The sequence below is a fragment of the Gordionus sp. m RMFG-2023 genome, chromosome 1, assembly GCF_954871325.1.
Source record: "Gordionus sp. m RMFG-2023 chromosome 1, tfGorSpeb1-WG-v2, whole genome shotgun sequence".
Classification (NCBI taxonomy): Eukaryota; Metazoa; Nematomorpha; class Gordioida; order Chordodea; family Parachordodidae; genus Gordionus; species Gordionus sp. m RMFG-2023.
Window position 1 is genome coordinate 47,116,591 of NC_088775.1, and position 72,089 is coordinate 47,188,679.

At 26.7% G+C, this 72,089-nt stretch overlaps 1 protein-coding gene across 2 annotated transcripts; it reads right to left on the reverse strand.

Annotated features, from left to right (window-relative positions):
• Positions 1-1,616: 1,616 nt before the first annotated feature.
• On the reverse strand, positions 1,617-60,533 carry LOC135922803 (serine/threonine-protein kinase PRP4 homolog). Of its 2 annotated transcripts, XM_065457279.1 has the most exons (15): positions 60,233-60,533; positions 30,400-30,585; positions 30,180-30,291; positions 25,375-25,516; positions 24,606-24,664; positions 20,059-20,152; positions 12,125-12,272; positions 11,885-12,022; positions 9,444-9,597; positions 9,223-9,337; positions 8,882-9,123; positions 2,530-2,625; positions 2,178-2,232; positions 1,875-2,047; positions 1,617-1,631 (listed from the first exon to the last, which is right to left on the reverse strand). In XM_065457279.1, exons 1-13 carry the CDS (start codon positions 60,427-60,429, stop codon positions 2,185-2,187), a joined length of 1,731 nt encoding a protein of 576 aa, XP_065313351.1. In that variant the 5' UTR covers positions 60,430-60,533; the 3' UTR covers positions 1,617-1,631; positions 1,875-2,047; positions 2,178-2,184. The 2 variants fall into 2 exon arrangements, with proteins under 2 accessions (XP_065313351.1, XP_065313350.1); XM_065457278.1 differs by lacking the exons at positions 1,617-1,631; positions 1,875-2,047; positions 2,178-2,232 and having other exon boundaries at positions 2,253-2,625; positions 60,233-60,532.
• Positions 60,534-72,089: the final 11,556 nt, after the last annotated feature.

Sequence of the window (72,089 nt, forward strand, 5' to 3'; positions counted from 1 at the left end):
TAAATGAGGTTTTTAAAGATAAATTAGGACGTTAAAAATTTTGAGACAGATATTCGATTATAGAAAAATCAGCTGCCAAAATTTTATGGTAAAGACTAAAAGTTCAAAATGTATGGCCATTAGTCCCTGTAAGAAAACAGGATGACAGTTTAAGCGAATATTTTAAAATGTAAGTGTCCTTTTTTAATGCTAACTTAATTTCATAGAAAAATGAGACTATATGAAAAAATTGTTATGTATTTGAATTTATGAATGATTTTTTAAAGTTTACCTAAGAAATTAAATCCGCATTTCTTCCATATAAAGTTTAAATTAAATAAAATTTTGATTTTAAAAAGATTCACAATAGGAAAATGTATCTAAATCCGAATATATTAAATTTATATCAAAAATCAATGTTTTATATTCCTTTACAAATCAGATTTCACATTTATATTTTGTACTAACGAAAAATAGATTATTTATTGTTAATTTTTTTTTATGCCAATACCACAAATTTATAAGTCAGAATAATCTAAATTAATAAATTTTTCTCTTCTCATGGAGTAAAAACAGCTTACTGTTAAAGTTCTTAAAACTAGTGACAAATATTTTTGACCCCTACTGATCTATTGGAAGAAAAGCATTTTCTCATCACAGCCATCCTAAAAAAGAAATATCGACCAGACATAAACATAAAATTATTATTACACAAACGAAAATATCCCTAGTATGTTATAATAAAATATCTAGAATGTATGAATTTGTGAAATTCAAAAATCTTTCCAAAATCAATTTAAAATAAATTTCCCGAGGTGACATAGAGCGAAAAAAATAATCACAATTAAGCGATCTCTTTAGAACTCCTTTCTGACAAGATAAATATTTTACTAGGTTATTATGAATAAAATCAATGTGGGTTCATAGGATATCAAAAATAAAAAATTATGTTTCTTGTTTATCAAAATAAAATAATTAGAATTCATTATTATTTTTTACTTCGGTAAGATGAGTTAAAATATGAAAAATTAGGGTCAGGCCTAAAATAAAAATTCGGACGCAGCTCAGTCCTAAAAAAAATTAAATTTGCAGGGTTCTAAAAGTTCTAACTACTTTTAATACCAAAACGCCTACTTATCAATTTAATTTAACAAAATATTAAAAAAATATCTATCAAATGAATTTGAAACATGCTTTAATTTTTAGATATTTTAATTATTAAATAATATAAATAAAAAACGCTAATCTTTCTTAATACCGGAAAAAGAAAACAAAACAAGATAATATTTTATTCATATTCATAATAATAATAATAAATAACATGATTGATATATAATAATTTATTCATTTCAGTTTGGAAAACTTGTGCTATGAATAACTCATGTTATTCGTTATATTCAAATTTGTTCCATGATGCGTGAATATGATCCAAAAATTAGGATATTTCTTTAAGAGAGCCATCTACAAATGTTAAATGAGACGATAATATACATATTTTTTTCAACAATAAATAACATTATAATCAGATTTGATTATATAATTTAAATAATACTAAGAAGACAAAGAAGATAACTTATTTAAAAAATAAAATGTAAATTAAAATCAAAATAAATTATTTTGTACGTGACCCGATGTGTAAATTGACCCCATGGCTATTTTTAATTCCCGGAAAATGGCATAGATGTGAGTTTAAGGAAATAAATCCAATCCATCACAAGATTTTGTAGGTTGCGATAATATGTTTAAATCATAAAAATAAACTTTAAAATAACATGTTTATAAAATATTCTTTATAATACTAAGCAAAAAATGATTCTATATCTTTGTTGATACAAAAAGCATTAATGAGTTTTAATTTAAAAAAGAATTATGATTATCATTAATTAAAAGAAAACCTTAATACTGCTCATAATATGTTATCTGGCATTTTAGACATTAGGAAAAAAATATCATATATATAATTATGTAGCATTCCCATATATCAAAGGATCTCGTAAATTGAGAGACACCTCGTTCCTTATCGCATGTTTCGTAATACGGTAGAGTTTAGATAAAGCAACAAGTTTATCTAGTTCGTATAACGTTGAAATAAGTATTTTAATAGATATATTGTAGATTATGGTATTGGTAATATAGTTAACATTATTGAGGAAAACATCAATTAGTAATTCAAAAAATAAAATAAATACCGAAATTACTTATTTATTAACCATAAACATAAGGCCGAGATACATGATGTATGTGAGTCAGTTCCTTCAGATTTAAAATAAAAATAAAATTTACATTAAATATACTTAATTAACAACAAATATAAAATCAACAATTATGTAGTTATAATATTCTTTTTAATATATTTGTTACTTAGCTTAAATTTTTTTTCTTCAAAAACCATGTATGCATAAAATATTTTTTTATAAATAATATAGAAGATATAATCAATCATTCAATCTTGTCCGTTATAAAGGGGTGAGCAAGAGCAGTGTTGATTGAAATTCTTTTAGCAGGGTCGAGTGTCAAAATTTTTTGAAGTAAATCGTTGAGCTGGTGTACTTTTTTAAATTCTGATTCGGCAAGCTTGTGGTCACCAATAAGACTGGCCAAAAAGTCTTTATTGGGTTTGATATGAGAAATCACGGTTATCTTTTCCTAAGATATATTAATTAATATATAAAATGATCTGGTAATCTCTAAAAATTATTATATTTGTGTGAATTTTGGATATCTATTTATCTAGATTAGGGCTGTGTCGATCCACAAATTTTTCACTGATCCTATATTTTCCGGTATTATTAAAAAGCCATTATAATCCTAATATTTAAAATGATTTTTATTTACCATCTATCCTTGAATCAATGTCATAAAAAATTCAATATTTTCTATCAAATGATTAAGTGTAATTTGTTTTTTTTATTCTCCAAAAGTTAAGAGCTTCAATTAAAATATTTGCAATGTTTACGAGTAAATGTTTGTTAAACAGCTCAATTTAGCCGATTTTATAAAATGGTTTAATCAAGATTTTAGCCAACAAATAGAAATTCCTTTCTGTCATCTGTGGGCCAAATCAATAAGCTTGAGTATTTCCTTTTGGCAAAAAATTTGAGTTAAACGTTTTAAAAAATTGGCTAAATCGAGTAGTTTAACAACACAAACTAATGTGACAATATTTTAAAATATTTTTCTTGTTGCAGATAATATAACAAATAATCAAAATTTTAACTATTTTTTTTATACTATATAAATTGTATTATAGTTCCTTTGATTATTTATAAAATAAAAAATTTTATGTAATTATGTATATAAATCACATAATAACGATAAACAATAAAAAAATATTGGATCAGTTTTTTTAAAAATAAGGGCGATACAATATTTATTTTGATATTATATTCTTAACCCTTTACAGTCCTGTGAGCTAATTTGACATCATCATATTGCATGCTATTTTTTACTGTCTAAAACTCGATGATTATATTTAACATTTTATAATAAATATATAATGTATTCAATCGTATTTTATTAATAATAAAAAAAATATGCTTTTGTTTTTAGTTTATTATCACAACTTTTGACTATATTTCCGTTTTGATTTTTCCTAAATTACTTGATTTTACATATTATTTATATATATTTTAATTGAAAAATTCTGAAAACTGTTTATTTTATAAAGAAGACTAAATATTCAAGTATGTCATCATGAATTTATAATTTTTAAATTTTAATTATTTTTGTAAATATAATTTTAAAATTATGATCCCAAATTAATTCATTGGGATATAATAAGTTATTTTATTAACATTGAATTTATATATTTTAAATAAAATGATTATAATTGACGGAAACAGATATTCATGATAATTTAAATCATCCTATTGACAATATGGATATAGATTCATCCAAAAATGCACTGATCCAATTAGAAAAGTGATCGCGATCTCAAGAAAAAGGGGAGAGGTAGTTTGGACTACAAAACTGACATTAATCTATAATATATATAAAAGCCTTGTCACAAAAATAGCGTTACGCTCTCACGTCCCACTTTATAATATATATTCAAAAAACCGTTAATTTTGAAAAGTGCCTATGGCCCAATCGGACAAGAACTTCGCTTACAAATCTAGATGGATTACTGGACTTGGGTTTGAATCCCGGCAAATGTTTTTTTTTCTTAATCTGACAAAATTAATTAAATAGAACGATTCAAAGTGTAGTGTAGCTACTTTAAAATTCAAACTATTAAATAGGTATTCTGATATTTTTAAATTTTTTATATTCTTTTTAAAAATCACCACATAATCATATTAAACATTCATTCATTAACCAAACCAAACTGAAAAATAAATAACATTCATACACAATTATACACTGATTTATAATTTTTATAAATAATATATAGTTTTTAACCGCTCCTTAAATTTTCATTTTTTTAGAAGGTACACGAAACAAATGTTTCATTTTTTAGAAAGTACACGAAAAGGTTATAGACGATGGTAAATTTTTCGATTTAATTACTATTTATTATATTTTTAGATTCCTGCACAAGATACCTTTCAACAAAAAGATGCCGAAAATCAACAATCAAATTGTAGTACTGAAAATCAAGAGCAATGTATTATTGTTTCAACATTAACAGTAAATTTTTATATATAACAGTTCCTTAGATTTTTCATGAAGGCTAAAATAATATACAAAAATAAGTTATTAAATAGTTTGAATATTAACTTATAAACACTGGCAATAAAACAGACCTTCATGGCAGCTAAAATTAAAAAATAATACCTATTTTGAATTTTAAATTATAAACACTAATAGCTATGCATAACTTTTGTAAATTATCATTTTTAGCCCCTATAGAAGAAAAATCCAAGGAAATGTTGTGTTATAATAATGATTGTCTAAATTTATTTTAAAAATCTAGATATTGTAAAGAAGGCAATACAGACCTTCATGGCAGCTAAAATTAAAAAATAATACCTATTTTGAATTTTAAATTATAAACACTAAAAGATATGCATAACTTAGGAGAAAGCCAGACAGAGACAGGAACTTTGTCGAAGCAAGAAAAGACAAGAGCAAAGTCTTATTGCATCAATATCAAAGTATAGTAGTAATGAAAATCAAGATCAATGAAATATTACTCAAACATCCTTACATGTCTTAAATTTAATTATATATTTAGAATAAAATTTAGATTTATGATAGAAATCATATTGGGTAAAATATAAAAATAGAAATGATTGAAAATTTTTAAATTTTAAATATGGGCTAGACATTAGCCTGAAAATTTTTTTCTGCAGAAATCACCAGACCTGATTAAAAAACCAAGCCAATGCAACTTTCATTGATTTTATTTTTAATTGAATTATGACTTTTATATATTTTATTTCAGTTCTCAACTAACAAAATTATCAGAGACCTGCAGAGGTACCATTTGCACGGCCCAGCCCAGCCCGGTTTTAAATTTTTTAGGATTTAAAAATTTCAGGTCCGGCTCGGAATTTTTATAAATTATATTCGACCTGGTATATACAAAAATTCACCTATGTATTTTACCATATTTTTCAGCAAGTATTATCGCTTATTATTTAAAAAATACATGTAAAAAGCTAATATTTTGAGAATATTATATTGAATTTATAAAAATTATAAAACTGTTATTTATAAAAATAGATATTTTGAGCATATAATATTATTGCATTTATAAAAATAAAACTAATATTCATAAAATTGGTAATAATATTTTGAGCATATACTATATTTTATATTGCATTTAAAAAAAATAAAACTAATATTTAATTTATAAAAATGGAAAATATTTTGAGAATATAATATATTGTATTTAATTTACTGTTTAATTTATAAAATAAAAATAAATAGCTATTTATAAAAATGCATGTATAATAAATAGTATTTTGAAAATATAATCTACGTGCACAATATTAATATAATTTATTTTATAATATAAATTTTTACCAAAAGAAGATAATTGTATTATATAATATTGTAAAAAAAAAATAATGAAAAATGTTGGATTAAAAACTTTCATGACTCAAGGTAAATATAATAAATGCAATAAATATTTGACAGTTTGCAAAGTAAAAAACCAGCATGATTGACGAAACCCTATACTCAAGAAAGATATTAAAAATTCACAAATTATCATGAAGAAAGAGAAGCATATCTACCTTTTCAGGTTGAAGATTACTTCTTCTTTCTTCAAGAATTATCCCAGTAGTGGAAAAATTTCGCTCACAGCTTGCACTTGAAGCAGGAATTGATAATTTTGCTAAAATTGGAAATTCGCTTTGATGAGCCGCCCACCACTCTAACAAATTATCCACCTTAAATGTTTCATCTATTTTTTTATTTATGTAATTATAATATTCATCATCGGGTATTGACATATTACCAGAATTACCATCGCCCCATTTGTCATAAAACGATTCAGTTTGTTTTACAACAGTCGCAATTTGACTGGTCTATGGTATTTCATTTACTTCCTGAGCCTCTTGTAATTTAATATAATCTTTTATATAGTTTTCCGTCATCTTGCGATCTGTCCCTGACTACATACGTAATTGCTTGAATTTGGGACAGAGAAAAAGAGAAATAAAATGATACTTGTGTAAAACAAATTTTTCAATTAAAAAATGCTTTATATTAAGTAAAATCAATTTTATTTCTCCTTTTTCGCTTTGAAAGGTATTACAAATTTCAAGAAGTGATATTCCTTTATTTGATTGTTTTGGTAAAATATATTCTAAAAATTTAGATATGAATTATAAAAAAATATATTAATAATACATGAATATTGGGGCTTATTTAAGATATTCCTTTATTTGATTGTTTTGGTAAAATATGTTGTAAAAATTTAGATATGAATTATAAAATAGGTAGTGTTAACCATTACATAATTATAATATAATATAATCATAATCTTATAACCATTAACTCATAATGTAAAAATTTTTATAAAAAATATTAAGGCCCAGCCCGAATATATTTAAAAAAAAATTTTTTAGACCCGGCCCGGATATGTTTTAAAAAAAATTTTTTAGGCCCGGCCCGGGTATATTTATAAAATTTAAAATAAGGCCAGGCTTAGGGCCGGGCCTGCAGGTCTCTGAAAATTATTATGGTCTTTGGCGGGCTTGAGAAAATTTTCCCAACAATATGGTTTTCAGAGATTTACCTATCTCCAGGCTTGGGAAAAACAAAATTATTATGGGTTGGCCAGGTTTGAGAAAAAAAAATCTCAGGCCAATGTCTGGTCCATATTTAAAATTAAAAAATTTTCAAGCATATCTATTTAAAATTTTATCCAATATGATTTCTATGGAATATAAAATTAAATTTGTTATTAAATTACAACAGAAATAAATGGCAAAATTTTATGAAAGTTGCATGGGACTTGGTTTTTTGATCAGGCCTGGCTATGTCTGCAAAAAAAATTTCAGGTCAATGTCTACAATAGAAATAAATGGCAAAATATTGGGAAAGTTGTATAGGACATGGTTTTTTGATCAGGCCTGCTGTGTCTGCAAAACAAAATTTTGAGACCAATGTCTAGCCCATATTTAAAATTCAAAAATTTAGAAGCATCTCTATTTTTAATTTTACCCAATATGATTCCTATCACAAATTTAAATTTTGATATTTCTAATACCCTTAATGCTCACGGGTTACATTGCAACATTTTATCTCTTTTTATCTTAAATTTTACTATAAAGCATATTTAGTACCATATATACAAACTAACTAATTACCCCTCAACCCCGTCATTCTTGAAGGGTTATTAGCTAGTAATATAATAATTGTCAAATGGTTTGACAACAAATTTGTTCATGTTATATCATCCTTCTATGGTATCGACCCAAAGATGTGAGGCGATGATTCTTGAAGGGAAAAAAATTTATTCAGATCCCTAGGCCTTGTATTTAAAAAAAATATAATAAAGGAATGGGAGGAGTAGATTTACATGATACACTAGTGGAATGCTACAGAGTAGATATCAAAGGTAGAAGGTTCTATCTTTGAATAATATTTTATTAGATAGATACCTGCATTGAGAATGCATGGTTATTTCTAAGACATTTACTTCAAAAAAATGAAATTTTTTTTATAAAACTTATAACATTTAAATCTCAAATAGTTCCTGCTTTATTAATGGCAGGTAAAATTAGTAAAAGAAAAATAGGGAGACATTTAAATGAAACTCCTAAATTACAAAAAGGATCTAGGTTATCTCAGGTAATATCAGAAGTTATATGATAATATATGGCATTGGCCAGAAGCTTCCAAAACTCGAAAAAGGTGTAAACTATGTGTTAGCACATATTTAAGGACTATGTGTGAAAAATGTGAAATATATTTTCTAACCAGGATAGAAATTCTTTAAACACTTCATAATAAATACATATATATTTTTTTATACATGAGTTTATCACACACAAACTCTCCCAGATGCCATTTAATCGTTATTAAAAATAAACGGTCATGATTAACGAATAAATAATGGCAATATTATATTTTTATTTTTTTTTATTTAATCAAAATATTATTTTTGTGTGGCAATAAATAAAATGCTGAAAACATGCCTAGAAGACCACTTTGAAAATATTTTTTGAAGGGAAATGGCCAAAGTCTAATTATATCTAGTGATAGCCAAAAAATTATAGATAATATTTCCATAAATGAGATCTATCTTTTTTATATAAATCTAGAAAAGACCTCAGGATGGAACAAATGCGATATTTATAATTCAATTTAGTATTAGCTTAAAAGCAGAATATTTTAGAAATTCCTAATTATTAATTTAAAAATGTTATTAATAAGGGAGATTTAATCAATGATTTATTTTATAAATAAATTGTAAGTTAAATGAAATGTGAAACTAAACGCTGACCTTTTGCGTAATTTTATCGATTTCGTGGTAGAGAAAATTGCCACTTGAGTCAAAATGCTGATCTCTTAAAAGGGCCTTCCTGAGGACTCGGTTAGGAAACTTTTCACCCCTCATGTCCATGAAAAATTTGAGCATTTGGTTGTTGGATTTGCCTGGGAAGAGTATACGACCTGTGTATAATTCGTAGACAGTGCAGGCTATACTCCATAAATCTATGCTGCAATCGTATTCCTTGCCCAAAACTTTAAAGATAATGCAGTTATTATTTAATAATTGAAAATTTAGCCGATAAATAGCAAATTTTACAAAAGCAATATTATTCAATGAAATGTCTGGTTTACTTATTTCTGGAGCCCTATAAAAACGGCTGACGAGGTATGGTGTAATTTCGACTTCGTTGTTGTATGAGGCGGAACCAAAATCGCAAAGTTTGAGTAATAATTTATTGCTGTTTACCTGAAAGAACGTTTTTTTAAATTTTTATAATATATTGATGTTTCCTGTTAGATTTTGGAATAAAAAAGAGAAGCTCGCTGTAATGTAATATAAAATTAATAAGTACCAATATATTATCGGGTTTGATATCTGCATGTATGATATTGCATTTTTTAAGTAACTTTAGAGATAATAAGAGTTGATGTGTGTAGGATCTAACAGCTTTAATGTGAAGACCAACGTCTTTGCCATATTTTTTCAGGACTTCTCGTAAGTTCATGCTATAAAATAGATCGTTTAATAAATGAATGCACTCATGGTTAATATTTAGCTAAATTTATAAAACAACTATCTGCTGAATCTTATCAGTAATATAAGATTTGCAATCTAATTTTTAAATAGTTTAAAATTTTTCAAAAGGGGTTATATCATTAGATTATTTTTTTGGCATCCCCTCTTTTCATATTCTAGCATCTTTTCTATTTAAAAATTATAAATAATGAAAGTTTCTATCTGCTGAATCTTATCAGAAATATAAGATTTGCGATATAATTTTTAAATAGCTTAAATTTTTTAAAAAGGAGATATATCATTAAATCATTTTCCAAACTCATAGGATTTTCCATCTACGACAAATACTGCAGATAGAAATCCTGGAATCAAAGGGGCATAAAGAACAAAATAGTTGGATATGGGGTTTCATATGAATATCTCCCAAGAGGAAGAAAGGATGATAAAATTAAATATAATATCTCTTCTACCCCTAAAATCAATAAAGGGAGAGAGCTCATTTATAATGGAAATCTATAAATTTTGATAAGGGTCCACTCTCCTCAAAATTTTAGACTTTAAAAATACGAAAGGGGTATCAAACTGTTAAAAATACAGATAGGAAAATTAGACCTCATATGAGAAAACAATAGAAACCACTAGTTTCTATTAATGAATGTTCTTTAGAAAGAAACCCATAGAACAAGTAAAAACTATAAGAGATAAAAGATTGAGAGGTTAATTTACTTGAGATAATAGGGTTACTGCGAGTGACTTGGGAGCTGTTATAGGAGTGAAAAACTCTTCCTGCTCTTATGAATAAATTACTTTTAAAGATATCATGGGATATTAGAAGAGTTAAACATAAAAAAGTTTATTGACAGCTATGATTAGTAAAATTATTATTTGATTTATAGTTCTAGCTGAGAGTGAACTAATGGGCGGATTTGATGAAAGCTGCCAGTAGCGTTATATAAGACTAAAATAAGGGTAAAGTTGTCGGTTAAGGGAAATGTTGATGTTAGTAACTATATCAATATTATTGGGGGAAAAATATAGATAGGATGATCATAATATCATCAACTCGATTGATTCATAGTTATAGTTGCTTTGAATGATTTTGGTAGAGTATAATTAGAAGAAATGAGCCCTAAGACAATCCACCCCAAGATGAGTATAACTATTCTTGGGATGATTACCATAAATTATGGAGACAATAAATAAATTAAATATTATAGCCATACAAACCAAAAATTCATTTTAATATCACATCCCCTTTTTATTTTTTTATGAATTGTGAGTATATGATTTTATAAAAATCATTATTAAAGGTTTAAAATTAGCTCACAAATAATATAATCAACCCCTTGTCATATGATTAATGATAGGATTAAAAAAATAAAAAGGATCTTAATATAAGAGTGGAATATAATTCAAGTAAAAATAAATCTGGAAATTAAAATCAAAATATTTGTATTAAAAATAATATAAGGCAGAGAAGTTTATTAAATTGTAGATAATAATAATCTTAGAGAACAGGTTAAAAGAAGGAGGGGGAGCAAGGAATGTTAAACACTAGAATTATAAAATGGATTAGTGAGATGCATAAAGATTTTATGTTGATCTGGGACTTGACTAAGATTATATTCCGAGTAGACATTTTATTATATATTAAATAAAAAACTAGAAAACTAATTAAACTATGAGATATACTCCTTTAAAGAAAAAGGGAAATTAATAAAATTTTAATAGCCAAAAAAGTTATATGGGGAATTCTAGAGTAGCATTTATAATTTTTCCGTTGTTTAAGCACATTCCAATTCTAGATATAATTATGCCCCATATAAGCGTCGATGTCAGGATTCCTACTATTAGCGGAGTCTCTGCTAAGTATTCGCTTCTCTAGTTCAGATCATTTTTTTAAAGTGTTTAAAATGAAATAACCCAGGTTCGGGTTCGTACAATATTTTCCTTAGTTTTATTTATATAATTTATCCTTTTTTTATTTCGAATATTATTTTTTCGATTATAAGAAACTAAACGACGGAACAATAAATTGACGTTAACGCTTTCACATGAGAGGAAGCCAGAGATGAAAAATGTAAACAGGGAGTTTTACTAGGAATGCTAAAATAATAAGGGCTATTATCCCTAAACCTCTTAAATTGTCAGATATCTTTAATTCCGATCATGATAGTTTAAGGTTCAGGGATAATAAAAGTAAATGCAACGGCGTTTTTGCTATTCTAGTATGTTCACTCACTCATATATGATTATTATTTAGATTCATGTAAATACCTTAATAATTCAAATACAAGACACAGGTGTTGTTTATGGTAAAAATGACGCTCTAATCGTATGCAGTGATATCTGTCTTGAACATCTATTTCATTTAACTTCTTAATTAGTTCCAACTCCTTTATCCCAGTTTTGTGCCTAAATAAAATATAATAAACGCTATTTTTAATTATTATTTTTATTTATAATAGTGCAATCATTTAAGGGTTTTAATCTATAAGGTTATCATAATTTGTTTACATGATCTCGTTGCTTCTTATCATTTTAACGGCAATTTCTTGGTTGTTCTTGGTTGTATCTCTAGCACATAGCACATTACTAAAGACTCCTTGGCCTGTCACTCCATAAACAGAATATCGATTGTCCAATAATTCTCCTATTCTGATCTCTAATATTTCACATATATTTTTAATCTAGGTAAAATATATGTAATGCAAACCAAAAACTGAGATTATTTATGGAACGAGAGGAAAGAGAACGCTAAAACATTTCAAAAATAGTCGGTTAACTTTAATTTATAATGTCTCATAATAATTGTTTAACTTTTTTTAATTACAATGCTTCACATAATACTCTTATTTAATATATAATGTGATTTAATTAAGATTGTATGAATTTTTTTAGAACAAATCTAGAGTTATTTTAACTGCTTAAATAAAATTAATAAAATAATAAAAGTATTAACAATAGACAAACAATGTTACCAATAAAGTTGAAGCGTATTTTTCGTCACACAAATTTATAAAACCATTAAACAATTATATACTATAGAGAATATATTATTGATTAGCTACATATTTGACTATTATTGAACAATTTATTATATTTTTAACTGCTTTAATATATTTTGTATTTCAGTTTATATATCTTTTACAAATCAACCTAAATACATCAATTAATAATACACAATTAACAATATATTTGAATTAAATTAATCATATATCATCAATTGCCTTTAAGGTTAATTGATTCTATTACATCTATTCTCTCCTTTTTGGGCAATATATTTGGAATGGTATAAATTGTTATCTTATCCATTTTGGATAACGGCTATTTGTACTTTCGTTCTTTATCACTCCTTGATCTATACTGTCGATTTCAATCTCTTCATTTATGATGGTATCTTTGGTTATTGAGTCTTGTATAAGATCAATTTCTTTGGTCTCGTGCATAGGATCAATGTCTTTGGTCATCGAGTTTTGTATAGTATCAATTTCATTCATTCGTGGTGTATTTAGCATAGTTTCTCCTTCGCTTCCTTCCTTTTTTAAATAGGAATCGTCGAAACTATGTTTTAACTGTTTAATATTAATATGTCTTCTCCACAAACCTAATTTAGTCTCAGCTAAAAACGTCATTGGTCCTATTTTTTTAAATCTTTTGCATATATTTTCTCTTTATATTAAAAAACCCAGGATACGTATGGATGAGGATAAATTGGTTTTATTAATTGTAAGGGTCCTATGGGTTGAAATTTAAGCAAAATTGAACTTGGTGATTGTTTTGTGGCGTATTTCGATAATTAACAGAAAATCTTGTATTTTATTAGAATCATTATGTTTTTTAAAAGTTTGTACTAACCGCTCTGCTTCTCAATTGGTAATGGAGTGATAAGGGGCACTATATACATATCTAATTGATATTTGTTTGCAAAATAAACTGAATTCTGTACTTATAAATGGGGGCCCATTATCCCAATAATCGTATTGGGGTAACCAAAAATAACAAAAAGTCTTAACATTTTTCTTACTTCAGTAAAATTATTTGTGGACAGCTATTATATTTCAGGCAATCTACTAAAACTATCTATTCTAGACATATATCTCAGTTAATTGGCCTGGCAAAATCTAAATAATTTCCCATTTCCTTATGATCGTTTTACAGACAGGTTTATTTGTTTGACATAATTCACAATTCATATCATGTAATTCGATGTCTTCGTTAATATTCGGCCATCAAACGTTCTCTTAGGGCCAATAATTCTGATTTAGTATAACCCTGATGCCCCATATGTAAAAAAGACAAAATATTTACTTGTAATTTTTTTAAAAATTATCGTTCTTGATCTCCATAATATACACCCTGCCTCCATCGTGAGTACATTTCAGTGCTGGAAAAACGGGTTTTCCTCTATTATCTTCAGCCATCTAGTTGTAATGTAATGTGAAACCTTTGATAATACCGGGTCATTTCTTGTGTGATTTTATATCTAATGCTGAAATAAATTGTGGAGCATCCGATATTATTAAATTAATATCTAACTCTTCCCAGGCACCGTCATGGAAAACGGGAAAGCATACATAAATTACTATTTTTTTACGTCCTTCGAAGTTGCAATTTATAATAATAATTTTATAGTAGTAATGACCATCTTATTAATTTTGATGACATCTGTTATTCTTTTATGTCGATTAAGTAGTGATATGAGTGTTCTTTAACGTTTTTAGGTAATGGAGTGTCTAAAATTACATTGACATTCTTGTTGTTGTGATTCCCTCTTCGCTAATGGTATGACCTAAGAATTCAATCTTTTCTTTAAAAAATGATATTTTTTTAGATTTAATTGAGTTTTATCGATAAACTTGCTTTAAACTCTTTCAGTGATGGAAATTTTTTCTAATATTATTCCCCCAAACCTCATTTGTATTACATTGATTTTATTAAATTTGTATCTATCAAATTAATACCATTGTTATAATTTCATGGTATATAATTTTATTCTTATAATTAATGGGTAATATACATTTATCTAGAATATCAATCATTACATTATTATAAGATTTAAAATAATATCCGTTTTTGTTACTGATATTTTTAAACGGTAGTCTTCTATATTCAAAATGAAGATTGCCGATCCGGTGTCAAAAAAATTAATATATATTTTATCTATCAATAATTTCACCTCTAATTTTTTAAGCGACTCCTCTAGAGAATCCCAATCCTCAAAACTTTCTAGCTCCTTTTCTGAGATATCTATCAATCAATATATTTTTTCTCACCACGATTCCTTCAGCATACTTTCTGTAAATTGCATTTAAATTTAAGCACTCGGGTTTTAAGTGGTTTCTAATCCACATCAATAACAAATAATTTTTGATACTGGTTTATACTTGTCATAATGCTCCTTTGTCACTGTTTTGCAATTTTATTTATCTACTTTCCTGCCGATAATTTTTCATATGAAGTCATTTCCGTTGTCACTATTGAGGTAGCGATTTGATCAGCCCTTTTCATGTCAAGTCTGGAGTGTTGTTTAATTTCATTAATATTTTTTCATTCGTAATTTCCGACACTAATTTAGCCAGCAATACTGTATTATACATCTCCTTAAAATCACACGATTTGCTTTTATCTTTTAATTTATTTATATATACTGTAATCGTTTCTCCTTTTTCTTGTTCCGATTGGAAAAAATAATATCTCTCTAGCATAAAATTAGTTTTCTTGTAATAATTTTTCAAAAGTATAATTATATCATCACATAATATTTCATCTAATGTCTTCTGTAAACACAAAGTAAATAATTTTGAATAAACTTCTGATCCAATATTTGGTAATAAAAACGATTTTTGTCGTCTATTTTGGCGATTTTAAAAATGAATTCCATCTTTGATAAATAAACTTCCATCTCGCACTCCTTTATATTAAATTTATCCATTTGAAACTGCGCCAATGACATATTTGTCTATTATAGAACAATTTATTATATTTTTAACTGCTTTATATTTTTGTACTTCGTTTATATATCTTTTACAAATCAATCTAAATACATCATTTAATCATCATACACAATTAACAATATATTTGAATATAATTAACAATATATTTGAATACAATTAATCATATTATTAATTGCCTTTAAAATTAATTGATTCTATTATAGTTAGAATGGAGTGATTTCTAGGTAATCGGTCAGAAGTGTCCTGAACATAAAGATCTGGAGAAAAAACCCTAAATTTCTATAATTTTTTAAATGAATATAAAAACGGGGAAAGTTTTTAAAAAATAATTCATTTCTTTACAAATAGATTTCAAGTCACTATAAATTAATTTCTTCCCAAATGAAGTGTCAATCTGTACTATAAAATATTCAGTTAATAAGCAACTGTAAAGTTTTTACAGAAATTTTTAAAACCGTGTAAATATGTAAAGAATGGTCCACATAATAGAATTTTATTGTCAGAATATCTATAATAATTTGTGATCGATATCCTGTTAATTATTGCATTAATTATATCATATATAATTATTTTTAAAATTTTATAAATTACTATTCTGAAAAAAAAATTTAAAAAATTATCTAATTTTAAAGTAATGAGTGTAACAAGGAATAATTAATTATATATATAATAGGCTTACTTATTAACGAATTTAATATTCGATCCATTTAGAATAATTGGAATTAAATCGAATAGTTATGAATACGAATTAGATTTAAATAAAAAAAAGGAATGATTTGTTTCATTCGAATCGCATAGTATTATTCAAATAATTGAAATATTCGATGTGTTTAATAATCATTTCATTCTTATTGATAATATGTCAATCTGAGAGGTAATGTGACTAGACACATAAACTGTTTATGAAATTTTTTTCTCATTTTGAACTACTAACGTCCTAAAGAAGAAAGTCTGCCTTAAAAATTCACTTGGCATTATAAATATAAATTAATATGCTTTTAATTGTTAATGACTAAGTATCTGAACCAAAACGAATAAATGTTTTCAGGTTCCAGACGATTAAGGTTCAGGCTTAATTCGAAATAATAATCTAATAAACTAGTTCGAATTTTTAGCATGCAAACTTTTTAGAATTATATAGAGAAACTTCTTATAATTTTATCCATAAAGATTATAGATAAGGCAACATTTATTTTAATATTAATGCTTAAACAAATACTATTGCTTTCATCAAATGCAAACAATAAATTATTTGATTTGTATTTTAATAAGCTAATATATAATAAAGAGGGAAGGATAAATAAAGCCCAAGTATTTATTCTGATGCAGGGATGCGAACCCGGCTAAATTTTTGCCCCGGTTCGGTTTAAAGTAAAATAAAAATAAGCGGGTTCGGCGTTCAGTTCAGGGAAATATTTTTGAACCTGGGTTCAGCTCGGGTTTAAGAATTTTTGAATTTATAAAAAAAAATTCTATATTTAAATCATATTTAAAAAACTCGATATAAATTTGGCATAAAAAATAAATTTTTTATTTAATTTATAAGCAAAATATAATTAAATACAAACAGAGTTGGGCAGGTCCTCTTTGTGAAAAAATGAATCTTAGATACAGATACTAGTATCTTCTTCAAAATATCAAAAAGATACAAGATAAAAGATACTTGTATCTTTTGCCTAATTAGAGTATCTGAAATACAAGATACTTTTAAATTATCATTATCAATTAAATAAAAGTTTATAAAATACAGTTTTTATTATTTATTTGTGAAGAACATAACATACGCATATAACAAGAATAAGTATTTGCAATAATTAATAAAATATTTAATGATGAGTTAATTATAATAATCAGGCATTTTAATTATTAATAGACAATTCTTAGAATAGATAGGGAAGGGAGAACTAGTATTTTAATGGGAGTTCAAATATTAATAGATTCATTATTTTATAAGATAATCAATTTCAAATAATTTATCATTAGACCTTTGCCGTTTTGGCCTACTGTGCCAAAACTAAATTATCTTTCAATTAGTGCTGATAAAGGTATTGCAATATTATATTTATAAAAATTTTCCTTAATGAAAGGATAATAATTAAGCATTTATAATGTATTTCGACTTTCTTTAATATAATTTAAAGCCTCCCGTTCAATGTTCTTTGTAATTGAACTTAGCAACATTTGTTTCACCAAAAGAAAAATAATCGTTAAATGTATCGGTGTTATAGTTTGAGCTTGATTATATACTCTGGTCTACAATTAGAACTTTTTTATTATTATATTTTGAAAGTATTTGTTTTTAACTTCTGACTCAATTCATAAGTTCTTAAAATATGGATGTGATATTGATGTCAAAAAACCTTATTATATTCAAATCATAGAAAAATATTTTCTTAAAATCAATTTCTCATACGACCTTAGGCAGCTTTTAATAAAGGTAGCAATATTATAAACTTCAATATTCAAGATAACTTATGCTCTTTTTAACCACACATAAATAATATACTTTAATATGTTTAACAAAATTTTTATTTAACCATTTATCCTTTTTTTTGTTTATACATGTTTTACATCTAGCCTGTACATTGTCTTTTTTAACTTTTATTTTTAAAAAATTTCTATATAAAATTTTTAGATTTCGATTTGATTTACGGGAACTTATTTCCATAATTTAAATTTTACTACCATGAGTGTTAATCATCCTACAAATTAAAAAAATATTACATAAAATTGGTAATGATACTCTATTGAATAAAATTTATATATAAAATATAATCTTTACTTATTTCGTTTTGGTGCTGTTATTTTTTATCTATCTACCTAGTGTTACTAAACGGTTTGTTTTGAGCCGATTTTTAAAAACTGCTAACTCATTATTTCACACAAAAAACTTCTAATTCATTATTTCACACAGAAAGATCTTACGCAAGCCTGAAGATTTTGCTCATAGAAGGAACAAAGGTCTAGGCATACATTTACGAAATCTCGAGGCTTAGGCAATATTTTTCTGGCTAAAATATTGAGTTGGCCGTTTAACAACACTATATCTACCTTAATATGAATTGTAAATTTTTCAACTAATTTTGACATTATATTTAAAAAAAAAACTAAGGAAATTAATATAAGATTCTCGAAGAAAATAAGATATATACTGTGATATATAAAATTTTAAACATGAATATTAAAAAATCTGTATCTGTACCTTTTGTCAATAAAATGAAAAAGATACAAGATTCTTTTCAGAATAAAGGATCTTAGATACAGATACTAGTATCTTATTAATAATGTCAAAAAGATACTGAGTACAAGATACAAAAGGATCTTGTATCTTAGATACAAGTATTCGCGGTACTGCCCAACTCTGAATACAAAGCATAGTCATGTATCAATTTAAAAAATTTAATGAATTTTTACTTTGACTTGTCATTTTCATCTAATTAATAATCATTGAGAATAAGTTAAAAATAAATGGCGTAAATGCATTTAATTGTTTAAAATTTATTAACACTCTAATAGGAATTTTTAAGAATAAATTAAATAAGTTTTAAAAATTTATCAACACTTCACTTAATTGGAAATTTGAAAATATTATAAATTCTCAATTAAATTACTAATATTTGTATTTAAACACATATCTTAATATATGATTCTAAACAATAAAACCCAGTTGAACCAGGGTTCAAATAAAATTCACGGATTCGGGGGTTTTGCAAATATTATAAACGGGGTTCAGATTCGATTCGGGTTTGAATACCTGTTCTGATGGAGTCTAATACCCATAACATGCCATTTACAGAAAGCTTAAATAGTACAAAAAAATGTTGCATAAACTACCTATTTTTACAATATTTATAGATGAGAGCCCTATATAAATTAATTACATTTTTTGAGTGGTTTTAAGTGGCAAAAGGGATCTTCCATCACAACGCTATGGAGATAATCTGATAACTCTCTGTATGAATAATTATTATTTGCTTAACCATTAAATAACTATAATCTATTGTGTTTTAATATATTTTTATAAAAATAAGACAAACTCAACTTAGGTCAGTACCTACATGAGAGGTGGCAGATACTTTTACACTTCCTAGACCATTTACGATATTACCCCTTAATCGAATTTTATTAACCCCTATACTCCCTTCTACCAAATCAAAGTTAGTAAAAATCCAAATTATAATTACCCCCTCCATTTTTTAAAATACCCCTAGCGTTTTCATCTCCAATTTCAATGACAATCTTTCTCCATAACCCCCCCCCCCCCAGAGGACAGATTTCTGTAGGAGGATAAGAAGCATTTGCCTCGAATTGACTGAATTTTCAACCCTGTGGCAGTTTCCGACTAAAAAAATTCGTTAACAATACTACATAATATAAATTTTCTAAATACAAAGGATGAACCGAGAATAGATTTCTAATATGTTTTATATTAAAATACAGGATAATATATCACAATTGTTAGAAAAATATTATATGATTTGTATTTATACTTACTATAATATCCTTCAGAATCGTCGTAGTTATCGTTGAGTATGTTAGAATCTTTATCCTGAATCAAAGGGGGATTTATGTCGTTTGGAATGATAAGCTAAATAATTATAAACAAACATTTAAATATAAAGTATTAGATAAGCAAATTTATAATATAATACGTCCAGATTCAGAGTATTCTTGACGAAAAAGGTTAAGGCCAAAAGAGTGCTCTATTTTCAGTATGGGAGGCGACACAAGGACTCTATCCTTAGAAAGGCAAGGACTGTGCATTGCTCACGTCAGCCTCAATATTTTGTAATAAAATATAATTTTATAAAAAATTACAATATCATTGCCATGCTGATAAAATTAATTTAATAACCTTGATTTAAAATGAAATCTGATAAATAAGGTTTTAATTACCAAGGAAAGACTTAAAAACTTAATTTCTAAAAAAATGAAAAATGCAATACTTTCATCGACCTTATTTTAATATAAAATAACATTTATAGATGTGGCTTAGTGTTGTAGCTACAAAAATAATAAAAATCTTGTGTTACTTATATTAGAAAACTTTTTAAATATAATAGGATAGCTAATATTAGTTTTGTTAGCCGTTATTTATCAAAATATAAAGACGTTTGAACATATAAATTATTATTTCCTCATTATTTTATACTAAATGATCAGTATTTAAAAAATAATTTATCAGTTAATAACAAAATTTCCAATAATATTATAAATTAAATTTTATTTTAATTAATTTACTGGTAAAATAAATTTTGTAATTTACCAATAAGCCTATATTTACACCTAGTATAAATAAAATTATCAAACCAGATAACTGATATATGCTACTCCTAGCCCATATATAGTTTTGCTATTAAATATCTAGAACAGTGGCAATATTAAATATCGAATCGGTACCGATATTTAGCGTTTTCCAAAAATATCGGATCGGGCCGATATCTGTAAAAACCCGATCCGATCCATTTACTAAAAATGCAATTCTTAAAACTTTTGAGTAATGAAACTTTGAATTATTATTACATCATATTTATTATTTTTTTAATAAAAATAATAAATTTTTCGGAGTTTCGGTGAGTTTCTATTTTACATTAATTAATAATATTTTCTAGATAATTTTATTTATTTTTTTAAATAGATTTTAAAAGTTTTTTCATAAAAATAGAAAGGAACACCCAAAGTTTTATTTATTTTAAATTTTTTTAAAAAATAATACCAATTTTATTATTTATACTTTAAATAAAAGAATTATTTTGATAAAGATAAATATAATTTTGCAAAATGCGTTATCTGCGGAATTCTAATTTCATGGGAAGGATTAATGAAAAATTCATTTAATACAACAAATATTCGGAAACATAAAAAGCGATTCCATCAAACGGAATTCGAAAAGCTAATACAAAAATATATGAGAAATATTAGAAAAAACAAATAAAATTTAAAAAAAAAAGAGCTCTGAAAGTCAGATAACAATATCAACTATTCTTAATAAAACTAATATTAGTGGAAATATTCTGATCCTTTGCCTGAAAATCTAGAGGTTCTTATATTAATTTTAAAAAATCTAATATATTATAATTTTATATGATAAATATTACAATTTTATAAACCAACATAAAATGATAAATTATTATATTTATTTTATCTATTATAATATAATTTATTATTGTTGAAATAAAAAAATTAAATTAAACGCATAATTCTTTTGCATAAAAAATATTGATTTCTTAATTACATTTGGTTCAAAGAGGGGTGGTGAAAAATCAATATAAATATCGGATTGGTTTTGAAGCAATATAGGATCGGTAAAAATATGTGGATCGACACAGCCCTAAATATATCTAATGTCCTCACAAATGTAAAACCCTAGTTCATATTTATAAATCTAATTTTAACTATGCAAGGTATAATGTTGATAAAAGAACATCGGTTCATTTATTAATGCCATTTTGTTATAAAACCTTTAATTTATTTGAAATCTTGGCTAAAATTGAAATATAATTTAGCAAATAATAAAAAATGGCAAATTGATATTTCCAAACATCAATGTCTCCAATTTTGGTAAGGTTCCAGATAAGGTTTGACCCATTCGCAAAAATCAGATTACATTCTAAATAAATTGAAAACACTTGAATGGTGATTGTCATGTGAGATTAAAATTCACAAATATAATATAAAGGTATAGTAAAACATTGTCCACATCATATTCATTATCAGCTTCTGTCGAAAATTTTTTTTCTTTATTTAAAGTGGTACATAAAAAAATTATTTGAGAATTGAAATAGCAGAAAAAACAATTTTACGATTTAACTTAATCCAAACTTCAAACTGTAATAAATATTGATTACAGGGATGTGAAGCCGGACACTCATATTTTGTCTGTACCCGAACTCGGACCTTTTTTAAAAGTGAAGGGTCCAAGGGTAGGTGTCATAAAAAAATTTAAAAACAAATATTTTTTTAAAAAATAATATAAATTTTTTTAACTTTTTTTCGTGGAATCATTTATTTTATCTTCGCATTTTTCTTTCAATTTTCTTCCTGGACTTCCATTTAATTTAGAGATTGATATCATAAATTATTTACTAGTGTAGGTAATAATATTTTATTATGTGATTTATTAATAGATTTCCCCACAAATATATATTGCATCAGATGTGCAGCCCATACTCTACAATAGGCTATTAATGAATGCCTAAAATATCACTTTAAAACTTATTTAAGAACTCTCACAATTGTAAGAATATTAAAATCAATGAAAAGGTCAATGGCAATATTAAATTGCATTGCACATTGATCCTCAATTTGTATGATGGTAAAAAGATTATTAAGTGTGAAAGATTTCTATAATGATTTCATCATAGAAGCATGTGAAGTTATTTTGTAAGAATATGATTGGTACCAATAAGGACCTTACTAGTGTATTAGTTCCTTTAAAAATAACAACATTAAGATTACGATCAATTATGTTCATCTAATTTATAGAAAGATTTACTAGTCCTTTTTCATATGAAATATAAGAAAACATGAAAATTTAAGAGCAACAATATTTGCAAAATAGTGTTGTATTTGCTTCTATATATTTAGACCCTCGATATCAAGTTTTCTTGAGTATTGAGCAAAACAAAAAGCCCATCTTAAGGATTTATGGCATACACAAAACTTCATCATTTACAATATATTGGAGGCTATGACTGGTTGTAGTGATAATAATTATAATGATAGCAACATTGATGATCTTGAAATTTTACTTTTAGATAGAGAAAGAAAATCAAATTAACATCAGATAGAAAGGGGGATCAAAAAAATGCCTATTGCATCATTAATAGAAAAGTTCTCAGAAGTTAAGAGATAAAGATACAAATATTTTAAAATTCTTCAATATATCCAGAATTATATATCTTGTCTAGATTCGTCCATGGCTGTACCGCTGACATGAATACAATAAGATATAACTATTTTAGATCTGCGTAGAACGTGGATTTTCATCTTTGAAATATATATTGTATAATACGTGGAAATATAAGTGTTGTGTTTGGACCGATGGGTCCCCCAGTCTGAATGGGAATAATACAGTCCGTGATCGGGGGTCCGGAATGGTCAATGACTGGATCCAGGGGGCCGGGTTTTATCGATTTAGTCATGAAATCACTTGGACAACGTAATTTTCAAAGTTTATTCGAATAAGTGAAATTACAACAAAAAAAGAAATTCAATTTAAAACGCACGAAAAATCATTCATCATTAATGGTGTTTTGTTTTCCACCTTTATAATTTTTAAAACAAAAAGGAAAAAAAAAGTTGTTATTTAATCGCGATATAATCATTCATGAAACTGGTAAGAACCAGTTTCAAATGCAATATAAAAATAAGGTATAATATATTAATTTCATAACAAAATAAAGGAAGATGGGAAAACAAAAGAAACAAGTAGAAACAAAAATAAAAGAAATAAGGGGGGGGGGGATAGAACATAACAATAAGGATGATATTTTATAAGATATTATGATTGTGCGACTGAATAAAATATAAAAAATATAAATTATTTCATTTTTAATTTTTTTATTTGTAAATTATGAATGTGTATAACAATAATAATAAATGAATGAAAGAGTCATTTTTTTATGTTCTCTGAACATGGACCCTTTTTTTGTCAAACGGTTCAAATCTCTGATTGATTATGCAATTATTATTTTTATTCTTAAGTCAAAATTTGAAATATAAAATAAAATCAGTTCATTAAGAATTTTTTATGACCTAATATTGATTATCAATATATTTAATTATTATACTTTAGTAAATATGTTGAAAATATTGTTTAAATTATCAATAATATCGGTTTAAACTAATTTGTTTCAAATCTGTCAATCTGGTTAATAATTATAAATTCAGAATGATCAGAAAACGAACTTAAACACTTATAAATAAATTTTAGGATAAAGGTGAAATTATATGAAATATATCAAGTCATTCTCGTACTGAGAGATAAAATAATTTAATTATATTAATATAACATATGGTCATATCAAAATATCTTTTACCTCAAAGTTATCACTAAACATGTCGAATTCTTTCTCTAATAAAGTATTTTGAACGTTGTCTATTTATCATAAAAAAACAAGTAACATATATAATAAGTATATGATACAATCGAAATTAAAAATCAAAAATAAAATACAGGTCCCATATTAGGTATGATCAAAAGGTAACTTAAAATAAAGCCAAAATAACAATCTTGTTTGGGGTCCTTTTTTAGGGGCATATTAATTTTCTTGTTGATCCTTTATTTTAGTTTTGGAGGTGCTGATCATATTATAAAAACGATGTTCTTGGATAGTTATTTGAAAAATATGATAAAACATAACTACATTTAAGCTAAACATATTATCATTATCAAAATTTATAAATTAATTCCCATTTCCAGAAGAATAAATTTTTTACAAATTGTTTTATTATTTAAATAAAAACAAAGTGGAGTGGGGAAATAAAACAAATATGGGAACCAAAACCATTTGAAATTTTCATAAACTTATATAGTCTTACTAAGGAAATTGTAAAGGCAACGAAAAACTAAATTTAAAGAAAAGCAAATAATTATCATATTTTATTTATCCAACTATGTATTTTATTTTATAATCCATAATAAAATAATTTATCGACAAGTTAAAAAAAACTCGGATTTTTATACAAGATGCTAATGAAAAAGTTTTTGCTAATCAATTAGTTCTAAAATTTAAAAAGTGAGAATCAGTGGGTGGATATTCAGTTAAACTATATTCGAATGAGTATAGTTTTAGTTTAAAAAAGTACTTTTGAGATCATTGTTTTTATGAATTTGGTAAGTGGTTTCTTCAACGTTTAGAGTCGATTTTTCGGTAGATGTGGAAACGTTGGTACATATAAAATTGCTTGGGGGAATGTTGGCTGAGTGTTTACCCGTCATTTGAAGTTTCTAAATCAAGAGCATGTATTTTAAAAAAATCAACAGTTGTGAAAAATAATAGAAAATAAGTTGAGATATTATTAAAAAAATAAGAGAACCAAACATTTAAAAATGCCTCAGAACCAAATTTCCGATTTTATGCTGATAAAGTAATTTAAATGTTACGTTATTAAAAAACTGTGCAAATTCTGAAAGTACTTGACCATATATTTGATAAGAAAGAAACTTTGTATGATGATGAAATAGAGTCTAGCCTAATTAATTCTTAAGGTTAATGATCTAGATCCAGTGGATGCAGAGTAATGTTGTTCTAGCTATCCTCTAGGTTTAATTCTTAATAGTATTTCTACTGGACTTTGTTCATTTTTGGAGTCCAATACAAGAGCCATCTGAAGTTTTAATAATCTCAAATTACTCGATAAATGTATAAATTATATATCATCCTGTAACCCTTAAGATTCTCTTAATGAGATATTTAATTTTTTTTGGTGTTGATGTATATATGATAAAAAAAATTAGCCTTTAAAACTAGGACTATTTTGGAAATGTATATTCCAAATACATTTAAATATTAAGAAAATAAAAATTATTTCGTTTGAATAAATTTGGGATGAAAACCTCAAAGGATGGCGCTCTTTTTAGGCATTATTTTTTTTTATGTATAATCGTTTTATAATGTTAAATACAGTATTATAGCACACCTGAAGAGATAGATATTTTAAGGTTGATCAGGACCACATTTAAGTACATTATTTATTCAAACTCAGTTGGACAGGATTTTAAAAAAATTTGGCAATAGGGTAATTCCATACCAAATCGATAACTTTTGGCTCAACCTTTTTAATTTCGATAAAATTTTGTATACTGAGAGAATATCATTAGAAAGCATCGAAAAAAAATTTTAGCCTCCTAGTACTCATAGTTCCTGAGATATGAATGGTCAAAAGTGCCAAAAATGACGTTTTTTCGAAAAATGCGATTTTTTAAAATTGAGATAAGTTAAAAAATAATGATTTTTAAAATATAAGTTATATGTCAATTTATAACTCTATTAAGGGCCTTTTATTGAATATTAAAAATTTTTTCAAAATAATATTGTTGCGGTTTTTATTTAAGTTATAAATTTTTAACATGAAAACTCCAAGTGTTTCGCTTTCCAAATTTTTTTGAATTTAATATTTTCTTATTCTCTAACCTTATATCTATTCATAAAAAAAATTTAAACTTGGGACAGCCATGGGTTTTTTAGTTATTGCGATTTAAAAAATCAAAAAATAAATATTATTTTCAAAAATAGATGGCGCTCCTTTATAAAATAACGCGTTTTGTTAAAATTATTATTTTTTTTAAACTTTTTTCCATTTTAAACATAAATAATAAGGTTTTCCAGCATTAATAATTTTAAATTTCGTAAAATTATTTTATTAATTTGTAAATATAATAGATAAATAAAAATTCATGAAAGATATTACTTAATTAATAAATTCGTCTGAAGATTGAGAAATAGTCTCCAGAGTTGTTCTATCTACCGAAACCCATTGTTTAAACGTAATAAGAGCTATATCATTTTTTATAAATAATTTTTCAATGCGTTCTTTTAAGAGTGTCGAGCCAGGACACTCGCTACAGTCACCAAAATAACAGGTTGGTAATGGGGGGTTGCAAATCATTCTGCCTATAACATTGTTAATATATCCTCACCATTTTTAGTCAATGTTGCTAATTCACAGCCTAAAATCATTAATTAATATTCTGGTGTATGCTACAAACGCATACACTATGTGTTCCGCTAGCCCCTGCCAATATGCAATTTTTTTGGTCTTAAGCTTGCGAATTTCGAAAATCCAATTGTTATGCTTGAATTACCCTCCTTAAAATGACTATATAATTCTTTTAAATTATTAAGAACTAGCCTTTTTTGAGCGTTCACTCGTTCCCCCTTTTCAATGATAGATAAGCAATCTTTTTTTCCTGGTAATACCCTACTAACTTTATCACTGCAAAAAAAACTTTTAACAATATCAACTGTTTTGATTGAGATATTTTGCAGGCTTTCGATTTGGAGTTGAAAGAATCCCCTTTTCTTTTAAAATGATTTTGGAATTATATGCCATATGATATGTAGCGTTGAATTCCGTTTTTATTTTATTTGCACTCCAATTAGGAAGCAGAATGGTCAGCAATTGATATTTTTTATTTTTAGATAAATTAGAATAATGTAATTTCATATTGTTGAGTATATCATTATTGTCTTTTGTGTGCGATTCTGGATTGTTAATTATTATATCTGAAAGAGCTTTTGATATTTTTGCTATCTTTTTTTGGATAATTTTTTTCAGTTAGTTTTTTTTTCTTAATAGGAGATATTCCAATTTCGTTTAAGGTTAAATTGATTGTATCTATTGATGCGGATGCTGTGGGGATATTATTTACATATTCGCTATCAGAATTTATATTTTCAATATTTTTTTGTGATATACGCTTACGACATTTATCACAAATATAGTGTTCTGCCTCAATGTTTGGAAATTGTGTCATCCACGTCGTGACTTTACGCAGGTTCTTTTTACAATTAAAGTGTTTAGATTCTTTAAAAGGATTTGCACATTTATATTTATACATAAATAATTTTAAGAAAAAATTAATATTGAAATATTTGTAAAATAAAAATTAATTAATATCAAGGCAGGTGCATGAAAACTTGTTATTATCTTTCAGAAATTAATTATATTTTCTTATATAGGAATTGTAACTATCTTTTTAGGGAATTAATCATTTATTATAAAAACTAATAATTTTTACAAGTTATCAATAAAGTAATAATTAATAATAAGTAAGTCATTGATCTAAATAATATATTTTCATAATATTAATGCTGGAAAATCTTATTATTTATGTTTAAAATGGAAAAAAGTTTAAAAAAAATAATAATTTTAACAAAACGCGTTATTTTATAAATCATCTATTTTTGAAAATATTATTTATTTTTTGATTTTTTAAATCGCAATAACTAAAAAACCCATGGCTGTCCCAAGTTTAAATTTTTTTTATGAATAGATATAAGGTTAGAGAATAAGAAAATATTAAATTCAAAAAAATTTGGAAAGCGAAACACTTGGAGTTTTCATGTTTAAAATTTATAACTTAAATAAAAACCGCAACAATATTATTTTGAAAAAAATTTTAATATTCAATAAAAGACCCTTAATAGAGTTATAAATTGACATATAACTTATATTTTTAAAATCATTATTTTTTAACTTATCTCAATTTTAAAAAATCGCATTTTTCGAAAAAACGTCATTTTTGGCACTTTTGACCATTGATATCTCAGGAACTATGAGTACTAGGAGGCTAAAATTTTGGATTCGATGCTTTCTAATGATATTGTCTTAGTATACAAAATTTTATCGAAATTAAAAAGGTCGAGCCGAAAAGTTATCGATTTGGTATGGAATTACCCAATATCCTAACAAGGAATTAAGAAGCTCGGGTTATTTTAATGCTTATTTTTACAATAAAATAATAATTTTTGATAGCACCCATGTGAGAGATAATCGTAGTTGCAACATATATCAGATGTACTTATATAAGTCTACGAGTTTATGCATGATAGATAGACTCGGGAAATTGTTATAGATGTTTAGGAATGTGCAGATTCATATATTTATGACCAATCCAATAATCAATATTTATATTAATTTTTATTTACAATCTATCTTTGACCAATATTTTCTAATAAAAACCCCCCAATTTCCACAAATGATTAAATGTACTATTATTTTTTATAATCAAAAATTTAATCATATTTAAAATATGAGAATGGTTATCGATCAGTTTTTAGGAATGTGCAGATTCATATATTTATGACCAATCCGATAATCAATATTTATATTAATTTTTATTTACAATCTATCTTTGACCAATATTTTCTAATAAAAACCCCCCAATTTCCACAAATGATTAAATGGACTATTATTTTTTATAATCAAAAATTTAATCATATTTAAAATATGAGAATGGTTATTGATCAGTTTAGTGTTGTTAAACGCCTCATTTACGTCGAAAAAAATGGCTACTAAAATTTTTGAGTTAGTCATTTTTAAAAATTGGTTGAAACAAGCCTTTAACAACACTAGCTGAATCGTTATATATTTTAAAATATTTTTCTTGTTGCAGATATAAGCTAAATATCGGCATGGATCCTATATCTAATAACGGCAAAGACTTCATGTTTACTTAAAATTTTGAATTGCAAAAAAGGTTATTTTACATAACAATAATATATTTGATGCTTTAATAAAGATTAATTATAATATAAAATGCCTATTTTAATTTCTAAATTTTTATTATTTATTAACGAATTGGTAATAGATACCAATATTTTTTATTAGATCCGATTGGCCCGGAATTTCATCTATTTTAAAATATTGTTATCTCAATATATTTAATTATTGTGAATATGGCTTTGAGCACTCTAATAAGCTAGACATTATATATGTGGTATATATGGAGGGTTTCTAAAAGCTAATAACATTAATTTATTATAAAAAACAAATGTTATTTCTAATTTAAAACCTCCTACCAAATAATTTTAATAAAATTAGGAGAAGCAAGTTTTAAGGAGTAATAGATTAATTAAAAATGTGAGTTTTGACTATGAGATTTAAACTTGCAAAAGAATTTCTCTTTGTTTTCGACGTTTCGCAATAATATCATCTTCATCCTCTTCTGATTCAATGCAGTGTGTTTTAACTACTTCCATCATGACATTTTTATGAGACCTATTATGCAAAAACATTTTAAAAAATTTAATTATAAAAATGTTCATAAGCGGTATCATTTTTAAAAAAATTGATGAGAAAAGTTAATATAATATATAAATTATTTACTTTTCTATCACTTCCGATGACTTAGTATGCAAGGCTTCTCTATAATTATAATCCTCAATATATTTTGATTTATATCTATCATCATATCTTCTGGAATCTATTTTATCTTTATTAATTTCTCTAGCTCTATTGTGTGAATGCCTGTCTTCTCTGTCATAGGGATAAGGATGGTATGTACTATCTTTGCTAAAAATAAACCATAAAAAAATAAGCACTATTTTTTGGCAATAAAAGTAAGAGTTTGAAAATGCTTTGAAGCTAATAATTATGCAAATTATGATGTTCATCTCGATATAAAAAATTTTACAAGCCAGGCTGGACAACTTGCACAAAATATTACGGGCTAAGGCAGGAAAACTAACTATGGAATGGACCAAAAAACCTGGTAATGAGCTCAGCCCATACTGTTCTCTAATAAGTAATAAACTTCAACTTTATAATTTTTTAAAATATTTAAAAAACTTTTCATAGAAATAGCTTAATGACAAATATTTAATTAAATAATCGTTTTGCTATTATATTTTTTGTTGATTAAAAATTATGCAATTGTTAATTATAGTAAATTTTATCAAAATAATAGTAGTTTGCTTTTTAGAAAATAAATTTCAAATTTTTAAACTATCATGAAAAAATAAAAAATACCCTGTTATCTCCATATATGTTTTAAAAAAAAGTTAAATATAAAAAACAGATAAATTGGCTGAAATAAATCTAAAAAAATAGCTAATCTTGTATTTCATTAAACTGTGTTATCTATGTGCAGTTTTAGTTATGAATATATAATAAATGCTTGTTTTTCAAATATAAAGGAAATTAATTAAGCCACATAGAATTTGAATAAAGATGGCTTGAGTATAAGGATTATAAATTTGTAATTATAACTAAAATTTCACAAAAAACGTTATGGTCATATTACATGTCAAATCAATCATGATTCCGCCTAGCTTTTACGAAATTTTGTATATTAATTATGGTTCATATAACAAATATATGGGCAAAATTTCAGCCTTCAAGCTGGAATAGTTTTGGGGGTAGAAGCATGAAAAATAGCTTTTTTACATAATTGTCAGCTTTAATTTTTAGAAACTATATATAAATAATAAATTAAGTATTAAAATAAAGGATATACTAAATCATTTAAAAAAATTAATTATTTTGTATCTTTATTATGAAATATATTATTATAAATTTAGTTTATAAATAATGACAATAATTTATTGTTTAAAATTTTAAATTCAATTTATAGAAAAGCTTAGTATAAAATTACAAAATAAGTAATAATTTTCACAATTATTGGGGAAAAAATATAGTCATTAAATTTTGCTCTTTTATCGATTGAGATCCAAGTTACCTTTTAGCGTCAAACGTTATAATTGGTCATTGAGAGTATAAAGCTGAGATAATTGCTCTTTATTATGTTTAGGGCAAACCTTTGACGTAGGTAGAATCCCTCGTTATGATCCTAGGTCCTAGCAGACATCCGCCTTCCCAGCTCTTTAAAGAAGGCCAGGGCATGAGAACCGAACGATGTTAAAGTTGTGGCGTAGTGGTAGGAATATATAGTTGGCAGGTAGCAATGGCGAATATTTAGAGTATATTCGTCTTGACGTTCAGTATAGCGTCCCTATTTATAATGGAAGGGGCAAGAGGATCGATGCATGAGAAATCCCAGATTAGGAATTCCCCCTCTTCCAAGGGATCATGTAGAACCATCAGATCATATACCATCGGAATTATAAAGGCCAGTAGGCTCGAAGGTTGATGGAATGCCAGCAGATTTCAAGGCCCTGGCAATAGTATCATTGCATTTTGAATGCCTAATAAACAGGGTTGCCAGGTCAAAATTTTCAAATTGTGGGGGAAATTTGGTATTATGCGGGAGAAATATGAAAATTGCGGTAGAAATATAAAAATTGCTAAAAAAATTTTTTAAGGTGACTTGTGACTTGGTCTGGGGATGGATGGAGGGGGTAAAATAACATCTTGATTTAATAAAATATATTAATTTATACCAACGATCTTTTTTAAGTATAAAAGAATGTAAACAAGATAAAATTTTATTTAAAAAAACGATTTTAATTTTACAATTAAAAATATATTTTATGCGAATGTCCCGCAAAACGACCGGAATTGGAAATCTACCGTGTGTATAAAATTATAGGGATTTAATTATCACGTATCACGTTTGAATACATAAGGTAATCATAAGAAATAATACAGATGCAACTACAGTTGCGGCAATTGCAAACACTTATTTTGTAGTACAACATTGCAAGGCTATCATCAATGTTTTAGGACCTAAATCCAGGAGGTCAATTCTTGACGATTTGAAAAATGGGAATACATATGCAATTCTAACAGATGCATCATATAAGGGAAATATGATCCTCAGCTATTTCAACAAAATTAAGGCCGTTTCAATAAAACTATTAAATTTTTTCCCCTCAAATAGTGAAAAATCATAAGACATAGCTAACCATATAATGGTAAATATAGTAGATTCGAGATTATCAATAAATTGCATGAGCTTTCTGATCTGATAATGCCTCAGTGAATTTGGTAAAAACAGAGTGTATTTACAGAATTGAGTCAGCACAATTTTGGTCTCGATATGTTCCTAATACCCGCCATCGATAGGATTTTAAAATTTTATAAACTTTTAAAAAAATATTTCGTAAATAAAGATTATAAAAGCTGTCCTAACATTTTGAAAATTATTTTCAATAATGAATGGCAGAGGTATATTTAGGAATGATTTCTAATGTAGGAAATCTACTACATGCTGTTTAGTGTTGTTAAATAGTCGAGTTTTTTCGACTCTTAACTCGAGATGGAGACGTAATATACGGCTCAGGCTCGAGCGGCTCAATGAGCCTCCTGAGCCGGGTTCGGGCCTAATATTTTTTGAGAAAATTCGGGTAGCGTCGTTGAATTTTTAATATAAAATAAAAATAGGTGATTTTATTTATAGAAAGTAAACGCTAAATAACATATATCGTTTATTTTGAGTACTTAAAAAAATTAAATTCCATATTTAAATAAAAATCAATTATAAATTCAATCATTTAAAGAAATGCATCGAATTCCATCTTTAATGAACTTTGTGGTGTAAGAATAAAAATTTGAAAAATTTTATGTAAAATAACTGCTCAAATACTCTTAACAATTGCATCTCGGAATCGGTATTGATTTTTAATAACACCGAAAAATTTCGATCGAATTTAATTCAGCGAATAGGGTGGTAAATTTCAAGTTTTTTAAAAAATTCTCAACAAGTTTTTACAATAATTATGAATGTTTTTTTTTGGGAATGTGTTACAACAAAACCAATCATTAATTTAATCGTCAATATGTTTCATTAAATCATCACCACACAACACTGTAACTTATTAATTATTTTTTAGATAACTTATTATTTACTTTTTATATTATTTTTTGTTTTTGTACATTTTATTACATTACATTTTATATAATTATTTATTATTTTTCACTTGATTTATTTTAACATCTGTTGTTATTTGATTTGAATCAATTGAACATATTGTTTGATATCTCATGTTTTTTTCCTTTCAACATTTCATTAACATACATAGATATAGATAATAAATATAAATAATTATTAATTAATCTAATTCATGTAAAAATATTCAAAAGAAAAATTTTATAATATTTTGAATGATTAATGTTAGCTTAGGAAACCATAAGCACAATTATGTGTCATAAAGAATGGATATTGCTAAGAACATTTTTTTAGATAGCAGTTCAAAATTGTAAGGATATTTTTATCATGTAAAGGAATATATAAATCCTTGCTTAGCTATGAGGCCCATTATTTATTAAAATCAATACTAGTGTTGCGTAATCGGCTAATTTTAGCCGACTAAAAACGGCTTAGCCGAGATTTTAGGTGGAAAAATCGGCTAAGCCTAATTAGGTATAGCCTAAAAATCGGCTAAGCCTAATTAGGCTAAGCCTAAAAATCGGCTAAGCCTAAAAATTGGCTAAAATAAATTAGTCGAAATTCTGCATCGATGCTTAGCATTAATTATTATTTATTTATTTTAGTAAAATAATATTTTTTATTTATATTTAATGTAAATATTTTATTATTATCAACAAATAAACATGATATGATTTAATATTTTTTATTTATATTATATTTTGAAATGAAAATAAATTTATTTATTTGATGTTTTTTTAATAAAAAAAATATGCTGCTATATTGTAAAAATGTAATATTCTTTATAATATAATTTATTAGTGATTTTCACAATCTTCTTTGTAAATACATCTTTTATTGAGGAATTATATTGTAAATTTTATTAGATAAATAAACAATCTTTTAGGTGAAATCTTTTATCATTTTTTTAAAATTATCTATTTATTATTAAATGAGGTGGATTTTATGAAACTTTTTTGATGTTATTTTATATGATCTTTTTAAGGATAATATTTTAATGTGACAATTGTCATAATCGTTCTTTTATAAGTTTTTTGAATTTTTTTGAAGAAAGTATGTTAAAATAAGTATTAATAACATGTGTAAATTCAAATTTAGTGAAGATGTACCAATGAAAAGTGACAATTGTCATAATCGTTATTTTTAAAGTTTTTCGAATTTTTTTGACGAAAATATGTTTAAATAAGAATTAATAACATGTGTAAATATAAATTTAGTGAAGATGTACCAATGAAAAGTGACAATTGTCATAATGGTTAATTTTAAAGTTTTTTGAATTTTTTTGACGAAAATTTGTTAAAATAAGTATTAATAACATGTGTAAATATAAATTTAGTGAAGATGTACCATAGAAAAGTGACAATTGTCATAATCGTTCTTTTTAAAGTTTTTTGAATTTTTTTGACGAAAATATGTTAAAATAAGTATTAATAACATGTGTAAATATAAATTTAGTGAAGATGTACCAATGAAAAGTTACAATTGTCATAATCGCTATTTTTAAAGTTTTTTCAATTTTTTTGAGGAAAATATGTTAAAATAAGTATTAATAACGGTTACATGTCAATACCGCGAAAATTTTAGCGCGAAATGTATTATCGCGAATGCATTATAGCGAATGTTGATTACCGCGAAAAGATATTATAGCGAATGCATTACAGCGAATGCATTATCGCGAATATAATATAGCGAATGCATTACCGCAAATGCATTATAGCGAATATAATACAGCGAAAATATTATAGCGAATGTATTAGCGCGAATGTAATACCGCGAAAATGTTATCGCGAATGTATTATAGCGAATACATTACAGCGAATGAATTATCGCGAATATATTACCGCGAATGCATTATAGCGAATGTATTATAGCGAATGAATTATCGCGAATACATTATAGCGAATGCATTATAGCGAATGCATTATCGCGAATGCATTATAACGAATGCATTATCATATCGCGAATGGAGTTTCATGAAAGTTACAAATTTTATATTTATCGACTTTTCGACTGACTTAGTTGAATCTGAAAATTAAGTTTAAATGGGGATTGGCTCTAAAAACATTTTTTTATTGAAATTAAGGCTAAAGCTTTTCTTTTTTTTGACTCAAAATATATAAAAAAGATTCTAAGTAATAAAATAGATTTCTCTTTTACATCTAATCATTTTAAATATTAAACATCAAGTTTTTTCTTTTTAATTTATTGAAAACTTGTAGGGGAAAACGGGGTTATGGCGAACCCTAAAGGCAAACCTTAAGAAAATTATAAGTACTTTATCATTTTTAATAAAAAATATCTCATTTTGTTCAGCTCTATTAGTTTTATGATATGTTTAAATTTCAAAAATACATCTCTAATAATTTTTTCAAAATATCATTTTTCCTGGAATTTTTTTTGGTAACCGAGTGAACCCTACCCGGGGACGAACAAGCCCTTGATCGAGGCTATTATAAACTCTGCTTAATTTTCCATAAATAAAAGTTATATATTTTTTTATTAGGATATATTTAATGATTTAAAACATAAAAATGTTATATAAAATCATTTAAAACATTCACAATCTTTGCAAAGCCATGTAACTAATAACTGACATTGAAAGCAGTCTTGATTGTTATGCTTGATATAATTTATTTGTATACCAAACAATTATTTATCATATAATAATATTTTTCGATTTTTTTTCTTTTAGTTGGTCTCTCCTTGGCTTTTTTTGCATGTCAAATTTTTAAAAAATAGCAAAAAAAAGGTTCGACCTAACCCCATAAAAATAGCCCCAGTAGCACCACTTTGATTAAGATCATATTTTGAAGTATTTATATTATCAATTTTGTTCGGGTAAATTGTTATTCTATAAAATAGGATTTTTTCTTTTATATAAGATGATTTTTGTGTGGTAAAATTGTATATTAATCTTTATTTTTGAAAAATAGTAAAAGTGTAAAAAGTTACTTTTGAAGGTACGAATGATATAAAGCATTATAAAAATTCTTCAAGCGGTTCGATAGAAATAAAAATTATAGCCGCATATGCAATATATAAGTATATAGTTTTGGTAAAAAATTATCTCTTAGAGTTTAATACTCTAGAAAACAAAGCCACTCTCACTATAACCCTGGGTTCATTATAACACCGGTCTCCCCTAATTATGGGCATCAGAAATTTTTTAGCTTTAGCTGATAACATAAAATAATATCACAAAGTACTTTCCAAAATGTCTTACTTTGTGGAATAAACAAAAAATGTCTACCAATATGGCAGGTAACATCAAGAAATTGGGTAGGTATCTGATAAATTCTAGTGGAATTCGTATTACGAATCTATGGTTTTGCTTGATAAAATCTTAGTTGAAAAACAAAAGGAGATAGATGAGTTATATGATAACCATGGGGTTAGCTTGGTGAACTGGATTAATATTCCACTTTTTCCTAGAGAATTCAGGAATTAAACTTGATTCCAATTTTTATTCTCATGTCAAAATTTTATCATTATCAGATCTTTGATAAAATACATAATTTAGAAAATTATCGTATGTTTATATTGTTAGTGGTATTTAATAATGAGATTTGTTTAATAATGCCAAAATATTTTTGTTATAGTTTATGAATTTGAAGAAATCTTTAAAAATATATATGTCCGACTACATTTTTTTATCTTAATTTTCTAAAAGCCACTTTATAAAATTTAAAATATTTTGTTTTTATGTTATAGTTTATGAATTAAAGGAAATCTTTAAAAATATATATGTACGACTACATTTTTTTTATCTTAATTTTCTAAAAACCAATTTAAATTATATATTTTGAGAATATTAAGACAGGAGATTTCATAAAAAACGAGTGACACGTTTAATCAGAGGTAAAAAATGCAGACCGAAGAACACAGGTATATTAATTTACGACATTTATATTATTTATTTGAAATATGTTAAATTCAATTTTGTCAGTACTGTAAAAAATAGCTAAATATTAATAAAAGTATAATTTTTTTGGCGTTGATAAAGGGGTAACTACCTGAATCATGGGGAAATTTTTGATATTTTATTTATTTATTAATTTTTTAATATGTGGTCACTTGAATATTTATTTTTTTATATTTTTATGTGGTCATTTGAATAATTATTATTTTAACTTATATATTTTTACGTGGTCATTTTAATAATTATTATATGGTCATTTTATTATTAAGAAAACCTCTCATTTGTATATATGTGAATATAGTTATTTTAGTAATTTGTTTTTCCTTAAAAATATATATATATCTATATTATCATTAATCATAATTAAAATTAGACATAAATTTGATATAAAAAATAAATTTTTTATTTTTATAGGCAAAATATATTTAAAAATAATTTTAAAATAGCGTAAAATTATTTATGACCCAGACAAAATGTTTTTAAGATTATTTTATCACTTTTTTTTATTCAAGCGTGTTCTGAGAATTTATATTACAGCAACTGGCTTGTTTTTTAAGAATAGTAAAGATTCGAAAATTTTTGTCATTTTATTTTACATATTATTAAAATATTTTTATTTTTTATATAAACAAATTACTCAATATATCATTTAAATAATTATGATTAAAAGTTATAAAGGTTTAGATCTAGAGATATATAATAACTTTGTTTACAGGCTTGATAAAAAGGTGCCTCCTACCTACTACTATAGGTGCGTAGAGAGAGATACTCATAAGTGTATGGCCAGGCTCACATGCCGAAATAATGAAAAAATTCCAAATAAATTCGAGCACAATCATATTCCGGATATTGCTCAAACTGAGTCACGAAAAATTGTTAACGAAATTAAGCATAAAGCGAAAACAACTATCGATACTCCCAGTATGATTATCTCGGAGATATCGGCAAATCTAGATGAATCCATCGCAATGAAGATTCCTAACTCCAGCCTTATTAAAAGGATAATACACCGTACAAGAAGCTCTCACAATCATCCACCACTGTGCCCAACTTCTTTAGCCGAATTAATTTTACCCTACGAATATACTATTACAGAGAAAGGCTAGAATTTTATCATTCATGATGATGAGGTAAAATTGAACAATTTGTTTAAATTTTATATATTTCAACTGAAAATCAAAATTTGGTAAATTGCAAGTAATTATTTTAAAAATTATTAGATTAAACTTTTAATACTGCAATTTTATATTATAAATTAAGATAAACGAGCGACTTTTAATATTCTCCACTGATGGAAATCTTGAATTTCTCTCCTCATGTGCGATGTAGTTCGCCGATGGTACTTTTAAATGTACACCTCCTCTTTTTCATCAACTATATACGCTTCACGAAGTAAAAAATAAAACGGTTTTCCCCCTAGTTTACATATTGATGACCGGTAAAAGGAGTGAGGATTACAAGCGAGTTTTTGAAATTATTCGATCATATGTAACAATCTCTCCTGATTTTATAATGACCGATTTTGAGTTATCGGCAATCAATGCATTCAAATCGGTCTTCCAGTTAACGAAACAAAGAGGATGTTTATTTCATTTTGGTCAAAGTTTTTGGAGAAAAATACAAAGGTTTCCAGAAATATCAATGCAATATAAAACCTATACACAATTTTGTTTATTTTTAAAAATGATGGTATGTTTGGCCTATGTGCCAGAAACAGATGTTACAATGGCTTTTGAGACATTAATAATGTCTCCGTTTTATCAAGAAAATGTTATTTTACAGCCGATTATTGATTATTTTGAAAACACATATATAGGGAAATCTTATGGGAGGGAAAGATTAATCCCAATTTTTCCCATTCCTTTATGGAATTGCTATAATTCCATACTTAATGGCGACGCGAATACAAATAATTCTATGGAGGGATGGCACAGGAGTTTTAATTCATTGCTGACTTCCTATCATCCTACAATATGGAGATTTATAACAGGTATAATATTAAATTTCCAGGTAAAAAATTTAAGAAAAAAATTATAGAATAATTTAGTTTTTTTAAAAAGGAAAATTGATTATACATTCAATATTTATATCATTTTAAGGACTTAAAAAGCAACAAAGTTTAACTGAGTTAAAAATTGTCCAACTACAAGAAGGTGATGATGAAGCTTCTCCAAGAAAAAAATACCGGAATCTCTCAGAAAGACTAAAAAGAATAGTATCGGATTACAGAAATCGCGATATTTTATCGTACTTGAAGGGCCTAGCATCCAATATTAATTTAAATATATAATTTTACAATAATGTATTCATTTATAATAAAAAAATAAAATAGCAAATATATATTTTTATATTTTTTAGTAAAAATATAAAACTCTATAAGCAGCTAGCAGATTGTAATGGTATTCTCATATTATTATTATTAGATTTTTGGTTAGAAAAATTCATTTTTGTGGCAATATAGTGAATTGATCTTTAATATATGAAGAGTTTTATAAATAAAATTAAATTCTATATATAAATTGAAACGCGAAAGTGAGATTTAAAAAAATTACTAATCAAAATATTAAGGGTTGTAAACATTAATAAATTTTAATATAACGAGTTAGATTTCAGGCACTAGTCTTGATCCCAAGTTCAGTTAGGGTTCCAGAATTTAAAAAAAATTAAATTATTATTTTAGAGTAATAAAATATAACAAAATATGAGTTAATAAACAAGTCATGTAATCTATTTATAAATCTTATTTCGTAGTATCATCAATTAACTTATATAAATCTTTAAAAAAATTGAAAAAGAATTATTGCACCTTTCATCTTTTTAAAGTAAGGTGCCAGAAGTAAATTATAGTTTGGTAATAACTTTATTTTTATCCAATTCCAAAAATGTCTAAAGATTTTAATAGAAAAATATAATTTCAGCCGCTGGGTTATTTTTGAAAGGATAGCTTTATCAACGCCAAAAAAAATTATACTTTTATTAATATTTAGCTATTTTTTACAGTACAAACAAAATTGAATTTAACATATTTCAATGTCATAATTAGTAATAAAATAAATAATGTAAATGTCGTAAATTAATATACCTGTGTTCTTCGGTCTGCATTTTTTAGCTCTGATTATTTAAAGCCCTGCCCTAAATTTTCAAATTTCGTTATTTTGAATATTTTCTCTGTATTTTATAAATTGTTTTATACGGAATTTAAGATAAGTAACTAATATTAAAGCATAATTAAAATGTTTTTCACTATAATATTAAACGGCATAAAAATATGGATTTGTGGCCTTCTGTCTCTCTTAAAGTTGAAATTGTTTTAAACCGTATCATGAATAATAAACCAATTTGCACAGTGAGATTTAGAAATAATTAAATAGACAGAATATGAAATTAAAAAATCTTCTTTTCCCATTTCAGAAAGTCTCATAATCATTATGTTTAAAAATATTTATTGTAGGCATTCCCTTTAAGGCAGAATAATATGATTTGAAAATAACTTACAAAATATTAAATTTGAACTAAATTCACATATCATCTCTATTGAAACCACCAAAATATATAATTAAATATATTTTTTATCATTTTTAAATTTATATTTGAAACAGGAGTTGGCATTTATTATTTTTAAATTTAACAATGTTTAAATTTAAAAAAGATAAGATTTTATGTTTTAAAGCTATAAAATTAATAATTTTGACGATTACAAAAGATTTAATAAGATAGAGGTCTCAATCCAATGTTCCCCTTCATCTAATCTTATTTAAAAATATCAACATATTTTTTTAGCGCTGGAAAGCGTTAATCATAGCAGTAACTAGGGGCTATTAGAATTAGGTCGAATTAATTATATTATGCTTAAAAATATGATATAATAAGTATTCATTGGCTATTATAGCTTTAAATTCTATTTTTTTCCCTTTAACTTTCACCTTTTCTGGTGGTTGATAATCAAAAGAATTAGAAAAAAAATTAAAAAATTAAAACTTTATCACATTTTGAAATTTTTTATGAATTATTTATATACAAATGGTGTATTATTGATAATAACAATTATCCTATATGAGACTTAATAAACCAATATAATCTACAAGCCTGGGATTTGGGGCTTGTTGGGGCAAAAATTAACTTTTACTAGAATCAATCTTAAAATATAAAATATTAATATTTTTTAATAAAATACGAATTTCATAAATAACAAGTGACGTTTTTAGAGGTAAATAATTTTAAAACGCTACTTTAAATAAATATAGACAATTAAGCTGGTTCTCTGGTTTTTTGGAACTTAATAAATGGGTTAAATATAATTTTGTCAAATATAAATCACTATTGCATTGTGATAATGTTAGTTGTAATACATTCGCTGTAATGCATTCGCTATAATGTTTTCGCGGAAATGCATTCGCTATAATGCATTCGCGCTAATATATTCGCTATAATACATTCGCTATGATGCATTCGCGATAATGCATTGGCGGTATTACATTCGCTGTAATACATTCGCTATAATGTTTTCGCGGTAATGCATTCGCTATAATCGCTATAATGCATTCGCGCTAATATATTCGCTATAATACATTCGCTATGATGCATTCGCGATAATGCATTCGCGGTATTACATTCGCTGTGATGCATTCGCTATAATATTTTCGCGGTAATGCATTCGCTATAATGCATTCGCGCTAATATATTCGCTATGATACATTCGCTCTAATGCATTCGCGGTAATGCATTCGCTATAATATCTTTTCGCGGTAATCGACATTCGCGATAATACATTTCGCGGTAAAAGTTTCGCGGTATTGACGTGATACGATTATAACAGTGTAAATATAAATTTAGTGAAGATGTACCATAGAAAAGTGACAATTGTCATAATCGTTATAAGTTTTTTGACGAAAATATGTTAAAATAAGTATTAATAACATGTGTAAATATAAATTTAGTGAAGATGTACCATAGAAAACTGACAATTGTCATAATCGCTATTTTTAAAGTTTTTTGAATTTTTTTGACGAAAATATGTTAAAATAAGTATTAATAACATGTGTAAATATAAATTTAGTGAAGATGTATGAAAAGTGACATTTGTCATAATTGTTATTTTTAAAGTTTTTTGAAGAAAATATGTTAAAATAAATATTAAAAACATGTTTAAAAGTGAAGATGTGCCATAGAAAAGTGACAATTGTCATAATTGTTACCATCCTGTTATATGGGAAAATGTGATAATTGTCCAGGTTCAAAACTATTACATTAACAAATAGAAATTTCTTTCTAAGGACATCGAATTTATAACATACAAACAAGGCCTATCCATAGATAAAACCACTTTTAAAACAATAACCAAGCCAGTAGATAAATTTATCAATGCCTTTTTTGAAAAAATGGAATTACCCCATTTTTTTATTTCAACGCAACAATCGGTGTATCATTCGAAGGCCAATATTTAATTTTATATGATTTTTAAAAAAACTATAGCTTTATACTTCAGGATGAAGTACAAAGTTATCATTGGAATAGGGCTCAATCCACTGTTCACCCTTTTGTTATATATTATATATAATTTTGTCAATATTTGTTGCCTAAATTATGTAATGATATGATATCCGCTTTGCAACACAATACAAGCAGTACATTATTTCCAAAAAACATTGGAAATTTTTTTAATTAATAAAATTTGTAAGACAAATAAAATTTTTTATTTTTACGATGAATCCGCTGCACAGTATAAAAGTCGTAAAAATTTTATTAATATTTGCCATCATGAGATGGATTTCGGAGTACAGGCTGAATGACATTTTTCTGCTACAGCACACGGGAAAAGTGTTTGTGATGGGATTGGTGGCACTGTTAAAAGATTAGCCGATAGAGCTAGTTTACAAAAGCCCTACTCAAAGAACACATCATATGAATTGTACGAGTTCGCTAAAGAAAATATGGGATATATTTTGAATATATGACCAAAAAAAATTACAAGAAGAACTATTACTCAGGGAAAGATATTCAAAAACTATACCTATACCTGGAGCACAGAAAATTCACACCTTGATTCCAACAGGTCTATATCAATTTAAAAGTAAAATTTATTCCAATTCAATAGAATGCACTATAGAATATTTATCATATAATGATGAAAGTATAATTTTTGGAGAAATATCAGGATACATAACGTGTTTTATGATTCTAATTGGTGGTTAGCCTTTGTTTTAGTGAAAAATCAAAAGCAGGAAGAAATATATATATTAAATTTTTACACCCATCGGGGCCTATTACCAAGTATAGACCACACTCTTTACTTGCCAAATGTCATATCTTAACATTCGTTTCACCGTTAACTTCTATTGGCCGTAGTTATACATTGACGTCACAAGAAAGTAAATGCACTACCGAAAAATTAGAATCTTTTAAAAGTGAGTTATATATTAAATTTTTAAATATATCAATTATTTTTAATATTTAGGGCGTCATATATGAAATGCACAACATTCTAATTCATATATTCAAGAACTATGGTTGAATATATTTTATTAATATTCATTAAATATATGTTATATAGGCAAATATACAATAAATTATAAATAATTGAATAAATTGAATTTCTTTTATCAATAGACAATTTCTATAATTGAATGAAAGCCCCATTTATTGTTATTTTCACTTACAAGATGAATAATCCTTTTATCAAATAGTTCAAGAAAAACCATTAAAAACTGATTAATTTATAATTACAAAGACGCCCACTTTTGGGAAAATATTTATACACTTTTCTTAACATTTTTGTCGATTTTGAGAATGAAGATGGCCGCGTCCCAGAGAAATTTTTTTTTAAAAATATAGAGGAAGAGTTTAGTAATGTCTACTAAAAATTTTTTAAAAATTGAAGGTCGTATTATTTCCAAAAAATCGTTTTTAGTCCTTATATATTAAATAAAATGGCCGAAAATTGCAAAAAAATAAAATAATTTTTTTTATTTATAAGTAGAATCTTTGTAGTAATTTTGATATAAAATTTGTTATTTATAATTATGTAGTTTTTAACTAATATCTTCAAAAATATAAGGCTAAAGTAATTTTGGCTATTTCTTAACTACACTAACCTTTCTTTGCTTACCAAATTTTAAAAAAATCGAAGGGGGTCGACCGAATTGTCGTTGATTTGTTATGGAATGACCCTATTATCCTATGAACACGTTTTAGAAACTTTTGACTAAAAGAGTATTTATAAACCTCGCAATAGGTCACTTGAATTTTTATAAAATTTCAAACAATCAGTAGCATTCCAATTATCTATGAATACAATGCACCTATACAAAATCAGAAGTTAAATCAATAAGAACTAACAAAATATATTTTTACTATTATAGATGGCGTATTTTATATTTTTTTTTTATTTATATATCTTTTTTTATTTAACTAAAATTTAATTGTATAATAATACATAGCGTTAAAATACTAAATTAAAATAATATAAAATAAAATAAAACAATATTATATAAAAACGGAGGTGGGACTACAAGTTCCCAAAAAACATGAGTAATTATATTTTAAAATAGTGATTTGTAGGTTTTGTTTTAAAAAAGAGAATTCTTTTGGTTCTGATGTAAGGGCTCTTGTCTTATAACCTATATTTTAAGAACTTTAAAGTTCCGCTTGGCATATGTCCAAGGGAAGAGATAACGATCGGTGTAAAAATATAATTTGTGAATTTGGAATATTTCATTGTTTTTTTTCTCGGCTATATCAACCGGATTAGAATTTAAATTTTTTGGGAAAGAAGATACGCATGTGAAGTCCCAAATTAAGGATTTCCCTAAAGACCAAGGCACGGAAGTTAAACCATCTGGTCTTAAGCCATCATCTAACGATAAATTTGTAGGCTCCAGGATGTTTGGTATTCGGGCCCTGGTAAGAGAACGGCTAATAGCTAAATTAATTGCTGCATGCCTAATAATGTTTCTAAAAATGTATAATCACCCAAAAAGTTCATATCAAAACAATTTAAATGACTGGTCTGTTGACGAGACTTTGGGGTGGGGTTAAGCTTTATGGCACTCTGCAGATCATTAAATAATTGGGATGATTTTCTTATAGATTGATTTCTTTCTAATATCAATCAAAACAAAGTATTTGAAATATATTAAGTAATAAACACCTAAGCGCAGCCACCAGTTAGTCCCTCATGGAAATTTTTTCATGTGTGCAACAAAGGCAGCGTTCATAGCGGCCTGCGTTTATGATATATAAACGTTGCTTAAAATATAAAATGTTATTTGATATGATGCATTGATAGTGAAGCTATGCATATTTGGATCTTTTTTGTCGTTATGTAAACGTTAATAAAAATCAAATACAAATCATTTTGTATTTTTTATTTGGGTATACAAATGACCACCAAAAATACGAATATTATTTTTTTGATGTTATAATATATTTTTTTAGAATTTGGTAATTAAATTAATTATAAATTGTGTAAGGTCTCATAAATACCTTTATAATAAAAGTCCCATGTATAAAAATTATTAGATAAGCCAAATGCATCTTATTCTATGATTCCAAATATGGAAAAAATATAATAATATAATCTATATTTGATGAAATGATAAGGTATCCTCTTGTTGAAGGGTAAAATAGGTAATAACATCCAATATTATGCTTATAAATTTAAAATATTAAGACCCTTTGATGATGAAATTTCACTTATTAAATAACACTGAAATTTATGACACTTCATTAAAGAATGATGAAATTAATATTTTTACATATGTCGTAATTTTTAAAGGGATCAGAACAATCCTGGATCTTTATGGGGTTTAAAAGGATCCCTTTAAGAATTCAATTTTTTAAAGGATAAAGAACTATACGATATTATCACGTTTGAACCATGATATAGAAGAATTTTAATATAAAATGCGTTTTGCTTTATTTTTTTAAATTAATTGTTATTTATTTATTTTCAATGTTGTTTTTTTGGCTTTATGAAATAAAATATGTCTAATATAAGGTAACAATCGATAGCTAATCAAAAGATCTATTTAACTGGAGGTCAATCTCTCCCCCTTAATGAACGGGTCTAGGTTTTGGGGGGTCAGGAATAATTTTATCAACACAAAATATCGATTATGTGTATCAAATAATAGCTAATTTTAATATCTTTTGACTGAAAGTCTTCATTCTTGGTGTTGATGGGTAAGACTTGGTGTGGGGAAGGGGAAGGAGAGTGGGGGGGGGGGGAGGAAGGGGGTGTAAAAAATAATTTTTTAAAAGATAATTTAAAAAAATTTATTTATTGTAATAATAATAATCGGTCATAAAAAGTGAATCTAGGTCTTGGGAGGGGGGGGGGGCAGGAATATTTCTATCAAAACAAAACATTGATAAGGATATCAAATAAAAGCTAGTTTAATATCTCTTGCTTGTAATAATTATACTCTATATAGGCGGAAGATCTTAGGTGGTCATGAATATTTATATAAACACAAAATATTGATATAGGAATCAAATAAAAGGTATATTAAATATCTTTTGACTAAAAGTATTTATTATCTTAAACTTTGGAGTTGATCTGGGAAAGGGGGGGGGGGGGTTAAAAATAAAAATTTATATGGGTATCAAATAAAAAGTATTTAAAAAATCTTGTTTATATTAATTTTTTAAGACTAAGCGAGCATCTTAAGATGTAATGAATATTATTATTAACGTAAAACATAAACATGGGTAATAAATAAAAGTTAAATACAAAATATTTAGACTTCGATATTAAATATCATTTAAGCAGGGGTTAAATATAGTCATTGTTTTTAAAAACTCATTGTAGCCTAATGATAAAATTATTTGCTAGCAACTTAATCTAATTTGTAATATTTTTAAATCTCAAAATTTCGGCTATATTTGAAAGCATCGATTCACAAATTTTAAAATGACATTATAAATTTTTCTTATTGCAGTTATAAATTTACACTTCTTTATAAGCAAATCATCACTATTAATATATTTTTCCCATTTTGTTTGTTCCGGTAGTCATACACCTGTGGATCATTTCAAGCCCTAAAATTATTAAAAACAATGTGCAAAGGTTAGTTTAATCACAGCTGATCCAAAAAAGGCTTCCACCTACGATAAAGAATATCAATCAAAATTTGTCGATCCAAATGTATATCTATACATGGGTCATTAAGCCCTGCCGACCAAACCTAAATACATTATTTTATTTCTCTTCTTTTGATTATATATTTTTAATAGAATATAAGATATAGTATTATAATTTTAAAATTTTTATTTTCAAACATCTTTTATTTTAAAAAATATATATATAAATAAAATTAATATTAAAATTAACATATCAAATATAAAATAAAATAAAACAATATTATATAAAAACGGAGGTGGGACTACAAGTTCCCAAAAAACATGAGTAATTATATTTTAAAATAGTGATTTGTATGTTTTGTTTTAAAAAAGAGAATTCTTTTGGTTCTGATGTAAGGGCTCTTGTCTTATAACCTATATTTTAAGAACTTTAAAGTTCCGCTTGGCATATGTCCAAGGGAAGAGATAACGATCGGTGTAAAAATATAATTTGTGAATTTGGAATATTTCATTGTTTTTTTTCTCGGCTATATCAACCGGATTAGAATTTAAATTTTTTGGGAAAGAAGATACACATGTGAAGTCCCAAATTAAGAATTTCCCTAGAGACCAAGGCATGGAAGTTAAGCCATCTGGTCTTAAGCCATCATCTAATGATAAATTTGTAGGCTCCAGGATGTTTGATATTCGGGCCCTGGTAAGAGAACGGCTAATAGCGAAATTAATTGCTGCATGCCTTGCATGCCTGCCTTGACTAGTGTCGTTAAAAAGTCGAGTTCTTACGACTTGCGACTCGAGTCGTAAAAAACGGCTCCTACTCAAACCGATCAAGGAGCCGACTCACTTAGTCGGCTCGTGTATTCGACTCGTTGGGTCTGCTCAATTTTGTTTTTTTTTATAAAATCTGGTAAATTGCTAAATTTTGGGAAAATGATTAATGTGAACAAAATTATAATAAGAATATGTTGTTTTAGTTTTTCTTATTTTTTTGGCATAAATGGGTTAAAATAAGTATTGCTAACATGTTTAAATAAAATTTTAGTGAAGATATACCATAGATAAGTGACAATTGTCATAATCGTTGTTTTTAAAGTTTTTCGAATTTTTTTGACGTAAATGGGCTAAAATAAGCATTGCTAACATGTTTAAATAAAATTTTAGTGAAGATGTACCCTAAATAAGTGACAATTGTCATAATCGTTGTTTTTAAAGTTTTTCTAATTTTTTTGACGTAAATGGGCTAAAATAAGCATTGCTAACATGTTTAAATAAAATTTAAGTGAAGATGTACCCTAAATAAGTGACAATTGTCATAATCGTTGTTTTTAAAGTTTTTCGAATTTTTTTGACTTAAATGGGCTAAAATAAGCATTGCTAACATGTTTAAGTAAAATTTTAGTGAAGATGTACCATAGATAAGTGACATTCGTCATAATCGTTGTTTTTAGTTTTTCGAATTTTTTTGACGTAAATGGGCTAAAATAAGCATTGCTAACATGTTTAAATAAAATTTTAGTGAAGATGTACCCTAGATAAGTGACAATTGTCATAATCGTTGTTTTTAAAGTTTTTTGACGTAAATGGGCTAAAATAAGCATTGCTAACATGTTTAAATAAAATTTTAGAGAAGATGTACTAAGAAAATCATAATATTTTTTTAATTTTTGTCAATTTTTCTTTAACTTTTATTTATTTCTAAATTTTTGCTATTTCTTTACGTTTTTTTTCTTACTGTATCTTTTCTCAATTTATTTCTAACCTTTTGCGATTTTCTTTATTTTTATTTTTTAAACTATATCTTCTCTCAATTTATTTTTTATAAATTTAGGTTCATTTTTTTTAACAATTTACTTTTTTTTTCATCACATTTTAATCTTTTGCATATATTTTTAACCTTTTCAATCTGGTCATTTTTAATCTTTATTTTTTTTTAGCATTTATCTATTTTTTCTTCTCATTTTTGATAATTATTTTTTAATTTTATTTAAATTTTAAAACTTTAGAAAATCAGTTATTCCTTTATTGTTTATAGAATCAGACATTAAATCTTTAAGGCAAAAACATTATCGCCCAGGGATGCGAACCCGGCAAAATTTTGGCCCAGGTTTGGTTAGCGGGGTTTCTCCTCGAGGTTCGGGTTCCAATTCTTGTTTTCGCCCCATTAGATTTCAAATTTATTTTATAAATTAAATAGATATTTAAAAAACATATAATTAGAGCTTAAATAAAATCGACGGCTGTTCCGGCGTAAATAAAATTAACGGCGGGGTACAGGTCTAATTAAATCAGAATAGATTTATCTACCATCTTTATCTTTAATATTTGGAAAATTTCATTTTTTTCTACCCATTCAGATTTTATATTTATCTTTAATTACTTATAAAATATTTTTAGCAAATTTACGAAGGCATATGAAGTCTATGCATCCTGAAGCTTTATCCACCAATTTTATTGCAATTCCTGATTCATTGTTCGGAGCCAGAAAACTATCTGATACCTAAAATCTTTATATGAATAAATTAGTATTAAGATGCCTTATAAGGAATAATATATCTTTCAATATTTTGGAGAGCGAAACCTTTAAAGATATTTTCAAATATGCAAATAAATATAAAGACAGTTTGTCGCCAAACTGCAAAAAGGTATTTATCGAATATATTCTTAAGTGCTAAAGATGGCATAATTAAAATTTTAAGTAATGTCACGGAATTAGTTTCTCTAACCACGGATATATGGTCACAAAATTCCATATCATATTGTGCGATTACCGTACATTTTATTGACGAATTCTGAATATTAAAAAATTTTTTGCTAGATATTCTAGAGTTGGATTCCATGTCAAATCAATCACTTTTCGGCCGACCCCTTTCAATTTCGATGAAATATCATAGGCTGGTTATATATGTTCCCATTAGATTATAAACAAAATTTTAGCGGATTAGCAACTTTATTAGCGGAGATATTAGGGGTTAAAAATCTAAAAAACGTCTTTTTTTGCTTTTTACTGATGTTAAATAACTAGTTATTAATTTTAAACTAAATATGATCAAATATTAAATATAATATCAATAGCTAAGTTAATAATTGATGATTATGGCGAAAACATCAAAATTAATTTTTGATAAAATATGGGTCATTTTATGGTCAGTTGAAAACTTGAAATTAATATTTCGAAATGTATATGATCTCCGATTTTTAATTTTTTTTAAGAAATATTATCCGTTTACTATTTTTTTAATAATTTCTTCAACAATTAGCATGGCTGGATATTTATTTTAAAAAATATTGCGATTTTTATACTTTTAAAAAAATAGATGGCGCTATATATAATAGTTTTAATATGTTAAAATTCATTTTTTTTATTGATTAAAAATATTTTAATGTATATATCATACTAAATCGATTACAATGTCCATTATATATATTTATTTGTAATTCAGATCATAAATTTTTAAAATCTTCACAAATTTAGCCTAATTAAGATAGTTTATAAATTAATTAAATCTTACTTCATCTAAAGGAATACAAAGCCTGGCTAGCTTGTGAGATTTCTTCAGGAGATAATATATATGTTTGACTGGTGGGAGTAGAAGGATTGACCAGCGAGAGAATATGAGATTTAAGCAACACTAAAATATCATCTTACAGAGGAAATTTAAATGAGGCTGAAGGTCCACAAGGGTGTAAAAATCGGATTTTTACTTCTTCATTAATATCATTTTTATCGATTATATATCCTAACCACCATTTATCATCATATACACATGTTATATATCTATTAATATTTTAAAAATTAATTTTCTCATTTAAAAACGAAACTTGTTTTATATTATATTTTTTGGAATTAGAATATATTTTGGTTTTTAGTCTATTTTGATCAATGGGAAATAACCCCGTGAATTTTTTGGGTCACATGTATAAGCAGTGCATTAAATCTTTTACGAAGGGCTAATTCCTCTTCGATATATTCTTGATTGGATACAAATTCAAATTGAATTCCATTAATATTTTCTTAAGTATAATTATATAATTCTAATGGGGTTAGGATTTGATTTTTATTTGCCTTTGAAGACTAGCTCTGGCAACTAATCTTTTGACAGTTCCTCCGATACCGTCACATGCATTTTTGCCGTGAGCAGTGGCAAAGAAATGACATTCGGCAGGAATATTAAAATCGTATTTATGAAGGCATATGTTCAGAAAAATTTTGCGATTCTTGTATTGAGACGCGGCTTCATCTGAAAAATATATTATTTTTTCTGGTTTAGAATTAAATTTGGATAAAATAACAAAATTTATATTTTTTACTTCTCCAGATTTATAATATGCTACAAATGGATGTATAGTGGCCTGCACGTTGTTCCAATGAAATCCCTGAACTTCATCTTGTAAAATGAAGGAATAATTCTCAGAATAATCTAGAATTGTTAAAAATTCCCCATCTTTTAAATTTTTCTACATTTGTCATTAATTTCACATTCTGATGAATGGCGCAGACACAAACAGTGTGTGTGCCACTAGCTCAAACTAAAATACAGTTTTTTGGTCTAAGTTCGGCAAATTTAGAGAATCCAATTGATATATTTGGGTATTCTTCCTTAAACATCTTGGATATTTATTTAAGCTTAAGTTTTTGGACTGATTCTTTCTCGCCTTTAACAGATACACAATCTTTTATTCCAGGCATGAGTCGGCTTATTTCATCAGAACTATAATTTTGTTTATTTGCTTAAAAAATTTTTCAAAATCTTCAAAAATTTTTTTTTCTCTGGTTATTTTAATAATTTAAGATAATGATATTTCATAACATTCTTGATCTTGATAATGACTTAGTCTGGGGGGGGGGGGGGGGTAGGCCTGGTAATTAATGTGATTTTCGATTTTTCCCTTAATAATTTTCCTGCACTCCTTTAATCCTGCTTTTTTGTTCGTGTGCTAGTCGGATTTTTTAATTATTTTTAATTTTCATTGAAATATTAAAAAAATTATTAAAATTTTTTATCCTGCGAATATCTTAGTCAGTGGTAAGGTTTACAAAGTTATATAATCGAATTTTATGATATACTATACATTAAAATATTTTTAATCAATAAAAAAATGAATTTTAACATATTAAAACTATTATATATGGCGCAATCTATTTTTTTAAAGTATAAAAATAACAATATTTTTTTAAATAAATATCCAGCCATGCTAATTGTTGAAGAAATTATTAAAAAAATAGTAAACGGATAATATTTCTTAAAAAAATTAAAAATCAGAGATAGTATACATTTCGAAATATTAATTTCAAGTTTTCAACTGACCATAAGATGACCCATATTTTATCAAAAATTAATTTTGATGTTTTAGCCATAATTATCAATTATTAACTTAGCTATTGATATTAGATTCAATATTTGATCATATTTAGTTTTAAATTAAAAACTAATTATTTGACATCAGTAAAAAGCAGGCCCTTAACCCCGATTATCTCCGCTAATATAGTTGCGAATGCGCTAAAATTTTGTTTATAATCTAATGGGAACATATATAACCAGTCTACAACTTTTTATCGAAATTGAAAGGGGTCGGCCGAAAATCTTGATTTTTTTGCTCATTTGACATGGAATATAAGAGTTTCCCTACCCTCACAAAGGTAAAGATATTTGTGAGCTAATTATAGAATCAATTGAAAACTTTAAAATAGAAAAAATTTTTTTAGCCATCACACATGACAATGGCTCCAATATAATAGTCGCTCTAGATTTAATAAGGCTGCATTCATAGTGGAGACGGATCCGTTTTTACATCCGTTCCTTCAAAAGTCAAACTCATTAAAAATGATATAAATGTTCATAGACTATAAAAAAATTGTAAATAACGTTATAACGCTCTATAAGATTTGCCGGATCAAAAAGTCAAAATGTTTTGACTTCAAAATTTGCCGGATCCGTTTTTAAGACGGAAGGTATCGGAACGGACGCACTATGAACATGGAACGGATGTAAAAATCGGATCCGTCTCCACTATGAATGCAGCCTAAATAAAATATAAACATTATTGTGAAGGAAGGGATAGATTTCTTTTCGAAAGAGGTAGGTATGGTAGAAAAATTTGTAAAAAAATTACATAAAAGTCCGAAATGGATGCAAGAATTTATAAAAATTAGTGGTACACGAATTCCAATGGATGTGGTAACTAGATGGAATAGCAAATTCATAATGTTATCTAGTATTAATAAAGTATTATAATAATATTTAATGTTCGATAATATTTTATTTTATATAGCACATCCAGGTTATCAAGGATTTGGGGAAGAAAATTTTAATTTAACTATTGATGATTGTGAATTTTTGAAGCATCTCGAAATATTTTTATATCCATTTTATAAAATTACATGCGAAATATGTACAGAAATGTCCCCTACAATTGGAATGGCCATTCTATATATAGATAAAATTTATAGAACGTTAGATAGGCATGCTGCTTATCATCAAATTGAGGCTATTAAAATGGCCTCGATGAAGATGCTAGATAAATGCACTATATATATATCGCATATGATGAAATTTGAAAACTACGTAGGTAGTTTTCTTGATCCTTGGATCAAGGAGATTTTTCTACCGAGTTTTATTAATACAATTGGATACTATATGAAAGATTGAAGAATTTGTTTAGTACGTATCAAGCACCTTCTTTTCACCAATACCATTTCGAGGAGACCGAATCTAATTTGATGTCGGTAAATATTTTGAATGAGTTGAGAAGGTAAATATAGAAATTAATCCTAATTATTTATATATAATCATTCATTTTTTAATTTAGATGCCTATATTGTGCCTGATCCTGCTTTAGAAGAGATTAAGGATTATTTGTGGATCCAGTGGCAAAGACAACAATGGATGTTCTTAGCTGGTGGTCTGGAAATGCCAAAAGATTTCCAAAATTATCGAATATGGCTAGATTATTTAGGGCAACAAACAACATCTGTTGCCAGCGAAAGAGTATTTTCTAGAGCTGCCGATACCTTGACGAACAAACGAAATAGAATGTCCTCTTCAACTCTTAAACAATGCCTCTCGCTAAATTCATGGGACATAAATATATTAAACTTAAAGGAAGACCTTTGGAAATAATTTTTTAGAATTTTTTATTTATACATTATTATAATTTAAAGTGTAGATAATTTTATAAATAAAGATTATATATAGTAAAAAAAATGCTTCCTTATTTATTTTTTTAATAATAAATAAATTAGTTTTATGTCAGATATATGTTCTAACTAAATGGTCTTTAATAAACAAAATTATATATACGGGGATTTTGTATTGAACTAAACTAGCAAAAATAATTATCAAAAATGAGAAGAAAAAATAGATAAATGCTCAAAAAAATAAAGATTAAAAATGACCAGAATTTTATTTAAACATGTTAGCAACGCTTATTTTAGCCCATTTACGTCAAAAAAATTCGAAAAACTTTAAAAACAACGATTATGACAATTGTCACTTATCTATGGTACATCTTCACTAAACTTTTATTTAAACATGTTAGCAATACTTATTTTAACCCATTTATGCCAAAAAAAATACGAAAAACTAAAACAACATATTCTTATTATAATTTTGTTCACATTAATTATTTTCCCAAAATTTAGCAATTTACCAGATTTTATAAAAAAACAAAAAAATTGAGCAGACCCAACGAGTCGAATACACAAGCCGACTAAGTGAGCCGACCAATGCGGCTCATTTAGTTGACTCGAGTCAAAGTCGTTTTATCGAGTAGAAACTAGGCTCGAGTCGCAGCTAAGTCGACTCGGCTTTAACAACACTAGCCTTGACTATATATACAATTTAGACCATGTCTCCCTTTGGAGTCAACTAATATTTTACATTTGATGCATGTATGTGGTTGAACAATGTTACATCCAAGTCGATGGGCTATGGCAACTCTTAATTGTTCATCTGGTAAGAGGTTACCTAGGTTACGACTTGGTAATGCTTCCAACCATTCATAACCACTAATACAGTCAGCATTCTGTAATGGTTGAATATACTCCAAAGGGGGGTTTGATGAGATTATTTTAAAATTTTTAATTAAAGGTTCAAAAATAGATTGTGGGTAAGACAGCTTCAGGTGGAGCTAAAGATACCCAGGCTGTCAAGGTTGAGTTTAAAAGTTTATCTTTAGGAGAGATAAAAGAAGATATGGCGTTATTCATCAAACACGATGCCAAAAATGAGGAAAGAGATATAAGATTTAAAGGATATAAATCTAAACCACCCATTTTCGGGGGTAATTGTGAGAAACCCCAAATAAAATCTTCCAATTTAATATTTTAAATATTTTCTAATAAACTTCTAAAAAATTCATGAACACGATTAATAATTTCATTATTTAAAAAAAAGGAAGAAGATCTAAAAATTTGTAAAATCTTTGGTAAAAATAAATATTTTTTTAAAAGAAAAAAGCTATGGTGTGAAGGAATTTCTTTTAAAATAGTTTCAAGTCCTAATAAGCCTTTGAAAAATTTTTCCATGAACACCTCACAGTTGGAAAAACTGCTTAAAGGTGAACTTAATTTCACTTTTTTTAATGATTTTAAACCCTTGGACTTCGAGAGTATTTGAATTTAAAAAACATATTTCTGATTTAGCTTTATTTAGAGTAAGGTCTATGTTTAGAGAATTCTTCTATATATATTCTATCGCTGCAAGAATATTTTTAGAAGGTCCGCAAATGGTACCATCATCTAGATACCATATGTTTAAATCTAAATTAAAAAAGGATTTTAGACAATGAACTAGGTTATGTATACCTAAACTAAAGATCAGAGGGCCCAAAGGGTCTCCTTGTTGAATACCTTCGTCAGATGGAATTGTATATTCCACGAATTTGAGAGGGGTTCTACAGCCATAAGACTGTTCAATAAATCTTGCATAAACTGGGAATTTTTCATAAAAAATGTTTTTCTGGATAAAGAATTAAAAGCATTTTTAAAATCAAGCTTACAGACTACGGCGTATGGAGGAGGATCTTTGCTATATATGCGAAGAGAGCGAGCGGTTATTTCGCATTCCCCTTTAGTACCAAAGCCTAGTTGATATGGTTGGAACATTTTTGAAGCATCAGGTTTGATGCGCTCAACGATTATCTTAGCTAAGTCTCCTAAAAAAAAATCCTATTGCAATTGGCCAAACTCCACCATCAGGCTTAGAAAGAGCAATTAATCTTGCGCCAAAAAGAATTTGGTGTACTATTGTTCAATATATTTTCACTAAGTATTACCAATGAATCTTGATAAGGATTTTTAGGGTTAATTAAAAATTGGAAATAAGAGGGGCGAAAACCGTCAATTCCCCCTGCAGAGTTTTTATTAAAAGATAAAACTGTTTTAATTAGTTCTTCCTTATCTATTTCAATTAAATTAGATTTTATAGGGATGGAAAGATCTACAGGAAAAGCCTGAGGGTGCAATTCTTTTAATAAAGTAAAAGTATGTCCATCAAATGGAGCCAATTTATCATTAGATGAAGCTATTTTAAGAGCTCCAAATACGTCCCCTTGGTCTATTTTTTTGATATAATTTTGCATTTATGGGCAAAATCAGATGTAGCCCTTAAATTAGGAACGTAATTTTCCAATTCTAAGTCATAAAAATGGTCTATTTTATATTTTATACATTCATGCAAAATAGTTTTTTATTTTTATCTGTAGGTTTAATTAAAACTTTAAAAGGAAAGGTTAAAAGATTCTTCCAAGCTTTAAGGGAATTTAAATTTGAATTAATTTCCATGATAAGTGTTGTTAAAAAATTAGAAATTAAAGACCTTGATTTAAGGGGTAGGTGGATTAAGGTTGGTGGCTTTTCCCACTTTAAAAAATTATCATAAAAATCAGGATAAAAATTTTGAGTTACAATTGGGGTTGTTTCAATTTTGTTGTACAATTTCATTTGAAGGGGGTTTACCAGAGTTTATACATGGTTTTGACCTGGGCCCATGTTTATAAAAACAAATTTTATATTTCTATGGCAGGCATTACAAATGCTTGACATACCCATTTTAGAGAAAAAAGGGGAGGGGGGTATATATGAATGAATGACTTATTTCTAAAATTCCAAAAATGTTATTTAAAAAAAATAAAAATTATAAAATTAAATTAAAAATTTTGTTGTATCAAGATTCATGAATATTAGGGTTTAAATAATTGAGTAATGTTTAAATAAAAATTTATATTTTAAAAAATATAATACAAATTAGCTTAAAATCTATATTTTTTGAAAAATATGTATTAAAATTTGAGGTTTAGATGGTTGTGGAATTTTGGGATGTTTAAAAATATTTTTTATATTAAGTAGTTTTTAAGATATGCTTAATTGAATGAAGGCAGATAATGGTAAAAATACGTCATTTTTGCCATTTTAAGCCCTAATATCTCCAAAAATATAAATGTTACAAGACTAAAATTTTGCCTATTTCTTAACTACACTAACTTTCTTTACTTACCAAATTTTAAAAATTCTAAGGGGGACAGCCAAATTGTGGTTGATTTGTCATGGAATGACCCAATATATGTATATATAAGTTAAGAACATTCTATTCTTACACATAATTGACAATTTTATGAGGCCATTTCCAAACAAAAAGTTTTTCAAAGTGGTTTTAGAAGCATATTTCAGAAATATTTTTTATTTTCAAGCATATTATGATAATAATTTCTTGTATTATATTTTTAAATAATATTTTTAAAAAATGATCCAGATTTAAGACACCATTTAATTATTAATAAATAATACTAAAAAAGCATCAAAAACCACTTTGAAAAACCTTCTGTATGGAACTAATGAAGTTTAAACTAAATAATTAAATAAACAATTTCTGATTTTGTACTCTACAAAATAGAAAAACTTTGTAGTAAAAAAATTACAATCCCATATTTTTTATTGACTACAAATTCAATTTTTTCTGGCACAGGTCTAAATCCAGAAAGCTTCAGTGAGTGAAGAAAAGAAAAAATAAGGTGCTATTTTTTATAATAAGAAGGCCATGTTTTGGCAAAATTTTTATATATCTTTACAGGGCATGACTAAAATAGGCACCCCCAAAAACTACACACTTCTATTATCAAAGAAGCTTAATTTAAATTATATTATTACAGAATCGTATTTAGCTTCATAAGATGAGTTAGAAAATGTTTTTTTATTTAATAGTAAAATTTTTAAAAAATTATTTTTTTTACATGACTAAACTAAGAGCCTCCTATCAAAGAAGCTTAATATATAAAAAATGAACACAGAATCATATATAACTTATTAAAAGGAATCAAAAAATGTTAATACTAAGTTTATAAATTTTTTATAACTTATTGAGATTTTGAAAAAAACACTTAATTTATTTTTTTGACTAGATTTTTTTTAAATTTTACTTTGTTGCTTTTTTAAATAAAAAAAAACATTTTCTAACTCATCTTATGAAGCTAAATACAATTCTGTATTAATATAATTTAAAAACTTATTTGATAGGGGGCACATATTTTAGTCATGCCCATCTTTACAACAAATTTATATAATATTTTGTCAAATAATAAAAACTCCTCTAAACTTTTTGAATTGTTTATTAATATCATCATCATAAAATATTTTTTAGTATAAATAATAGACACAAAATAAGTCTAAAATAAATCTTCGGTCATTTATGAAAATTGATTATTTTGTATTGACAATAGGATACAATTTTTTATGTTATTAATTATACCTAATGAGCCTGCTTAAGTACCTCTTTTTAGTGGCCATATTATTATAGTGACCATCTTTTATATGGCTAAAGCATTGTTTTTCTAAGAAGCACTTTTTGTTAAATTAAAAGCAAAAAAACTTTTATTATATGAATTTCTTATATTCCTTTAATACCTTATTTAAGTATATAATTTAATCAACTATTATAAAAATTTATTAATTGTAAATTAAGATGGAAATGAGCATAATTCTTAGATTTAAAAATATTCAATATAAATTTTTGCCAGAAAAAAAGTAATATCTATTTAATTTAATTATAGTGTATGCCATAAATTAATAATTAAATCATATCACTAGTTCAATAGTATAGTCAGATTTTTTTTTAATATATCGACATAAGAAAAGTTGGCCATAAGTTAATTTAAATATATGATGTATAAAATGTATTTGATATGTGCAATTCTATGTAAAAACATTTACTTAAATTATTTTCCCTATTACTAATTTTTTAGCTATACATTGTATGCAAGTTTATAAAATATTTTAAATATCCCAAACCAACTATTATAAATGGAAACAAAATAATTTTTTAGCTAAAATAGCTAACTATAATATAGATTATTTATAAATAATTGTTTCATTTAAAATTTACTTAAATATTTGATTTAGCGGAAACCGATCATAAATAATGCTGTCATCTTTGCAAGGAGATCTCCTATTCTTCCTACTTTTCTTTTTGTGCTTTTTATTTTTGTGGGATTTATGCTTTTTGTGGGATTTATCCTTTACATCTTCATTTCTTCCATTTAGAAAGAAACTAGCTGGTTCATCTAAACTTGCTATATTCATATTGATCAAATTTATTATCAATATAATAATATGAAATATATTTATTAAAACTCTACTAATATAAAAATAAAGAATTTATCAAAACGTTTAGAAAGCAGCCATATCTGGACAAATTATAATAAGTAAGAAAATCAAGATAAAAAATATTATTTTAAAAAAATAAAATTTAATTAAATATTTATATGCTCTAATAAAAAATTTTTAAAAATTTTATATAACATATTTATAGAAATAGTATTTATAAGTCTTAAAGTAAAGAGGTCCTATTTGACCTTAAAATATATGAAGGATATATTTAGCGTTTATTACGGTTGATTGCTAGTGTAGAGTGCTTTACATAATATAAAGGTTTACACCACGAAACCATGCAGGTTTAAACTAAATTATACATAAGCATTTATTGATAGGCCTACTCCACTCTTGTATTCTTTGAAAAAAGTGTTTATCTAATTATTGGAAGCCTAAGGCTATTTTATATGGAAAAAATTAGAAAACGTTAAATAAAAATTTCTTTATTTTAAATTTACTTTTATAAAATACACTAACTAAAAATAACTAAAAAATTGAATATAAAATAAGGTATATATATGTATTATAAAAAAACAATTTAAGCGAAAAACAAGGTTACAGGCTAACATATTTAATAGTTTATGTTCAAATAATAGCAATTTAAGTTAAACGAATTTAAATACATATAAAAAATCAATCTCAATTAACATTCCCCTTCTTCTGAAAAGCCTTCCCATAATCCATCTTAGCTGTCATAGAAAATTTGTCATTCAAATGGTTGTTCATTTTGATTGTTCAAGTCATTCATAAGTCATTGTAATCGTTGGCTTTGATAATATCGTTTCGAGTATGTAGGCTTGTCGTCAATCTCCGTCTTTATCATTGTCAATTTTACAAAATTGTTATTATCACCAGTTGTAAAATTAACATTATTAAATAGGATGTTGGAATGTGTGAATAATTAGAGAATTAATATGTTAGAATAAAAGGATGATAAATCAACAAGATTATTATATAATATATTTACCGTTTCCATCTTTTTTTTATTTTAGTGTTTTAGTATTTATTTTTATATTTGCGTTTAATTTATTTTTATGTTATGATCTTTTTTATTTGGTCTAGGTGCTGTCTTATGACGCGGTTACCTGTGTCCACTTCATATAAAAGGTCGCTATACTTTCGTTTGATAGTACCTTTATCCCATTTACGCCAAATACTTTGAACCACACTTTATCCCCTGAGTTAATGATCCTATTCGGTGAAATAATGGTCTTAGTTTTAATATCGTCATTAATAATAGACGTAGGCTTCAATAGATCCCACTTGGTTCTAGTCTCGTAATTGAACATTAATTTGGTGGGTGGAATGCCCGTAGTCGTATTAGGTTGTTTCTGTAATTGAACAAAAACTTTTCTAGCGCTATATCAGCATCTGTGTTCTGTCCTCCATATTGCGTTTCATATTCAATTTGAATATCCTAACCATCCTTTCCACCTGTCCGTTTGATTGTTGGTGGTAGATGTTAGTACATGCTTTATACCGTGATCATAACAAAATTTTTTAAATAATTTGCTGGTAAAATTAGTGCCGTTGTCCGTAACGATGGTTTCTGGTATCCCAAACAAGCTTATTGTTTTTATGAGCTCTTTTAGTGTTCTCTCGGTGGTTATAGATTTCATCGGGGTGATGATGGGATATTTACTGTACGCATCCACTATTACTAGCTAATATCTTTGAAAAAATCGACTAGCGTAATATATATGTAATCTTTCGAGTGGTTTAAGTGTTGGAGCCCATAAATGTTTTCGGGTTATCTGACCACATGTTGCATAATTCACAGTTTTTTACTTTTAAATCTATTTCAGCATTTATGCCAGGCTACCATAAATAATTATTTTCCTGTTCCCAAGTGTCCGGCATGTAGATCCTGCACAAAAATTTTTCTCGGAATCACTATTATTTCCGCCTTGTAGAGACAGTTTTTTTTACAATACTTAGTTCATTTTCTATTTTTTTATAAGTCGTGTTCTTTATTGAATAGCCCTTCCTCACATCATTTATAACCTGCGATAGTTCTTTGTCATGCATGGTTCCCGTGGCTATTTTTTCAAAGTTTAACGGTGCATCTAATAAATTGTTTTTATCCAATTCTTCTAGCTCGTGTATTGTTTCCTCAATGTCTTTTAAGGGTAGTCGTGATAGGCAGTCAGGCACTATGTTGTGTTTACCCGCCCTATTTTTTATATCAAAATTCGCTATATTCCATTTCTGCAGCCTCATAGACATAGAAGTAATTTCAATTCAATGTGTTTATTTTTTATTTAATTATACATATGATTTTAGCAAAATGTTACAAAAAATTGATTTGGATTTAAGGGAGGTTATGAATAGGGCAAAGGATATTGTTGAAATATTAACAAATATCAGAGATAATGTGGATGAAAAATTTCACGAAATATATGAGAAAGTAAAGGAGATCGCTAATATGTTTGGGATTGAAATTTTTAAACCTAGAGTAGTTTCTAGACAATCCAATCGCTCAAATATTGATGCATCTACGATTGAGGATTTTTATAAAATTAACATTTTTATTCCACTTATTGATACATTTTTATTTCAATTAAAGGAAAGATTTATAAGTCACAATTTTATTTTAAAAAGCTTTTATTTTCTTTTGCCGGTTGAGTCTGAATTGTTGATTACACTTGAAACGCGAGAGGATATTAAGAACATCTCAGAGTTTTATTCTGATGATTAATTAGGGTCTTATGATAAGTTACTTTGTGATGTCGAATTTTGGTATAAAAATCTTGGCAGAATAGAGTACTCTTTGAGACCAAAAAATGCTTTGCAGGCCCTTTCCATGTGTAATTGCACTTTAGATTCCCTGCCCAATATCAAAACATTGTTTTTTATTTTAGCTACTTTACCGATTAGTACCTGCACTAATGAAAGGTCTTTTTCAACTTTGAAAAGGTTAAAAACCTATTTAAGAAATAGCACCGGTGAAAACCGTTTAAATGGATTAGCCCTATTAAATATTTATAAGGAGATTATTCTAGATAAAAATTTGATTCTAGATGAATTAGCCAAATCTCAGAGAAAAGTAGACCTCTCTTTATAAATTCAAATCATATAATTGCAATATTTTCATAGTCATAAAATTTTTATATGTAAAACTTAATTATAATGAATTTTTAGTCATGATATTTTTATACTATATTTAATATTAGTATTGCACCTACAATAAGAATTATTTATATAATATACTCATTTGTATTAAATATAACTGTTAAATTATATTTTTTTAAATTGCATACAAGAATTACTTATATTTTATTGTAATTTTATTTTTTTAAAATATAGATATTTACAATCAATTTTTAAAATAGTAATCTGTATAAAATTTCTAATTTTGAAATTTATTTTTTGTATATAAAATAAACACATAGTTAAATAAAGGGTTTATACTAAATAAAATTGTTAAATTGTATTTTTTTAGCAAGAATTACATATTTTATTGCAATTTTATTTTTTTAAAATATAGTTATTTACATTTAATTTTTAATGTAAATAATCTGTATAAAATTTATATATTTTGAAATTTATTTTTTTATATATTATTAAAATAAATACATAGTTAAATAAATAAAGTTGATAATAAATAAAATCTTTGCAAAATATTGTTATATGCAAAAATTTAATTAAAATAATTATTTTTAACATAGAATAAGATATATTGAGTTGATCATAAAATTGGAAGGTTTGGGGGGAGGCAAATTTTTTTTACATCGAATAGATTGAATTAATATACAATTTACTAAACATTGATAACATTTTCAAAATAATGCTTTCAGTCGCTTATTAATTATAAATTTGGCAAAAATTTTAATTCGAATATTTTTTAATATTTATGCTGGCCTGGGTATAATACACAAAATATTGGCAAATTTTGATAAGGGGGTTTAAGGGCGAAGCCCCCAAAAAATTTTCAAACCCCCCCCCCCCCCCATAAATCAATCCTGTCTACGCCACTGCCTGGCACACATTCATTTGATAAAATTGCCGAGGTATTGGAAGAAGTCTATAGAGAGTATGGGATTCTAATAAACTAATTGCTACTGTCACAGATAATGCATCCAATTTTGTAAAGTCATTTAGTGAATATGGTGTGAAATTAAATGCTATTGACAACGATTTTGAGGATGAGGATAATCTATTAGAGTTTAATGAAATCAATGATGGTTAGTACAGATTTTTTTTAGAATTTTTTTAAAATCTTTATCTTTAGATGATATAAACAAAATAATATTAGCCAGGCACATCAGATGTGCCTGCCACACTTTGTCCTTAATTGCAACTAAAGATATTATTTCATCAATATCAAGCTCAAAGAATCTTGAAAAGATTCATTATGGACTAATGGGGAAATGCAAAAATATGGAATGCATGTGGAAGGCCCAAATCTTCTAAAAAGATAAGGGAGATAACAGGTGGTATTCAGCTAAAGGTTCCATGTATAACGAGATGGAACAGTTTGTATCATAGTATGACTACATTATTAAAATATAAATCCGATTTAAAATTATTATTTGAAACAATTGATTGTCCTAATTTAAAAGAAATGGATATTGTTTATATGGAGTTTAGGCCCTATAGCAATTGCATTAGACAAACTACAAGGGCAGAGTAGTACATTTTATGGGGAATTAGTGCCCATACTATTTGTAGTTAAAAGGGAATTAGGTAAACTTGAACATTCAAGTTTACAATATTGTCTACCTCTATTAAAAGCTGTTCAAAATGCCATGGGCAAAAGATTTGGAAATTTTTTTTCTTATGATGATGAATATAATGAAGCCTTTTTGGCATCATTATCACATCAATATTTTAAGAACCTATGGATTGAATCTGATAATAAAAAAAATATTTTCAAAATATATTATTAAATGAAGCCTTAAATCTGGCATCTATAGTGTACAATCAAGCTCATGCTATCTCACCAGTAGATTTAGTATCTAATAAAGAAAATGATGATAATTTTTCTTTTGGTGAAGCAAATGTTGTTGAGTTCTACAATACAAACAACATTGAGCTCGAGGTTTTAAATTATATTAAAGACCACCGAAAAACACTAGAAATGCTAAATTTTTATCCTTTAATTAAGGAAATTTTTTTTAAATATAATACTGCCATACCTTCATCAGCTCCTGTTGAGAGGTTATTTAGTTTTGGCACAATGCTAAATACGCCAAAAAGGCAAAGCTCAATGATAAATTATTTGAAAAATTAATTATTTTAAAAAATAATAATTTGATTTAATTTTTTTTTATTTTGCAAATTTTCAACTCACATTAAATATACTACTCTCACTTTCCTGTTTATGCTTTTAATGGGCAAAAGCTAATATTAAAATCTCTTGTTATTATAATTAATTCATCAATAAATATTTTATTAATTATTGTAAATATTCATTCTTATTATATGAGTATGTTATGTTCTTCACAAATAAATAAAAAAAACTGTATTTTATAAACTATTCTAATTAAATTGGTAATGATAATAAAAAGTATCTTGTACTTAAGATACTCTAGTTTAGTAAAAGATACAAGTATCTTTATCTTGTATCTTCTTGATATTTTGAAAAAGATACTAGTATCTGTATCCAAGATTTATTTTTTTATAAAGAATCTGTATCTGTATCTAGATTCTTTTTCCGGAGGACCTGCCCAACTCTGCCAACTGTATATAATAGAAGATTATAAACTATATCTCTATTTATTTATTTTTTATAAAGTAATCTCTTATACTTATTTGGATCTTGAAAATATTTTTAGGAATAGGTATGATAATTAAATTTAAAAATAAATATACAGTTGATTAGTCATTTTGAACTCTAATTACAATATTAAATTTGTTAATTTTGAAATAATATATGATTATATTTATTTAATTAGGGTTATATAATAATTTAAATAATAAAAGTCAATTAAAATTCAACTGTTAAAGCTAAATTAATATTTAGTGAGTTATTGATATTATATTTTAATACAGAATTTTATTGCAAGCTGACATAGTGTAAATATAATTTATATGTATTAATCTAATCTAATAATTAAAATAGTATTCATTTAATAAAAATTTAAATAGTCTATTTAATTTCTAAATAATAAAATTAAATCTATATATTACTTAATGGAATTATAAAAGAAATCATACAGGAGCTATCAAAAAAATTCATTTTTAGTTCAAGGGGATATTAAGTAGCCATTTAAAAAAAATTTTTGCTTCAGGGGGCTCTTCAAATTTTTCAGGGGGCTCGAATCCCTGCGCCCTCCCCCCTAGCGACGCCACTGTTCAGTTGCAATCAGAATATTCTTTATTAATAAAGATTCACAAAATCATGCTACAGCTCAGTTCATCTCTACAGTTAAAAATTGATAATAAATTTTATGACGCTATTGCTAAAAATATTAAATGTTCAAATAATACTTTAATTAATACATTTTTAAATGAAGCAGATATTTTTATTAAGACAATTTTAGAATATTTACAATCAAAATTTGATTTTAATAACTCTATTTACAAATGTATAAATATTATGACCTTGGAACAGAAACCGTCAATTGATGGTTTTTGTAATTTAATAAATATATAAAAATACACATGATGTCTTGTTTGAGGAGAATGTAATTCTCTCTATTTTTATGATTCGCCAAAATACTTAAAGTTAGATTGTCTAAAAGCAGAGGAGAAACGGGTAGAATTTTTTCGTAATAACAATAAATCCCCATGCTTGGAAAAAATTGCTAGTATGTCTTCTTTATCTCATTCTAATGCCTCATCCGAACACATTTTTAGTCTGATGAGGACTGCCTGGAAAAAGGATTACTTTAACAACATTAGAGGCCGAGCTAATGGTTAAACAAATTTATAATATGTCATGCCAAGAATTTTATAAATATTTCAGTAACCACGGTAAACGTATAGTTCCATTATTTAAATCTCAAATAAAATATAATTATCATTATAACTATTTAATTTTCATATTTTTTTTATATTTTATAAAATCCTATTTATACATTCGCATAGAATATATATATTTTTTACATTGTAAATCAAAAATAGAGAATATTACAATCTCCTCAAACAAGACATCAATGTCTATCGGTATTTTAAAAATATTAGAACATTTTAATATAGTTTAAGCAATGGCGCCATAAAATTTATTGTCAATTTTTAACTGTAAAGATGAACACATCTGCAGCAATTTTGTGAATCTTTGTTAAGATTCTTCTGACTGCAACTGCACATTGAGAGCATGTAGTAGATTTCCTATAGGTGAAATCATTCCTAAATATACCTCTGCCATTCATTATAGAAAAATTTTTTCAAAATGTTAGGATAGCTTTTATAATCTTTATTTGAGAAATATTTAAAGGTTTATAAAATTTTAAAATTCTATAGATGGCGGGTATTAGGAACATATCGCAACCAACATTGTGCTGACTCAATTCTTTAAATACACTCTGGTTTTTTCCAAATTCACTGAGGCATTATCAGATCATAAAGTTGACATTAAATTATTGATAATCCCGAATCTGCTATATTTATCATTATATGGTTAGCCATGTCTTTGGATTTTTCACTATTTGAGGGGAAAAAATTTAATAGTTTTATTGAAACGACCTCAATTTTGTTGAAATAGCGGAGACTTATTAGATGCATCTGTTAGAATTGCATATGTATGCCCATTTTTCAAATCGTCAAGAATTGAGCTCCTGGATTCAAGTCCTATTGATAATATCCTTGCTCATTTTTGTTCTACAAGTAAAGTTTTCATTTATCTTGGAGTCGTTAAATATTATGTAGAAAACTTTCTACCCATATTTTAATGATAAGTAGCTCTGTGAATGTTGTACTACAAGATAAGTTGCCGCAACTTTAGTTGGATCTGTATTATTTCTTATTTTTGGAGAATATTTTTGTTTTGCAATGGATGTAGATACACTCCCCTCCACTGATTATAATAATGTGATTGAACTATAATAAATAAAATAATTATAATTGAAATGAGTACAATATTACCTTATTATGTATTTAAACGTGATACGTGATAATTAAGCGCCTATCCCTATAATGTTATACATAGACATGGTAGATTTCCAATTGCGGTCTTTTTGCGGGACTTTCGCCTAAAATATATTTTTTACATTTTAAATTTAAAATCGTTTGTTTTTTTTATAAAATTTTATCTTGTTTACATTCTTTTATATTAAAAAAAGATCGTTGATTTTTTTTTATAAAATAATATATTTTAATAAATCAAGATGTTATTTTATTTTGAAAAATAGTTACAGACTTTGTATTTACAGTGTTGTGATGATAATGAAACATATTGACGATTAAATTAAAACCCATCCATATAAAATTATAATCTTTGCAAAAATAATTAAAATATAGACAAAGCATTATTGAAATTTCTTTTATTTATTCCTTTTGTTATTTTAATTATTTTTGCATAGATTATAATTTTATATGGATGGGTTTTAATTTAATCGTCAATATGTTTCATTAAATCATTACAACACTGTATATAAACTAATTATAAAAATAGGTGGATAATTAAGTCAATTCAAAATCCCTGCCGAAAGTCGGCACTTTGCGCGCCATTTTTTAGCAATTTTCATATTTCTCCCGTAAAACACCAAATTTCTCCCGCAATTTAAAAATTTTGACCTGGCAACCCTGATTCCATCGCAGTACCCAAAAGTAGACAGGTTTACATATCTAGGCTCGATGATACAATAAGAGGGAGGTTGCGCTAAAGAAGTCAATGCATGGATTCAAAAAGGAGGTTTAAATTCCCAAGTATATCCGGTGTAATGTGTGACAAGAAGATGCCAATATGGTTGAAAATAAAGCTTACAAATCCATCGTAAGACCGGTGTTACTCTATGGAAGTGAAATATGGGAATTAAACGCTACGGAAGAAAAGTTATTACAAACCACGGAGATGAGAATGATACGGTGGAGCTTGGGGTATACTAAACTCGACCATATGACTAATGACTGTCTCAGAGCAAAAATGGATATTCAACCTATGGCGGACTTGATAAACGAAAATCATAAGGGAGACGAATGATGTAAATCGAAAAGTATTGGACATGGAGGTGCCGGGGAAGAGAGGAAGAGGACGACCTCGTGTTACGTGGAAAGGTCAAGTAGACAAAGTTATGATGACTAAGAAGATAAATCCGGACATGGCCCTTACTCGATCAAGATGGAAGAAACTTATCAAAACAAACCCCACGACTGTGGGACCATATGCATGATAAAGAAGATGATAATACAGTTGATTTCAAAAAAATCGACCATTTTAGTCGATATATTAGGTATCAAAAAAAATTTTGACATGCAAAATTTTAAGTTTAATTACAAGGTAAGTTATACTAGTAAGAAAAAAATATATAATATTAGTAAATCACAATTATATAAAGTCATTAGTTCTTGCTATCTTTTATTGATTGAGAGACAAGTTCACCTTAACATTATAATTGGGAGCAAAATAGCCAAAGTCTATCCTATGCATAGGATGTTCAATTAGGGGGTTTTGGATATTGAAAGAAAAAAACTGAGATAGTTGTATTTTATTATGTTTATGGCTAATCTATGGCATAGGTAGAATCCCTCGTTGGGATCCTCGGTTCTAGCAGAGATCCGTTTTCCCAGCTCTTTAAAGAAGGCCAGGGCATGAGAGCCGAACGATGTTAGAGTCGTGACGATTAATGGTAGGAATGTATAATTGGCGGAAAGCGATGGCTAATATTTAGCTAGTTTATCTGCCTTGGCATCTAGGATGGCATCTCTATTTATATTGGAAGGGGCAAGAGGTTCGCTGCATGAGAAATTCCAGGTTTGGAATCCCCCCCTCTTCCAAGGGATCATAATCGAACCATCGGGCCTCTTACCATCGGAATTGTAAAGGTCAATAGGTTTGAGGGTTGATGAGACATTGCATTTTGAATGTCTAATGAATCTGCCTCTACAGCTCTTGCAGTGTAGAGAGTGACGGCTTAGATTTGACAGAGGATACAGTGATAAGTCATTACCATATCACAATTAAGTCTAAGATGGCGTGACGTAGTTCATCATTGCTTGAAAGCTGGTCAAGGTTTCGCGATGGGAAAGCCTCAACAAATTCGTATCCACTATCTGTGGGAATGGAGAAGAGTAGAGAATGGTCCTCGGGTTGGCTCCTCGATTTAAGGTATGCAACGGAGTTGCCAACTAGAGGTTTATCCCAATCCTTCTGTAATGCCGACGATGGAGGATCGACTAATGAGAAGGACTTCCACAGATCAATTGATTGTAGTAAGGGATCAGGATGTTTTGTGAGTGTTGTATGATGGGCTCGCAGGACAGGCGAGCGGATATGAACGCACTATCGGAAAGTAGAGATGGTGACCTTATACCAATGCCGCCTGATTTGGTTGGTAAGGTAGCTGTAACCAAGATAGGTCCCCTATTTCTTCTGTGAGGCGTTTAATCTCCGTGTGCAGCGAGCTTGAGTCGCATTGAAAGATTCGTGACGATCGGAGTGTATATAAAATTCTTGATATTAGAAGATAGTTCTTTAATAAGAAGAAAGCCTAGCGAGCTGGGAGGCGAGATAGTGTATAGCTCATAAGGGATATTCGTAAAATATCGGCGAAGAACTTAACTCGTCTTTACCTACTGGAGATCCGAGATGTGTTAAAGCGTTCAATGGTGTATGATTGAACATAGTATCGTGGTTAAGGTCGATAATCCCAAGAGGACAATATCCGCTATTTAGGTTGCCTTCATAACTTCAGTAGGTGGGCCGCCTAGTATACCATCGTCGATATACCAGTTATGAAGATTTAGCTTGCATTGGTCATTAAGTCTCATATTAGACTATTAATGCCCAGACAGAACAAAAAGGAATCTAGAGGGTCACCTTGTTGTATCCCATCGCAAGAAGGAATCAATCTATCTCCGAATTGAAGATGCGAGGGACTAGCAATCGAAGATGAATTGTGAGTATTCTGGGTAGAAGGTGAGGATAGGATTTAGAAAGGCTCCACGCTTTAAAGAGTTAAAGGCATTCGAGAAGTCTATTTTGACTAGGATATCGTTGGTGGGGTCCGTTTGCAGATACATCCGGGTCATGTGAAGGGATATCTCACATCCACCTTTTACGTTGACCCCTAATTGATTCGTGCTAACTACTAGCTTGGCGGTTAATCGGCGCCAAGTGGTTCCAATAGCGATTTGGCGAATATCTTTATTGGATTTATGGAGAGCGATAAGTTTAGCTCCTCATAGCAGTGGAATAATGGTGGGTGGTATGCCTCCAGTTTGCATACGGTTGATAAATTGGGTAATTTTTACTAAAACGTCACATAGTTGTGTTATGTAAGGTGCGGTTAGGTCCTGTAGGAATATTGGGCGAAACACCGAACCCAGGTAAGGAATCGCGTTTGAAGGAGAGAATAGCCTTTCTAACGTCGCTTGCGGTATAAGTGGCCGCTATTAGAGGAGCTTCAGGGTAAGTAGGTATTTCGTTTTTAAAATCGTGTGAGTGGTGTTTTAGGAGAAGAGCCTGATAAGTTGCCGGATCGTAGGGA

What these genes read in the sequence shown, in the direction of transcription:
- LOC135922803 (XM_065457278.1), bottom strand. Translation starts at nt 60,429, where the DNA reads ATGAATATAGCAAGTTTAGATGAACCAGCTAGTTTCTTTCTAAATGGA. An exon ending in TAAAAACAATGATCTCAAAA is followed by an intron (nt 24,665 to 25,374) that starts GTACTTTTTTAA and finishes TATGATAAATAG; the next exon opens with ACAACGTTCAAAATACTTTA. An exon ending in CTTGTATTTGAATTATTAAG is followed by an intron (nt 9,598 to 11,884) that starts GTATTTACATGA and finishes TCTATTTTATAG; the next exon opens with CATGAACTTACGAGAAGTCC.